Genomic DNA, 60,948 nt, shown 5'->3' with positions numbered 1-60,948 from the left:
TGCATCTATTGAGATCATCTGGTTTTTATTCTTCAGTCTGTTAATGTGGTGTGTATCACATTCATTTGCAGATACTGAAAAATAGTTGGCATCCCTGGAACAAATCCCACTTGATCCTGTTAATCAATTGTTGGCCTCAGTTTGCTAATATTCTGTTGAGGATTTTTGCATCTATATTCATCAGTGATGCTGGTCTGTAATTTTTTTTTCCCTTGGTGGTATCTTTACCTGCAGGTTAAGGATCCAGCATTGTCACTACAGCAGCTTGGGTTGCTGTGGCATATGTTTGACCCCTGGCCTAGGACCTTCCATATAGTGCAGGTGCAGCCAAAAATAAAATAATAGGGCATTCCCCAGAGAAAACCACCAGGGGTGGGGGAAGAGGCAGGGTTTTGTTCTCTAAGTGCACAAAGTAACCAATCAATTCAACTAATTTCCCAATATTTAACATCAAAATTACAGATAAAGTTACCAATGGATATTCAATATTTTTATAGATCATTTTTAACATTACTTGTTGTAAGTTTTTTAAACTCTACATAAAATTTTAAAAATATTACTTTATAATTTCCTTGTACAACTTACATACATTAGGTTTGCTTTGGGTACAATCTGATGTGGTGTTGTGATTTTTTCTGTTTTATTAATGTTTCCATTGTGGATGTTTTACCTGCCTTCATCTGATATATTTGCATTGTGCTCCAAGTAGAAACGTGCCACACATCTCTGAAAATCCCCAAGGTCTAGAGAGGCACCTGGGTTACAGGCTTTGTGTAGGTGCCATGCATTGCTCATGGCTACATCAATCATGTAGCTTACCAAAACTGAGTACCACTTTTTGCTTCTTATTCTCACCCTATACTTGGAAATGATCTGTTCCATTTTTGCTATGCCTTCCCTGCATTCATCATACAGTTTCACTATAGACGGTTGACTTATCTCAGGGATCTCCTCGTCATCAGCAAAACAACATATCTCATTGACTGGCTCTATGCCAACAGCGTTGGAGCACAGACTGATAACACCTTCACCATGCCAACGACACAAAATTATCTCATCATTTTCTTCTACTCGGAAATCAAAATACCCCTTCTTCATTTTTTTCATATGTTCTGCATTCATAAGGGGACATTTTTCAGTCCTGTTCTCACGAATTGTTCCTGTTGCTCTCACTCCTTTCTTCTTCAAGGCTGACATCAATTTGACACTTGTAAAGAAGCTATCAAAACACAGGTGATAGGGATATTGACCTCTCTCTAAAAGAACATCAGCAAAATTCATCACTAGATTTCCACCTAAACCAAGATCAAGATCCTTACCTGCCATCATAGTTAATTCTTCTTGATAGGGCTCAAACCAAACTAGATAACCCTGTGTGGTTGTACCACACCAAATTTTATAGCCAATTTTAATAGGTTTCCCATTCAGCAATTGGTCACTATCAAAGCACTCACACATTGTCTTGTCAAAACAATAGTATTCTTCGAGGGGAGCATATAGAAGAAAATTTTTATTCATTTGCTTTATGAGAGGCCTCAATTTTGTAAATTTATCTTTTTGATCTAGGTGGCTATTATCTGCAAAATGCAGGTATGAGAAAATCAATTCAAATCTGTCCCTTCTGATTGCATCTTTAACCAGGTTCTGATCGACATCAGACATTTCCCAATACATTCCCCGTTGAGGACGCCTCACAAGTCCACTCAAAAGCAGGACACCAAACACACACCTTATTTCCTGAACTGTGACTTCCAAGTTGACATTTTTCTGAGAAGCATAATTATTAGTTTCACTGACAATCAAGTTGAATGTTTCATCATCAAAAAATAACTCAAAGAGCTCTACTGGGTTCAACTTTTCACTCTTGAGATTCAAAAGTCCAGAATCCAGGGCTGACCAGCTTGGAAAGTTGGGTTTAATGTCTCTTTTGGTCCAGTTCTTCTCTGGGACACTTGATACTTTTAGCCGTTTGGAGGCAGGCTGGGTTTCTGGCTCATTATCCTCTTCCACATCTGAGTCACCAGAAAATGCGAGGCCTTGGAGTAGTTCACTCACTCGAGCTTTGTCTTTTTTTCTCCCTTTTCGAGTAATGTCTCCTGCAGCATATTCCAAGGATGAGACGTGCATCCGAGCCCACAAGTCGCCTGGGTGACGGTCCTTCAGAGTATTCAAACGCACAACTGTCCTTTCAACAGGGACAGAAGTTCCACAAGGGGCCTGGGGTGTGCAATCTCTGGGAAAGATAAAAAGGTATGCTATAAAAATTCTCAGTCTTCTTCACTGATACAGGATAAATCCACTCATGCCTAAGCATTCTTTTGTGGGGAATACTTACTTCTTACTTCTCATGGTTCCATGGGGAGGACTTTGGCCAGACTGAACATTTCTAACCTTGCCCCACTTCCCACTTAACTAACTGCTGAATCTGGGAGAAGGGACTGGGCTGTCCTCTTTCAGAGCAAGTTGCAGACATTGCCTTTTTGCCACAGGATGGATCAGAAAAACCTATGGGGGTGGGGTCGGTGGGGAGGGAAGGTCTGCTGTCACTATGCATCCATGCCTTTGAGTTAATAGTCTAGCTTCTGTAAGTCATAAAACTGAGGCTTCCAGAATCATCTGTTTTACTCCTGTGTCTCTATCAATTGTTTCTGATTTGGACAAGGAAATGGGTTATTTACTGAGCCCCCTCACCTCTCATAGAATTTTTGAATATGGACGGATTTAGCCTCTCCTAGTTCTGCATTCATCTGGTTGATGCACCACTCTGGAGAGAAACAAAACAGAAACTCAAACTTACTGCCCTTGAACCAATTTTTATGGGGTTTACAAGGAAGCTGGCCAAAGATACTAAGATGAAAAAAGTATTGTTTTACACAAATTTCTTTTTTAATTCTAGAAATTTGCATTTACTAGTATGCTATTGGTAAATGGTCTAGTATGCTATTGGTAAATGGTCTAATTTTAGAAGACATGAGGAGAGAACACAGTGGGGAAAGTATGTTGTAATATAATTTACATTACATATACTTATTTGCTTAGAGAATTTATCATCCTGAGTGTCTTTAATGTTTGTATGTATGAGCCATTCGACATATCCATCTTAGAGTTCTCAAACATCTTCAACTTCAAGGACTGTCCCTGAATCCTGTCACTACACTGAACTCTCCACTACTGGAAAACTAAACTCACTCTCTAGCCCCAATTTCTTTTCTGTCTTTTTTTTTTTGTCTTTTCTAGGGCCACACCTGTGGCATATGGAGTTTCCCAGGCTAGGGGTCCAATCGGAGCTGTAACCGCCAGTCTACACCACAGCCACAGCATCTCAGGATCCAAGCTGCATCCACAGCTCATGGTAACACCAGATCCTTAACCCACTGAGGCAAGGCCAGGGATCGAACCTGCAACCTCATGGTTCCTAATCAGACTCACTAACCACTGAGCCACGATGGGAACTCTAGCCCCACTTTCTTTTCACTCTAGGCTCCTTACACCTCTGTCCCACAATAGCTGTTCTATCTCCTTCTGACTCCTCCATTCCCTCCTACTTTTACCTTCCTTCCCATTCCATCTAGATCCCATGATCCATCACTTTAGTCCATCTCTTGCCAGGATCATCAATCACCCTGGACCAGCAAAATTCAATGCCAAATCAACAGCATCCTTGGTCTTCTTTATTCCTCAACCAGGAGTGAGTACTGCCAGAGAAATCACATGACTAGGCAAGCTGGCATCGCTCAAAATGTTGGTCTCCCTAGTAAATAGTTCCCAAAAATCCTTCTCATTTCTTCTTGTGCCTTTCTTCCCTGTTCCCTACAACAGGCATTGCATCACTCTTCTCACAGCTGCTACCCAAGTTCTTGGTATTTCCAAACATAACCTCTTTTCCCATTCCAAAGAGGACCCAGAATTTTTCATGCAAGAACTTACTCTTCAAAACCTTTTTCTGTGGCTCCTCTGACTCTCCTAGTTCTTCTCCTAACCTCTCCAGGTACTTGCATTTTCTTTCTCTGCCTCTCTCTGATGCTCCTTAGCTAGTAAATTCCTGCTTACTCATCAGGTCTCGTTTCAAATGTTACCTCTTCTGGGATGCCTTCTCCTCAGACCTCAGCAACTTTATGGAGGATTTCACTTCTCTTCTTAAGCTTCAAGCATGTCTCATTTAACTGAGATTACACTCCCTGTTTCCCTAAGATGAACAAATGTCAATATGGAGAATCCTTATCCCCTGCTGTTTCCTTCCTCTTTTCTCAAGTTTCCAAGGAGATAATGGCCTCACCAGAAACCAACCCTCTGCTCATGATCCGGTCGCTCTCTTTCTGGTTTCAGAGCATCTATGCTACACAGCTCCAGAACCAACACTCATTAAGTGCCTACTACTATCTTTCACCTGTCCTTCATCATCAGCTACTTTCCTTCTGATTCTTGTTCAGGACTCTAATGAAGGTTGAAAATATTCACACTGTCTTCCTTAAGTCCTCCTCCAGGTCTGATGTTTCTTTTTCTCTTGCTTTTTAGGGCCGCACCTGCGACACATGGCGGTTCCCAGGCTAGGGGCCTAATTGGAGCTATAGCTGCCAACATACACCACAGCCATAGCCATGCCAGATCTGAGCCACATCTGCAATCTCACGACAATGCCAGATCCTTAACCCACTGAGAGGGGTCAGGGATTGAACCCGCAACCTCATGGTTCTAGTTGGATTCGCTTCCGCTGTGCCACTATGGTAACTCCTGAGTTTCTTTCTTACTCATTACAGCAACCTCACCTGCAGTGCTCACTCTCTTGTCTAAATCCTGCCTTCTCTTTTTTCTGGCTTCTCTAACTATAGCCCCACAAAGACATAAGGGAGTCAGGGGAAGAGTGATCAAGCAGAGTAGACTGAGTCAGGATAGGATTCTTGGAGACAACTTACAAACTGAAGATTTTTTTACCTTTTTAGAGCCAAACCTGGGGCATATGGAGGTTCCCAGGCCTAGGGGTCAAAATGGAGCTGTAGCTGCCAGCCTATACCACAGCCAGAGCAATGCCAGATCTGAGCTACGTCTGTGACCTACACCATAGCTCATGGCAACACCAGATCCTTAACCCACCAAGAGAGGCCAGGGATTGAACCTGTGGCCTCATGGATACTAGTCAGATTCATTTCTGCTGAGCTACAACAGGAACTCCCAAACTGAAGATTTTATATAACTATGATAAAGTGACAGGTCTCCTTCTTGGCACGAGGTCTCCTATGATCACAGAAGTGAGTGGTACTCTTCCTGTATTATTCCTGGGAAGTAGGCTTTTACCAACTTGTTTCTCTCGTTCCATTCCAATTTCTTCTTACATCTATAGCATCTTATTCTACTTAAGACCATGTACACTTACCTGTTGGCTATTCCTGAGGCCTCAGCACCTGGTTCCATTTCTTCAGAAGTTTCTTGCTTTGGATTAAACAATCCATCTTTAGTTACTACTTCTTCAGCTAAAATAATGTTAATAATTTAAATGTTATCTGTTGCCTGAATTTAGAAAAAAACAAATCTCCAGGGTAGGAACAGGATGTTTCAAATTAAAACAATCAACAGGTATCACAGGAGTGCAGTTACAGCAATCCTAAAAAATATGGCATAGTATGGGAAGATAATAAGAAAGGTCAAGTTTCAGGAGATAGGGTCTAACAGGGCAAAGCATATTTAAAGAAAATTACACATGGACTGTAGTGTTCTCAGAGAGTGAAGAGAACTTCCTCTGAGGTAAAGAGGGAATCAAGCAGAGGAGTTTATGGGATTTCCAAATGTGAAGGGATGTCCGAAAATAACAAATTATATGGGACCCTCAAAAAGGGGAGAAAGGGAGTTCCCATTGTGGCACAGTGGTTAATGAATCCAAGAACCATGAGGTTTCGGGTTCCATTCCTGGCCTTGCTCAGTGGGTTAAGAATCTGGCATTGCCATGAGCTGTGGTGTAGGTTGCAGATGCGGCTCGGATCCCACATTGCTGTGGCTCTGGTGTAGGCCAATGGCTACAGCTCTGATTAGACCCCTAGACTGGGAACCTCCATATGCCGTGGGAGCGGCCCTAGAAAGGCAAAAAGACCAAAAAAAAAAAAAAAAAAAGAGGGAAGAAAAGGGGGAGCAAGGGAGGAGATGTTGAGAGACTCAGGGAAAGTAGAGAGTGATCAGAGAAGATCAGAACAAGAATCAACGATCTGACCACATACTGAGGCACAAAACTAACTTCAATAAATTTAAGAGTATAGAAATTATTTCAAGCATCTTCTCTGACCACAATGGCATGAAACCAGAAATCAACCACAGGAAAAGAAATGAGAGAAAACCATGTGGAGACTAAACAACATGCTAGTAAAGAAAAACAGTGGGTCAATGAGGAAATCAAAAGTGAAATTAAAAACTACATCAAGACAAATGACAACAAAAACACAACCATTCAAAATCTATCGGATGCTGCAAAAGTAGTTCTTAGAGGGAAGTTCAGAGCAATACAGGCCATCCTCAAAGAAGAAAGATCTCAAATCAACAACTTAGCCTACCACCTAAAAGAATTAGAAAAAAGGCCAGGAGTTCCTGTCATGGCGCAGTGGTTAACGAATCTGACTAGGAACCATGAGGTTGCGGGTTCGATCCCTGGCCTTGTTCAGTGGGTTAAGGACCCGGCGTTGCTGTGAGCTGTGGTGTTGGTTGCAGACGCAGCTGGGATCCTGCGCTGCTGTGGCTCTGGCGTAGGCTGGTGGCTGCGGCTCTGACTGGACCCCTAGCCTGGGAACCTCCATATGTCATGGGAACAGCCCTAGAAAAGGCAAAAAAAAGACCAAAAAAAAAAAGGAACAAACCAAACCTAAAGTCAGAAGGAAGGAAATGGTAAAGATCAGAGAAGAAATCAATAGAGATTTTTATTAATCAAATTAAAAAGTTTTTAATTTTAATTAAATCAACAAAACATAGAAAAAAAATCAATAAAACCAAGAGCTGGTATTTGAAAGGGTAAACAAAATTGGCAAACCTCTGTCCAGAGTAAGAAAAGCAGAGAAAGAAAACAAAATAAGAAGAGTTCCCATCGTGGCGCAGTGGTTAACGAATCCCACTAGGAACCATGAGGTTGTGGGTTTGGTCCCTGCCCTTGCTCAGTGGTTAACGATCTGGCATTCTATGAGCTGTGGTGTAGGTCACAGACACAGCTCGGATCCCGTGTTGCTGTGGCTCTAGTGTAGGCTGGAGGCTACAGCTCCGATTTGACCCCTAGCCTGGGAACCTCCATATGCCGCGGGAGCAGCCCAAGAAATAGCAAAAAAAAAAAAAAAAAAGACAGAAAAAATAAAAAAAATAAAGCTTTCAAAAAAAAAAAAAACAAAATAAGAAATGAAAAAGGAGACATCTCAATGGATACTGCAAAAGTACGAAATACCATTAAGAGAATACTGTGAACAATTATATGCCAACAAGTTTTTTTTTTTTTTTTTGGCTTTTCAGGGCCACACCTGCAGCATATGGAGGTTCCCAGGCTAGGGATCAAGTCAGAGCTGCAGCTGCAAGCCTACACCACAGCCACACAGGATCCAAGCCACATCTGTGACCTATATCACAGCTCATGGCAACACCAGGTCTCCAACCTGCTCAGCGCGGCCAGGGATAGAACTTGCATCCTCATGGATACTAGTTGGATTTGCTTCTGCTGAGTCACAACAGAACTCCCAGGTTTTTTTTTTTTCCAACAAGTTTAACAACCTTGAAGAAATGCATAACTTTCTAGACATACAGCCCACCAAAACTGAACCAAGAAGAAACAGACCAAGTGAACAGACCAATCACAAGAAATGAAATTGAGTAACACTCCCTACAAACCAAAATCCAGAATCAGATGGCTTCACAAGAAAATTTATCAAACATACAAAGAAGAACTTATACCCATCCTTCTATACTTTTCCAAAACGTTGAAGAAGGAATAATCCCATTCTATGAAGCCACCATCACCTTGATACCAAAACCAGGCAAAGATACTACCAAAAAAGAAAATTATAGGCAAATATCTTTGATAAATACAGACATTCGGAATTCCCGTCGTGGCGCAGTGGTTAACGAATCCAACTAGGAACCATGAGGTTGCGGGTTTGGTCCTTGCCCTTGCTCAGTGGGTTAACGATCCGGCATTGCCGTGAGCTGTGGTGGAGGTTGCAGATGCGGCTCGGATCCTGTGTAGGCCGGTGGCTGCAGCTCCGATTCAACCCCTAGCCTGGGAACCCCCATATGCCGTGGGAGCGGCCCAAGAAATAGCAAAAAAAAAAAAAATACAGACATAGTATTTTAGCCAACTGAATCCAACAACATTTAAAAAAGATCTTACACCACAACCAAGTGTGATTCATCCCAGGTTCACAAGAATGGCTCAACATATGCAAATCAATCAACGTCATACACCACATTAACAAAAGAAAAGTCAAAAACACACAATCATCTCAATAGATGCAGAAAAAGTTTTTGACAAAATCCAACATCCATTCATGATAAAAAAAAACTCTTACCAAAGTGGGTATAGAGGGAACATACTTTAACATAATAAAAGCTATTTATGACAAACCCACAGCCAATATGATACTAAGCAGAGAAAAACTGAAAGCCTTCCTGCTAAAATCTGGAACAAACGATGTAAGTGACAATGGCTTCATCTTCAAAATATATAAACAACTCATACAACTCAACAGCAAAAAAACAACCCAATTAGGAGTTCCCGTCGTGGCGCAGTGGTTAACGAATCCAACTAGGAACCATGAGGTTGCGGGTTCGGTACCTGCCCTTGCTCAGTGGGTTAAGGGTCCGGCGTTGCCGTGATCTGTGGTGGAGGTCACAGATGTGGCTCGGATCCCGCGTTGCTGTGGCTCTGGTGTAGGCCGGTGGCTACAGCTCCGATTCGACCCCTAGCCTGGGAACCTCCATATGCCGCGGGAGCGGCCCAAGAAATAGCAAAAAGACAAAAAAAAAAAAAACAATTAAAAAATGGGTTGAAGACCTAAACAGACGTTTCTCCAAAGAAGATATACAGATGGCCAACAAGCACATGAAAAAATACTAAATTATTAGAGAAATGCAAATCAAAACTACAATGAGGTACCCCTTCAACCCAGTCAGAATGGCCATCATTAATAAAACTACAAATAAAAAATGCTGAAGAGAGTGTGGAGAAAAGGGAGCCCTTCTACACTGTTGATGGGAATGGAAATTGGTACAAGCACTATGGAAAACAGTATGAAGGTACCTCAGAAAACTAAATATAGAACTACCATATGATCCAGCAATCCCACTCCTAGGCATATATCCAGACAAAACTTTCATTCAAAAAGATACATACACTTCTATGTTCCTTGAAGCACTATTCACAATAGCCAAGACATGGAAACAACCTAAACGTCCATCGACAGATGAATGGATGAAGAAGATGTCGTACATATACACAATGGGATATTACCCCGCCATAAAAAAAGAAAAGATAATGCCATTTGCAGCAACATGGATGCAACTCGAGATTCTCATACTAAGTGAAGAAAGTCAGAAAGAGAAAGACACTTACCATATGATATCATTTAATCTAAAATATGGCACAGATGAACCTATCTACAGAACAGAAACAGACTCAGACATGGACAGCAGAGTCTGGTTGCCAAGGGGGAGGGGAGTTTGGGGTTAACAAATGCAAACTGTTACATTTAGAATGGACAGACAACAGGTCCTGCTGTATAGCGCAGGGAACTATTTCCAATCACTTGTGATGGAACATGATGAAAGATAATAAGAGAAAGAGAGGGTGTATAGATGTATGACTGGGTCATTTTGCGGTACAGCATAAATTGGCAGAATAATGTAAATCAACTATAATAATAATAATAAAAAGAATCAGCTGAATGATTAGCAACAGAAGGTGAAGTGATTGGGAGGGTGCAAAATGACAGGGGCTGAGAGAAATGTGGAAGCAGAGGCCAGAAGGGGAAGGAAGGGTGAGGGCATGAAGGAAATGTGGGTTCACAAGGGCCAAGTCAGGGTGAATGACGGGGAAAGTGAGCATAGTTGGGGATGAGCCAGAGGCTTATTCTTACTCATCAGACTCAGATTTGTAACCTTCTCCTGAGCTGAGTTCCCATGGAGATTCCTTTGAGCCAGATTCAGATGTGGCCATTCTCCTGGGACAAGGGCCTGGGCTGCTTCTTCCTCAGTCTTCACTGATGTCTAAAAAGGCAAAAAATGGTCTCGTAGTTTTCAGTGTGGTAAAGATAAGGAGTCCAGCTGTGAAGGGTATTGAATACCACCCTGCAAACCAGTAGTATTGAGCCAACCATCAGGGCCCTGCTCTCTCTGAGGGTCTAGGGGAGGATGGTCCCGCCTCTCTCCCAGCTTCTGGGGGTTGTCAGCAGTCCTTGGTGTTCCTTGGCTGGTAGATGCATCACTCCAGTCTCTGCCTCTGTCATCACGCAGCCTTCTTATAAGGATGCCAACCGTTGGATATAGGGCCTACCCTAATCCAGTAGGACCTCATCTTAGCTTGACTATATCTACAAAAAGTCTATTACCAAATCAGATCATAGGTACCTGGGGTTAAGACTTCAGTATATCTTTTTAAGGCACAAGATCATCCATAACTTCATCTTAGCCCTACTACAATTAATGTTATTTTTCTCTTTTTCTGGCTAGTCTTTCATCATTTGACTCAACACTAGTTTCATTCTACTGTCCACTCACATCTCTGCCCTTTCATTTTCCTAGACTTTTGACCTTATTCCTCCTTAATTCAAACTTATCGATTATACATCAGTGCAAACTTTTAATTACCTTATTTGTAGTGAGTATATGTTAATCCCAGACTCCTAATTTATCTCTTCCCTTCCCCTTTAGTAACCATAAGTTTGTTTTCTATTTCTGAGAGTCTATTTCTATTTTGTAAATAAGGTCATTTGTGTCAATTTTTTTTAAGATTCCACATATAAGCAATATCGGCTCTGTATTTTAGATGATTACATTTATTTAAATACACACATAGGTTTTACTTGCTACACATTTATTTTCAGGAAGATAGGGTATTTAAGAACAGGAGGCAGTGGGTCTGACAGCATCAAGAAACAACTAGAAGTCACAGAAAAGAACTGAGAGAAGAGAGGACTCCATGAGGACCCTGTCTTGAGAAAACTGACTCAGCAGCAGAGAACTTAAATGTTTTTTAACTAAATGACTATGAAAATGACTGAATCACTAAGGAAAAACCAACAGAGTCCACTTTGCCAAGAAGCTGTGAAGTTTTGCCTTGGATACCCAGAATTTCCACTGTCATCATATACTATAAAGAGGTATGTGCAGGACACTGGGACTGTAAAGGACTCTGAGGAAGTCTTTGTTCTCAGACTGGGGAAGAGAAACCAGAGACTCCCCAAAGGATAAAACATCTGGCACTAAGCATCCAATGAGTGGAGGCACTTTCTGAAACCAAGGGCCTAACCCTGCCCCTTACTCTCACCCCCAGATCTGATGTGCCTCCTGCATTTGGTACACAGTGAGGCAACAGCATGTACCTGTGTGAGCTCCTGGATGAGGCACACACGGTCTGTGATATTCTGTGACAATGTGAAGGCAGAGGGACTGTACCACCTCAAAGGCTCTCAGGGGAGCAGTGTGAGCCATGAGAAGGCAAGGGATAGGTGTTTGAGGAAAGGAGGGCTGCTACTGAGGTTTCCAGAGCTTGAGCATCTTGCTCACCTGGGACGTGGCTGAGTTCAGCTCAGGAACTGCGGCCTGGTCTCTGGGATTCTCCTCCTGGAGCAGGGCTGGTTCCCGGTGGGCAGGCCCTGTTGAAGGAGGAGACAAGAGTCCTGAATGAAACACATGGCTTTTAAGAGGGTCCTTTGTGGGGACTTAGCCCCCAAATCTTATGTTTGTTAAACATCCAAGTACTAAGATGCAATCTTACTAAAGCACAGAGTCAGGAAGTCTAAAACACTAAAACTTTAGGATTTGCCACCCACAAAATTAGGTGGTGTTTATGAATCACAAGGTTCTTTACAGTAATGTACTTTCACATACATAAAGAAAAATTAGAAATCATAGATGAAAATAAAGAGAGGGAAAGAAGAAGCTGATGATGAAGGAAACATTAATTAGAGAACAAAGATGAAAGAAAAGTAGTTAACAGAGGCTAGGCACAGGGGAAACAGGAAAGCAGGTAAGAGGAAGATGAAAAGAGAAAGACACGAAAAATTGAATTGATGATGGGTAAGGCTATACATGTGTGAGAGGCAGGGGGTATATGGGATATCTCTTTATCTTCCTTTCAATACTGCTGTGAACCTAAAATTGCTCTAAAAAAATAAAATCATACAACACATATACATAGAGGAGATGCTAGCCAAGAGCTAGAAGAACTTCTGAGACTCTGCCACACTGGAAACTGCAACAATAATCAAAACGGTGAAAATGATAGTAGGTGCCAGGCACTGCACTGTTACCTAAAAAGATTATTTCCAATTCCTTATCTGTACAATGGGGAGAACATAGTCTACAGACTTAATGAAGATTCAGATAATGAACACAAAAATCCTTTGTAAACTGCAAGACCCCAGGAGGTAATAATGTTATTATTTTTCAAGATGGCAACAATATAAGGATTTACTAAATGAAGAGCACATGGGATAATTACTAACCCAAAATATAACATGGAATATAGCACTTTTCTTTGCTCCAGACACAATATTATTACCTTAAAATCCTTTTGTTGCTGTTTTTCACATCTAAAGTGAATAAAGCTTGCTGAGAAAATAAAATAGCCTTGCTCCAGATTTACTGTTACTACAATGCATATATGCCCAAACCCAACAGCTTCAAAAGCACTGTGTTGGAGGAGTTCCCTGGCAGACAAAGGGGTAAGGTTGAGGAGGGGCGAGATGGCAAGAGAAAGTGGAAAAGGCACAGAGGTATAATGCGGTGAGGAATGAGATCAAAGGCAGTGGGAAATCAGAAAGCAAAGGTGAGATCAGACTTTGTGTTGCTCCTTATCCTCCCCCTAAGGTGGAAATGCATTAGGGTTAAGCTTGGGAGAGAGGCAGTGGAATGTTTTCAAACGTCTGAAAGTTCATTACAAACACCACACCAATCCACTGCTCTCGATCTCTGCCAAAGACAGAACAAGAGAGAATGGGCTTAAGTTGCAATGAATCAGGTGATATCTCAAAGTCTTTTACTTCTCCAACAATACATCTGAACATTTATCAATGTGTCTGACACCAAGAATCAATCACAGTTGAGCATGAGGAGATGGGCAAAAATAAAGTACTCAATGTTCTCATTTATTTTTTTTATGTTTTTTGCTTTTTAGGGCCGCACCCAAGGCACATGGAGGTTCCCAGGGCCGCACCCAAGGCACATGGAGGTTCCCAGGCTAGGGGTCCAATCAGAGCTACAGCTGCCGGCCTACACTACAGCCACAGCAATGAAAGATCCGAACCACGTCTGCCACCTATACCACAGCTCACAGCAACGCCAGATCCTTAATCTACTGAGCAAGGTCAGGGATCGAACCCACAACCTCATGGTTCCTAGTCGGATTCTTTTCCTCTGTCCATGACGGGAACTCCAACAGTTCTCACTTTATTTTTTTGTCTTTTTGCCTTTTCTAGGGCCGCACCCGTGGCATACGGAGGTTCCCAGGCTAGGGGTCTAATCGGAGCTGTAGGCGCCAACCTACGCCAGAGCCACAGCAACGCCAGATCCGAGCCGCGTCTGCAACCTACACCACAGCTCACGGCAGCGCCGGATCCTTAACTCACTGAGCAAGGCCAGGGATCGAACCCGCAACCTCATGGTTCCTAGTCAGATTCGTTAACCACTGAGCCACAGCAGGAACTCCAGCACCCAACTTTTTAATGATAAAAGTCCAAACTTCCTGGTTTGAATATAAATACTCCATGAAATGGCCCCAACTGACCTTCCCATTCCTCCCACCCACTCTTTCCCTAAACAAATCCTACCCTCCAGCCATGCCAATTGATTTATTATCCCCTCAAAAATGGCAGAAGGGCAGGGAGAGCAGGTAGCCTGGAAAACTGTCTTTAGTTCATCTGGTCTCAGGTAACCTGGTTGGATTACAACTAGTAGGCAGACAGGCCCTTAGCCAGACTCTCCAGAATATTTGGGAGGGCTTAAGAGGATATACAAAGCCCTTGAGAATGACAGGATGCACTTCCTGAAGGTCCAGAGAGCACCCTCATCCCAGTGACACACACCACAGCAGTAGCTCATCCCGTGGGGACTTAGAGAACCAAAGAAGCCACCTTCTGTCCAGGAGATGCTGCTGGAGTCCAGCTCTATGAGCCAACTCACATTCACATGAAAGAATCTTACATGCTATGACCGCGTTATCTTTCTGTCAGTTATCATCACCATTCTGACAAGTACTCACCTCCATTCTTCATCACCCCCCCCAGTCAAAATGGAATGAAATTTCAGCAGATGCGTGTTCATCATCTCATCACAGGTAAGTGTTTCTGCTCCGCTGCAAACCCTCTCATCTATCAAGGTTCAATACAGGCTCAGGCCTCCAGGAAAACTTCCCCAACATCCCATCCCTACACACACACACAGAACTGTCTCTAAACTTCTTCCATCTTTAAACTTTTTCACACAAACAAAACATTGGGCTTTATGTCATGGTGATTTTTAATAATAGAAATATGACAAAACTACCAGTCAAGTCAGTAGGGAAATATCAATTGTATTTATGTTGCAGTGGGTAAAGATCACAAGTAATCTGAGCCCTACACGTGTCCTTTTTTCTCCCTTGAATTTCTCTTACCATTTATTATTTGAACTATCTGTTCCGCATTTGATGTCAAAACATCAATATTTTCAGATCACTAGTGTAAATCATGACTATGGTAAATCACGAATGCTCTGAATTGTGGGCTTAATTTTTTTATGTACATGTCTTTTCTTGGGAAATGAGTTAATCGCTTTCAATAAATTCTGGGGGGAAATCATAGCATTCCCTCACCACAGAGCTTAAAAAACTGCACTGAGGAGTTCCTGTTGTGGTTCAGCAGTTAACAAACTCGACTAGCATCTGTGAGGACATGGGTTCAATCCCCGGCCTCCCTCAGTGGGTTAAGGACTGGCGTTGCCATAAGCTGTGGAGTAGGCCAAAGATGCCACTCGGATCCCACACTGCTGTGGCTGTGGTGTAGGCCGGCGGCTACAGCTCTGATTGGACCCCTAGCCTGGGAACCTCCATATGCCTTGGGTGCGGCCCTAAAAAGAAAGAAAAAAAAATTGCACTGAGTTGTGAGATCTCCTTTTTGGACATTCTGTGTACTTTTGTCTGTCCTCAATGCATCTGCAAACCACAGGCCACAGACTCTGCTGTCTCTGGATGGCCTATCCTACTGCACAGAGCTGAAGTATACCCAATGGCGGGGATGGATGTGCACAGTGAGAGCCCTGCACACGAGAGGGTGCACTCCAAGTGCAGGAAGGACAGAACCTGGTTAAGACTAAAGCTGTCTTTAAATTACTGACAATTTAGAGGAAGGGAGGCTACTGAAGAAAATGCTACCATGGGGAAAAAGACAAATGTATGGAAAGCTACCAAGAAATACTTACAACATCCATAAGTTAGAATTAGAAATGTAGAACAGAGGTATATAGTAGAGAGAGGATTTTTGGTCAGATGGTCAGGTGAATTAACTCTGCCTCTGTTGACCCTGGGCAAGTCTTTTAAACTCTGAGTTTTGGTTTTCCTAACAGTTAAGGGTAAACTGGATGAGAAGATCTTAAGACTTCTAATTTCACAATTCCAAATGTTTTTAAAAGCTTGCTTAGGTACAGGGATAGACAAAAACTTGAAAAACACATACAACACACTTTGACTTAGAAGACCACACACCTGTCAGTGGCCTGCTCACAACGTCCTCAGTAAACACGCCCTCTGACACTCACCACTCACTTCTTGGGTGAGCTCTGAAGGTTCACACTTCAAGGTGGTTACCCCAGGCAGGAGCAGGGGGCTCTGACACTCCAGAGAGGCTCCTTGATATTCTGTCACCAGTAGGTGCATATCCTGTCCCTGAGTGTAGACAGAAGCCTGAGGATAAAAGATTCACTGTGAAAAGGCATCCTAGCAGGAATGAGAAGGGAACAGCCATTAGGGACATCCTCAAGGGAACCCATGCAAGCCCCATTTAATCCTTTAAAGCAGCAGCCAAGTAAGACAGAGTAGCAAAACAGACATTCAATTATTTGGCAAATACGGATTGAATACCAACTAAAAGCTGGGTTCTGTTCTATGTGCTGCGGAGATAGTGGCAAACAAGAAACACAAGAGAAGCACAGAATACCTACCTAGGGAGTTCCCACTGTGGTTCAGCGGGTTGGGAACCTGACACAGTGTCCATGGGGATGTGGGTTTGAGCCATGGCCTCACTCAGTGGGTTAAGGATACAGCGCTGCCATGAGCTGTGGTGAGGGTCATGGCCAAGGCTCAGATCCCATGTTGCCGTGGTGTAGGCTGGCGGCTGTGGCTCTGACTGGACCCCTACCTAGCCTGGGAGCTTCCATGTCCCTCAGGTGCAGTTCTAAAAAGAAAAGAAAAAGGAAGAATCCCTGCCTAGAAAAACAAAAATCCAGAAGGTTTCTTAAACCAGTGGGTAGAAGCTTAAGGAGCAATAGGACATGCATACTGTCTCAAAATGTCTCCCACAGATTACTTACTAATTACCAAGGGATAAATGGTAACTTTATAGTGGAGAAATCTGACAGATACCACCTTACACATCAGTACTAGGACAATCCATCACCATGTGCCTTGTGATGTGATGCACTTGGGAGAATACAACATTGCTTTTGCAGTATTCCAGCCAAAAGGCTTAACCTGGGTCTCATCATGAGAAAATATAAGACAAACCCAAATTTGAGGGGCATTTTATAAAACACCTGGTTAGTACTCTTCAAAAGTATCATTGTTGTGACAAAGAAAGTCTGAACAACTGTTCCAGATCCAAGAAGACTAAACAACGGCAATAAAATGTGTGATGCTGGATGTACCCTGGATGGGGGGAAAACGCCACAAAGAACACTGTTATGATATCGTGGTAACATCTGAACAAGGATTACTGTTGAGATGACAGTATCATAAAAATTTTAATTTTCCAAAACTTGATAACTGCATTCTAGTTATACAAGAGTATGTCTTTGTTCTTTGGAAATACCCACTAAAGTGTTTAGAGGTAAAGGGGCATGGTATCTCCAACTAACTCAAGAAGAAAAATATGTGAGCCTGTGTGTTTGTGTGGGTGCACATATAATGTATATGCAAACATAGAGAGCACTAGCTCAACAAGAGTGAGGCACATCCTGAAACAAATGTTAACACAACTGGTGAACCTGTGTGTGAAGAGTACGCAGGAGTTCTCTGTACTATTTCAATACTTCCATAAGTTATAAATTATTTCAAAATAAAGTTAAAACAAATGCTTGCCATTTCTCCTCCCACACCACCACACACAGTCTCTTCCCACCTGCTGTTCCGAGTCTCCCATGTCTTTCTCTAGATTCTCCAGCACTGTCACGGCATCCTCCCCACTCTCCAGAGGATACGCCTGCACCCGGGCCTGGAGCTCTTTGGGCAGGATGGTCAGGAACTGCTCCAGCACCAGCAGCTCCAGGATCTGCTCCTTGGTGTGTGTCTCTGGCCTCAACCACTGATGGCAAAGTTCTCGGAGTTTGGCCAGGGCCTCCCGCGGCCTGGTTACCTCCTGGTAGCCGAACTGCCGGAAGCGCAGGCGGCGAAGCTCCAGAGTATGAGAACTGCTCTCCTGTGAGCTGCACATCTGCTCCCATGCGGGATCTTCCTCCTTCACTTTCACAAGGCTGACTCCACCTTCAGGAGCGGGGCCTGGCAAAGCTTCATCCATGTTGAGCTTCAAGGCTGAAAAAACGTTCACTTAGCTGGGGTCTACGCTTCAGAAATGTTTTTCCAGGGAGTTCTCTGATGGCCTAGTGGGTTGAGGTTCCTGCCTTCTCACCACTGTGGCTCTGGTTGCTGCTGTGCAGCATAGGGTCAATCCCTGGGGCCCAGGAGTTCCCACATACAGCCTGTGTGGCAAAAAAGGAAAAAAAGAAAAAAAAAAAAGAAAGAAATGTTTTTCCAAATATATACCTGAGGCTAAGAATTCATTAGTAACATGAAAATAAGAGCTTCAAAACTATGTAAAAGACTTGTATTTTTGTCTACACTCTAAGTCACACTCAAAAACTGAGCCTCCTTGCCGATGTTATCAGTGAAATTAATGAGAAGTATACCCTGAATCCTAAGGAAGTTAAGCCCAGAGGTAAGGGATGTAAGGTAAGGGATATAAGGGAAGGAATGGGAATGCCTGAGCAGCTCATACTTTAAATGCAGGGAAGGGATAATTTTATCCATGGAGGAGCCATGGCTGCCTTCATGGACAGATTAATATATTTTCAAAGATCATCTATCTCTGTATTTCTCACAGAATACTCCACCTTAAATGTAGCTGGGGTAGACTCTTTCTAAAGTCTCCATCCCCTAAAACCTGTTGTGATGAGATTTTGTCACTTTTCTCAAGAATGGAGTCTATTTTTCCTTCCCTTGAACCTGTGCTGGCCTATGACTTGCTTTGACCAACAGAATATGGCAGAAACGAAGAGGAAGTGCGCTTGTAGCTCCTGGCACACTGCCAGGAGACTGCCATGCTGTGAGAAAGCCCAAGCCAGCCATGCAGAGGTCACAGGGATGAGAACCAAGGAGCCCCAGCTGAAGCCCAGCTAGGCCTCATCCCCAGCTGATTCACCAGAAGCCAGAAGTAATTCCAGCAATACTGTCCAGTCGACCCATAAATCATAAGAAGTAATAAGCTGAGGTTGTTTCAAGCCATTAAATTTAGGTTTTCCTTTTTTTTTTTTTTTTGGTCTTTTTGCTATTTCTTGGGCCGCTCCCACGGCATATGGAGATTCCCAGGCTAGGGGTCCAATTGGAGCTGTAGCCACTGGCCTACGCCAGAGCCACAGCAACTCGGGATCCGAGCCGCGTCTGCAACCTACACCACAGCTCACGGCAACGCCAGATCATTAACCCACTGAGCAAGGGCAGGGACCGAACCCGCAACCTCATGGTTCCTAGTCGGATTCGTTAACCACTGCGCCACGACGGGAACTCCTTTTTTTTTTTTTTTTAATGTAACAACAGGTAACTGAAACAACAGAAATACTTCAAGTTTTCCTCTCTTTTCACTTTTTCCTTTTGTGATCTCATTAATCACAATTTCAATATGTCTCTATTCCAAGAACACATAAATCTCTGCTTGGCTCTGACTTGCCTTTCACATTGCAGACTCGCATCCTGAAATGCCAGAAGGATGCCTCCAGCTTTGGGCCCCTCGCACACCATAATTTCAACACATCCCAAACTGAAATCAGAGTCCCCTCAAAGCTGTACTCACTCTGTATTTTTCTGTTGGTATCACCACAATTTTCCAGGCATTCAGGCTCAAAACTGGCCTATATCTGATATAATCATTCTGAGTCCAGTCAATTCTTCCTCCAAAATGCCTCTTAACAGCCGTTCCTTCCCATTTATTCCCTTATTACAATATGCATTCACTATTTCAATGATTTTCTGTGGTATTCCTATCCTATTACACACCTATCACTGGATCGATATTCCTAAAGCACAATTTGGACCATATTCAATGACCTCCCCCACCAAAACACAGGTTTCAACTGCTCCAGGTTGAACTAAATTAAAACTCCTCAGGATCTGATCCGGCTTTCATTAATGTATTAACATTCGAAAAACATTTATTGAGCACGTCATTATTTTCCAGGCATAACTGTAAAAAAGACAGAGACTCTACCTCTAAGAAAGCCACGGTCTTCCCGAATGCCTGTCAGTGTCAGCTGATACCAAACTTGCTCTACCTACCTTGTACGTTATGGCCAGTACCAGTCTTCTAATGGTAAATTCCCAAGGACCCCAGTGCAAACGCCACCCCCAAACCTGATGTACAATCTTCTCCCCTTTGAGCTGCTCAGGGGGAGGGCATTTCCACGGAAAAGTGAGCCCAAACCTGCCTCATTAACCTGCTTCCCGCTCCATCTCGCGTTACAGAGCACACCCCCTTCATCACCAGCTTATCGTCCCTGCTCCTTGAGGCCAGGTACTTACCTCTACAGAGTCTCGTCGGGGGCGTATCAGGTATTCAGCCAATACTGTCAGACACAGGTAGCTGTACTGCGATGCCAGTTCTAGGGCCTCCGGCAGGCCCAGAACGTATTTCTCCCCAGCACTTACCGCTGGGCATACAGCAGGCACTCGGCAAGTGCGTGTCTAACTGGGGGTTAACGGACCCGAAGTGGACAGCGGAGGCCGGCACATCCCGGCTTCCTGCCGTCGGGATTTGGGGGCCCAGTCTCCAAGGTTTCTCCCCGCGCCGCTCCAGCAGCCGAGTCGCTGCGCGCAAACTCCGTGCCGCTCTAGGAACCTGGCTGCTCGTCTCTCTGGTGCTTCGAGCCGACCCCTCCTGCCGCCACCAGGCTGGCTCAGTCCGTCAGCCTCATCCCTCCCCTCATCCCCGCATTTACGCAATCGTTTCGATTAAAAAACAACTAGATGATGAAGGCAAAACTGAGTTTAAGTTCTTCACAGGCTGCTGGGGGGGTGTGTGTGTGTGCGGAGAACAGATGACTAAACATCATAATAGCAAGCAGCGCAAATGTTTAAAACGTAAACATACAGCTTATATATGCACAATAAAAATCAAGTTGTATAGAGACTACAAAACGCAAAGTGTCCCACTCTTCGGAGTTTACCATCGTTTAATATTTCGTGTATACCTTCCTAGGATACTACCAGCCACATTGTAGCTCTCAGTAAACATTTGTTAAGTGTGTATTTTAAATCACCTATGGCATCACAATACAATTTTGCACCTCATCTTTTTCATTTAAGACGCCTTGGCAATCTTTCCATGCCAGTTTATTTTTTAACAGCTAATTAGTACTCCACTGTATGAGTGAATTTACTTAACTATGCCTACTGTGTTTCTCTTTATAGGAAATGCTGTAGAGACCACCACTGAACATCTTCACATGCGTTTATATTTCTAGGATAAATCCTACACGTTGGAACTAATTTGTCAAAGAGCATACGCATTTGATATACAGCTCCCCTATTTAATTTCTAAGGGTGCTACTATTTAAGAGAAAACTGAGAACCCAACAGAAAAATACAGCTAAGAGGAACATAATGACTCAAAATCAGAATTAACATGTTTAATCAGAATTCACTTATTAACAAGTGAAAAGATTCAATTTTGACAGTAAAAACATTCTTTCACTCCTCTAAAAAGCAGACCTAGGGAATTCCTGTTGTGGCTCAGCAGAAACAAATTTGACTAGTATCCACAAACAAATCTGACAGGTTCGATCCCTGGCCTTGCTCAGTGGATTAAGGATCCTCCTTGCCATGAGCTGTGGTATATAGGGTGCAGAAGTGGCTCGGATCTGGTATTGCCATGGCTGTGACGTAGGCCAGTAGCTACAGCTCCAATTGTACTCCTACCTGGGAACCTCCATGTGCCACAGGCACCACCCTAAAAAGACGAAAGACAAAAAAAAAAAAGCAGACCTAAAAAAAATGGCTGATCGAGACAAGACACTGCTGGGGTTTCTTGGGTTTCTGCCTCCGAAAAAAAATTTAACTGTCTTTTAGTGTGTTTAGGATGTCTTATACTACAAGCACAACCCGAATCAAGATGTTATAACCTTTGCCCTTTGTCCAGTTTTCAAGAATAAATAAGGAAAATATGTTATTTAAATATAGCTCTATCCAACATTTATGCCCAGGTGGCTATGGGTCTGGCCCCAGGGTATAGGTGAGAAAACCATCTCCTTTGGAACTGAAAGGAACAATTAGGTTAAAGTGTCAATGAACTTAGAATAATTATAATACCTCCAAGTATGGAATCATCATGAAAAGATAAAGTCAAAATAAATTTTCCAGATATTTGTTATATAAGCCTTCATACTTTGAATCTTTTAATTATTACTTTATTTTATTTTGTCTTTTTGCCATTTCTTGGGCCGCTCCTGCGGCACATGGAGATTCCCAGGCTAGGAGTCGAATCGGAGCTGCAGCCACCTGCCTATGCCAGAGCCACAGCAATGTGGGATCCGAGCCACGTCTGCAACCTACACCACAGCTCACGGCAACGCCGGATCATTAACCCACTGAGCAAGGGCAGGGACCGAACCCGCAACCTCATGGTTCCTAGTCGGATTCGTTAACCACTGCGCCACGATGGGAACTCCTAATTATTACTTTCTAATGAGAATAATAAAGATATTCCATGTTCCTTCCTTAAACTGAATAGAATCCAATGGATTTAAACTGATCTGGAGTTAAATGTTTAGGCACTGACCTCAGCAAACCCCTCAAAACTCTTGGAAAAATTCCCGTTATCAACTTAACTTTACTGATAAAGGCAGAATAAAACATACATACCTCATGGCTTCCTAAGCGTTGGAATATGACTGACTTTTCAAGAAATTCTTCAAATACTCAAAAAGTTACAGCTGCTTCTCCTGCAGATTTGGTCCTCCTCCCAAAAATGGTATTAACTGTTGCTTCTGATCAGCTTGCACCCAGTCAGAGTGTAGTGGGAAGTGGGTCAAAGACTCCTAAGCCCTTACTTCAGCCTTCATTGTCCCCTTTATTCTTGGTGACAGAAGACTGATTTTTCAGCTGGGTACTCTGCAATCCAGAATAAGACACTCTCCAGCTTCCCTCTCCTAAGTTTTGGCCTACGATATACATGCTGAAGTTATTTATGGGAAGGCTGCTCAAAGGGAACTGACTGACCGGAAGGAATCTCCTTTTGTCCACATTTTGCATATGATAGCTGGAGCTTCAGCAGTCACTGAGGATCACATGGTAACCTTAAGGGCTGATGGCAGAGACTGGTGTCCCTAGTGATGTCATGGATCCACCTTACCAGTCCTGGACTGCTCATCTCTGGCCTTTCCTATCTGAAAGAAAAACAAACTTTTACTAAGTCATTCCCACTTTTGTTTTTTAAACTATATGCAGCAGAACCAAGACTTTAGTAAAATATGAGGGTTCACCAGTCTTTCCATCAGCATGACAGACTACAAAGTCTTTTCCAGACAGCAGTATCCCAAGCAACTACCACCAACCAGCAAGTGATGTTTACTAACCTGCAAGTGGTGTTAACCAATCACCCCAGTGATGTATTCAGAAGTGGACTCCCCAAAGCTTAATATTCTTCATTACCATTAACATTTTGGCATTCACAATGTGAAGATCATGACCTCCTCCAAGCTGACTTTATTATTTGACTTCCAAAATTCCAAAACAAGGAATATTTTAAAATTACACCCATCGGAGTTCCCGTCGTGGCGCAGTGGTTAACGAATCCGACTAGGAACCATGAGGTTGCGGGTTCAGTCCCTGCCCTTGCTCAGTGGGTTAACGATCCGGCGTTGCCGTGAGCTGTGGTGTAGATTGCAGACATGGCTCGGATCCTGCGTTGCTGTGGCTCTGGCGTAGGCCGGCAGCTACAGCTCCGATTAGACCCCTAGCCTGGGAACCTCCATATGCCGCAGGAACGGCCCAAGAAATAGCAAAAAAATAAAAATAAAAATAAATTTAAAAAAATAAAATAAAATTACACCATCAGTATTAAAGGAAAAAAGTCCAATTTCTTCCCCCAACCATTTATTGAATAGAGTCTATGCGGCAACCACTATACTGACACTGGAGTTATCAAGTAAGATAGTTGCTACTTAGATTAATTCAGCCCAGTTCATTTAAACGACTTATGAGATCTCTTCCATAGTCTAAATGAAACTGTAATTTCTAACTTGAATCAGTGAGGTATTATGGCAGAGATGGGGCTGGGAAACAGTAAAATTAGATGATCTTTGCTTTCCAAAACGCTTCTGCTGACTGGGGGTTGGGGGTGAGAAGGGTAGTAAAGCCAGTGGGGTAAATGTTCACATTGACCTGCACTTTAAGATCCCTCTGAGTGTGAGACATTTCCAAAGCTCATTGCTTTTATCGTACAGGAGTCTGCTGCCGTACTTCATGAGGCTCTCTACTACCTGGAGATATACAAATATGCATTTACCACATTAAAGGCTCTGAGAAGTCCTGCGGTAAGAACTCTTGTTTACCTTTGATCCCACACCACCCAGGGTCAAATTATTGTGGTCCAAAGCTGACTACAAGGAAAACAAAGGAGAAAGAGTAGAGGCAGATAGCCTCCAACTTGGCCCCAAAAAGTTCTCTGCTAGAGTTAGCTAGAGTGACCTTTCCTAAAGTGTTGCTTGCTTACTAATGCACTGTCTCTGACAGTCCACAGAAGACACTGCATCAGGCCAGTTTATCTCTGTGGTGATACCTCTGATGTTGAAAAAGACCAGACCTCTGCCTGAACGCTTCTCCACATTCCTTACATCCATAGGGTTTTTCCTCATTGTGGATTCTCACGTGCTGAGCGAGGTGCGAGTTTAGTCGGAAGGCTTTCTGGCATATAGTACACTTGAAAGGTTTTTCTCCAGTGTGAATCCTGTGGTGTCGAATAAGGTCTGAGGTCAAACTGAAGGCTTTCCCACACTCATTACACTGATGGCCTTTGGAGTGGCTGTGGATTCTCTGATGGTGGGTGAGAAGAAGGGCCTGACTAAAGGTTTTCCCACACTCCTTACACTCACAGGGCTCCTCCTGACTGTGAATTCTCTGGTGTCGATTAAGGTGAGAGCTGCGCCGAAAATTCTTTCCACAATGGATACATAGATAAGGTTTCTCTCCAGTATGGATTCTGAGATGTTCCAGAAGGCCAGCATTCTGACTAAAGACCTTTCCACACTCTTTGCACTGATAAGGCTTCTCGCCAAGATGAATTTTTTGATGTCTGACAAGGTGTGAACTTCTCTGAAAAGCTTTCCCACACTCATCACATTGATGACCTTTCTCTCTAGAGTGGATTTTCTGAAGTCCAGTAAGATTAGAACTCTGAGATGCTTCAGATTCACAGAGCTTTTCTCCCTTGTGCAAACCTTCATGCTTAGTCAGTTCTGAGTGGTGGATAAACCCCTCCCCACATTCTGAGCATTTATAGTCAATCTTCTCCTTGGGCTTGATCTGCTGCCTATCCAAGTCAGAGTCCTTGTAATGAGTCTCTTTGGGTTCAGATATTTTCCCAGATGATTCTACTCCTCCACAGGAGCCTTTCTCTACAACCAGCTTCCCATTCTCAATCTTGGTGTCCTTACCTAAAACATATATACCACCGATTAGCAATTTTTTGGTGCTCAGGGAAAGGAATCTGTAATTAGAAGGAAAAAAATTTGAATCAAGCCATGTGTGCAAAATGGAAATGTTGCTGCTGCTTTTGCTTGCATAGAACAAAGAACAATATATAAAAAACTGTTTAATAGGGGCTGCCTTTTGAGGACTGTGGTGGGAGGTGACTGATTTTAAATGGCTTGAAGTTGAAGTTATCATGGGATACACACATAAGTTAGCAAGCAAGAAAACTGTTGTAAAGGGCATGGTTGTAGGTTTTTTTTTTTTTTTTTGGTCTTTTTGTCTCTTCTAGGGCCACACCCAAGGCATACAGAGGTTCCCAGGCTAGGGGTCTAATCTATTGTGTGCAAAAAGGAGACCACACCAAAATCCATACAGAATGAAAAGGCAGAGAATTATGACTCAGATAAAGGAGCAAGGAAAAAAAAAACATAACGGAAAAACAGCTATCTGGAGATTACCGACCTCCATGAAAAAGACTTTAGACTGATGACAGTAGAGATGATTCAAGATCTTAGAAATAAACTGGAGAGAAAGATTGATAAATTACAAGAAACACTGAGCAAAGGATTAAGGATTTAAGGATTAAGCAAGCAGAAATGCAGAAGACAATAACTGAAATAGAAAAATTCACCAGAAGCAACCAACAGCAAGATACAGGAGGCAGAAGGAGTCAGTGAGGTGGAGGACACTGATGCCAAACAGAAAAGAAAAAAGACTGAAATGAATGCAGTCTAAGAGAATATTGGGACAACATTAAATGTGCCAACATCTGTATTATAGGGGTGCCAGAAGGAGAAGAGAGAGAGATAGGGCCAGAGAAAATATTTACAGCTGAAAACTTCCCTAACATGGGAAAGGCATCACTCACTCACATCCAGGAAGCACGAGTACCATGTAAAATAAACCCAAAGAGGAACACTCCAAGACACATATTAATCAATCTGACCAAAATTAAAGACAAAGAGAAAATATTGAAAGCAGCTAGGGAAAAGAAACAAATAACAGACAAGGGAACCCCGATAAGGCTGTTGGCAGATTTTTCAGCAGAAACTTGGCAGGCCAGAAGGGAGTGGCACAATACACTTAAAAGTGATGAAAGGAAAAAACCTCCAACCAAGATTACTCTACCCAGCAAAGCTCTCATTCAGATTTGAAGGGGGGGAGTTCCTGTCGTGGCTCAGTGGTTAACGAATCCAACTAGGAACCATGAGGTTGCAGGTTCGATCCCTGGCCTTGCTCAGTGGGTTGAGGATCCAGTGTTGCCGTGAGCTGTGGTGTAGGTTGCAGATGTGGCTCAGATCCTGTGTTGCTGTGGCTCTGGTGTAGGCCAGTGGCTACAGCTCCAATTAGACCCCTAGCCTGGGAACCTCCACATGCCGTAGATGCAGCCCTAGAAAAGGCAAAAAAAAAAAATATATATATATATATATATATTTGAAGGGGAAATCAAAAGCTTTATAGACAAGTCATAGCTAATAGAAGTCAGCACCACTGAATTCACCAGCTTTATGATAAATACTAAAGGAACTTCTCTACTAGAAACAAACACATTACAAATGACATTCACCAGTAAAGGCATACCTATAGTAAAGGTGGGAAATCATCCACAAACAAATATGCTACCAAAACCAGAAATTGTGAGGAGAGAGAGTACAAATGCAGGATACTGGAGATGCAATTAAGGAATCAACAACTTAAAATAATCATGTATATATATTTTGTTGGTCTTTAAGTGTAACACCCCATTTATAGCAATGGACAGATCATCAACAAGGAAAACACAGGCTTAAATGATGCATTAGACCAGATGAACTTAATAGATGTTTATAGAATATTCCATCCCAAAACACCAGAAAAAACATTCTTCTCAAGTGCACATGGAACATTCTCTAGGATAATCACATTCTGGGCCACAAATCAAGCCTTGGTAAATTTAAGAAAACTGAAATCACATCAAGCATTTTTTCCAACCACCACTCTATAAGACTAGAAATCAACCACAAATAAAAAACTGCAAAAAACACATGGAAACTAAACAACATGCTACTAAACAACCAATGGGTCACTGAAGAAATCAAAGAGGAAATTAAAAATACCTGGAAGCAGAGTTCCCTTCGTGACTCAGTCGTTAGCAAACCCGACTAGGATCCATGCAGATGCAGGTCGATCCCTGGCCCTACTCAGTGGGTTAAGGATCCAGTGTTGCCATGAGCTGTGGTGTACGTCACAGACATGGCTCAGATCCCACGTTACTGTGGCTGTGGTCTAGGCTGGCAGCTACAGCTCCGATTCGACCTCTAGCCTAGGAATTTCCATATGCCACAGGTGCGGTCCTAAAAAGCAAAAAAAAAAATTATATATATACACACACACACACACACCTAGAAGCAAATGACAACAAAGACACAACAATCCAAAGCCTACGGGATGAGGCAAAAGCAGTTCTAAGAGGGAAGTTTATAGCAATACAAGCCTACCTCAGGAAACAAGAAAAAGCTCAAATAAACAACCCAACTTTATACTTAAAAGCAACTAGAGAGAGAAGAACAGAAAAAACCCAAAGTTAGCAGAAGAAAAGGAATCACAAAGATCAGATCAGAAATAAATGAAACAGAAACAAAGAAAACCATGGAAAACCACAGAAAAGAACAATGAAACTAAAAGCTGGTTCTTTGAAAAGATCAACAAAATTGATAAACCCTTAGCCAGAAATGAAAAAGGAGGAGTTCCCGTCGTGGCGCAGTGGTTAACGAATCCGACTAGGAACCATGAGGTTGCGGGTTCGGTCCCTGCCCTTGCTCAGTGGGTTAACGATCCGGCGTTGCCGTGAGCTGTGGTGTAGGTTGCAGACGCGGCTCGGATCCCGAGTTGCTGTGGCTCTGGCGTAGGCCGGTGGCTACAGCTCCGATTCAACCCCTAGCCTGGGAATCTCCATATGCCGCGGGAGCGGCCCAAGAAATAGCAACAACAACAACAACAACAAAGACAAAGACAAAAAGAGAGAAAAAAAAAAAGAGAAATGAAAAAGAAGTTACAACAGACATTACAAAAATACAGAAATACAAAGAAACTACTACAAGCAACTAGATGCCAATAAGATGGACAACCTAGAAGAAATGGATAAATTCTTAGAAAAGTACAATCTTCCAAGACTAAATCAAGATGAAAAAGAAAAGATGAACAGACCATGAAAAGACCAATCACAAGTCCTAAACTGCAACTGTGATTTAAAAAAACTCCCAACAAAAAGTCCAGGACCAGAAGGCTTTGAAGGCAAATTCCTTTTTTTTTTTTTTTTGGTCTTTTTGCCTTTTCTAGGACCATTTCTGCGGCATGTGGAGGTTCCCAGGCTAGGAGTCCAATTGGAGCTGTTGCTGCCGGGCTACACCAGAGTCACAGCAACGCGGGATCCGAGCCGCGTCTGCAACCTACACCACAGCTCACTGCAATGCCGGATCCTTAACCCACTGAGCAAGGTGGGGGATCGAACCACAACCTCATGGTTCCTAATCGGATTCGCTAACCACTGAGCCACGACGGGAACTCCTCAGAGGTGAATTCTATCAAACAGTTAGAGAAGAGCTAACACCTATTCTTCTCAAACTATTCCAAAAAATTGCAGAGGGTACTTCCCGTCGTGGCGCAGTGGTTAACGAATCCAACTAGGAACCATGAGGTTGCGGGTTTGATCCCTGGCCTTGCTCAGTGGGTTAATGATCTGGTGTTGCTGTGAGCTGTGGTGTAGGTTGCAGACGCGGCTCGGATCCCACACTGCTGTGGCTCTGGTGTAGGCCGGTGGCTACAGCTCCGATTCGACCCCTAGCCTGGGAACCTCCATATGCCGCAGGAAGTGGCCCTAGAAAAGGCAAAAAGACCAAAAAAAAAAAAAAAAAAACCCAAAAAATTGCAGAGGAAGGAACACTCCCAAACTCATTCTGTGAGACCACCATCACCCTGACACAAAAACCAGACAAAGATACCACAGAGAAAGAAAATTACAGGCTGATATCACCGATGAACATAGATGCAAAAATTCTCTACAAAATACCAGCAAACTGAATTTATCAATACATTAAAAGGATGGTACACCATGACCAACTGGGATTTATCCCAGGGATGCAAGGATTTTTCAATATCCACAAATCAATCAGTGTGATCTATACCACATTAACTCAATGAAGAATAAAAACCAGGATGATCCTCTCAATAGATGCCAAAAAAGCTTTTGACAAAATCCAACACCAATTTCTGATAAAAACCTTCCGGAAAGTGGTTCCAAGAGGGAAGCTACCTCAACATAATAAAGGCTATATATGACAAACCCACAGCTAACATCATTCTCAATGGTGAAAAGCTGAAAGAATTCCTGCTAAGATCAGGGACAAGATAACGATGTCCTCTCTTGCCACTATTATTCAACATGGTTTTGGAAGCCCTAGCCATGGAAATCAGAGCAGAAAAATAAAAGGAATCCAAATTGGAAAGCAAGAAGTAAAACTATATGTTTTACTAACTGTTTGCAGATGCCATGATAACTATACCTAGAAAATCCTACAGATGCTACCAGAAAACTCCCAGAGCTCATCGATGAACTGGGTAAAGTTTCAGGATGCAAAATTAATACTCAGAAATATTTCACATTCCAATCAAGACACTCTACCTGCCCCCCCCCTGTTCATCTCTCCATGGATCATCTACCCAGTCTAACTCTCCCCTGCTCACAGGCTCTGTCCAGCCACCCAGCTCACCGCCTTGGTGCCTGTGCCAGCAATGGCGTCAGGAAAACCCCTGCACATTAAGATCCCTATTCGTGACAGTATGACCTTGTCCAAAGTGGCTGGCACCACCTATGCAAGATGTGGTCTGAGCGAGGCTGTGAACATTTCATCTGCTCCTCTGCAGGCAAAGCAGGCATGGCAGCCGCCTGTGCAGCCAGGAAGCTGGGCATCCCTGCCTTGATTGTTGTGCCAGCACCACACCTGCCCTCACCATCCAGTGGTCCAAGAATAAGGGTGCCATGGTCAAAGTGGGGGGTGAGACCTTGGACGAGGCCATCAAGCTGGCCAAGGACCTGGTGAAAACAACCCAGGCTGGGTCTACATCCCTCCCTCTGATGACCCCCTTATCTGAGAAGGCCACATGTCCATCATGAAAGAGCTGAAGGAGATGATGAGTGCAAAGCCGGGGGCCATCGTACTGGCAGTGGGGGGTGGAGGCCTGTTGTATGGAGTGGCTCAGGGGCTGCTGGAAGTGGGCTGGGGCGATGTTTCCATCATCGCCATGGAGACCACTGGAGCCAACAGCTTCAATGCTTCCACCAAGGCCAGCAAACTGGTCACCCTGCCCCGGATTACCAGTGTTACCAGAGCCCTGGGTGTGACCACCGTGACGGCTCAAGCCATGGAAGTGTTTCAGGAAAAGCCTGTTCTCTCTTAAGTTACCTCGGACCAGGAGGCTGTGGCCTCTCTTGAGAAATTTGTGGATGATGATATGATCCTGGTAGAGCTTGCCTGTGGGGCAGCCCTGGCCACCAACTATGGCAAGGTGGTTCAGAAGTTGCAGGGAGAGGGCAAACTCTGCACCCAGCTGTCCTCCCTCGTGGTCATCGTCTGTGGGAGCAGCAACATCAGCCTGCCCAGCTGCTGGCCCTCAAGGAACAGCTGGGCATGAAGAACAGGCCTCCCCAGTGAGGACCCCTCCCCTCCTCCGTAAGGGCTGGAGTTTTATCCAGTGCCTGACCATAAATACTGTTCTTGTGTCCAGTGGGAGCCTTTTGGCCCAGGCCAGCCAGTAACCTTCCTGTTTTCATGATGAGTCAGTTATACAGGTGCCAGAAGGTCAGCAGCCAGCGAGGCTGTGAACAGCACTCTGGTATCCATGTGACAACTCTGTGGCCACCCTTATCCACCTCAGATAGAGTGACAGCCTCCCACGTGGAAAACACCACATCCCCAGGGCTGGTAGGTAGGAGGGACAGCAGTGGGTATCCCCTTTTCTAATGTGTAAATGTTTTCATTTAAGAAAAACATGTATTGAAAAAAAAATATCTCGCATTCCTATACCCTGAAAGGTCAATAAGAAAAATTAAGTAAAATAATCCCATCTATCATCACATCAAAAAAAGTAAAACACTTGGGAATAAACCTACCTAAAGAGACAAAAGTCCTGTATTCTGAAAACTATAAGACGCTAATGAAAGAAATCAAAGATGCCACAACACATGGAAAGATACCATGTGCTTGGACTGGAAGAATCAACATTGTCAAAATGACTATACTACCTAAACCAATCTACAGATTAGTGCAACCCCTATCAAATTACCAAGGACATTTTTCACAGAACTAGAACAAAATATTTTCAAGTTTGTTTGGAAGCACAAAAGATCCACCACAGCCGAAGCCATCCTGGGAAAGAAAAATGAAGCTGGAGGAATGAGGCTCCCTGACTTCAGAGTATACAATAAACATACAATCAGCAAATCAGTATGGTACTGGCACAAAAACAGAAATATAGATCAGTGGAACAGGATAGAAAGCCCAGAATTAAACCCACACACAACTATGGTCAACCAATCTATGACAAATGAAGCAAGAAAATACAGTGGAGAAAAGACAGTCCCTTCAATAAATGGTGCTGGGAATCTGGAGAGCTAGATGTAAAAGAATGAAATTAGAACACTCCCTAACACCATACACAAAAATAAACTCAAAATGGATTAAAAACCTAAATGTAAGACTGAATACTATAAAATTCTTAGAGGAAAACATGGGCTGAACACTGTCTGACATAAACCACAGCAGTATCTTCTCAGATCTACCTCCTAGAGTAATGACAATAAAAGCAAAAATAAACAAATGAGACCTAATTAAATTTAAAAGTTTCTGCACAGCAAAGGAATAAATATTTTTATTTAAACAAAATAAAAAGACAACTCATTGAATGGGAGAAAATATTTACAAAGGAATCAACTGACAAGGGATTAATCTCCAAAATATATAACACGTGCTGCAGCTCAATACAAAACAAAATCCAACCCCATCAAAAAATGGGCAGAAGATCTAAACAATTGTCAAAAAAGACATATAGATGGCCAAAAAACACATGAAAAGATGTTCAACATCACTAATTATTAAAGAAATGCAAATCAAAACTACTATGAGGTACTACCTTACATCAGCCAGAATGGTCATCATCAAAAAATCTACAAATAATAAATGCTGCAGAGGGGGTGGGGAATACACTGTTGGTGGGAAGGTAAATTGGTGCAACCACTATGGAAAACAGTAGGGAGATTCCTCAAAAAACTAATAATGGAATTACCATATGATACAGTAATCCCACTCCTGGGCATCTATCCAGTGAAAACCATGACTGGAAAAGATACATGTACCCCAGTGTTCATTGTAGCACTTTGTAGCACTTTATACAATAGCCAAGACATGGAAGCAGCTTAAATGTCCATCAGCAGAAGAGAGGATAAATAAGATGTGGTACATATACACAGTAGAATATTACTCGACCATAAAAGTGAATGAAATAATGGCATTTGCAGCAACATGGATAGACCTAGAAATGATGCTAAGTGAAGTTCAGACAATGAGACACAAACATCATATGCTATCACTTATATGTGCAATCTAAAAAAAGAACACGGAGTTCCCGTCGTGGTGCAGTGGTTAACGAATCCGACTAGGAACCATGAGGTTGCGGGTTCGGTCCCTGCCCTTGCTCAGTGGGTTAACGATCCAGCGTTGCCGTGAGCTGTGGTGTAGGTTGCAGACGCGGCTCGGATCCCGAGTTGCTGTGGCTCTGGCGTAGGCTGGTGGCTACAGCTCCGATTCGACCCCTAGCCTGGGAACCTCCATACGCCGTGGGAGTGGCCCAAGAAATAGCTAAAAAGACCAAAAAAAATTTAAAAATAAAAAATAAATAAAAAAAGAACACAATGAACTTACATGCACAATAGAAACTGACTCTCAGACTTTAAAAATTTTGGAATTCCCTTGTGGTTCGGCAGGTTAAGAATCTGACTAATATCCATGAGGATGCGGGTTTGATACCCAGCCTTACTCAGTAGGTTAAGGATCTGGCATTTCCACAAGCATAGGTCCCGGATGTGGCTCAAATCTGGCACTGATGTGGCTGTGGCATAGGCTGGCAGCTGCATCTCTGATTCTACCCCTAGCCCAGGAACTTCCATGTGCTATAGGTGCAGCCCTAAAAAGAAAAAAAAAGAAAAAAGAAAAACTTATGGTTACCAAAGGAGACAGGTTGAGAAGCAGGGGAGGGATGGGATGGGGATCTGGGATGGAAATGTTCTATTTATTTATTTGTCTTTTTGCCTTTTCTAGGGCCACTCCTGCGGCACATGGAGGTTCTCAGGCTAGGGGTCCAATCAGAGCTGTAGCCACTGGCCTACGCCAGAGCCATAGCAACGTGGGATTCAAGCCGCATCTTTGATCTACCCCACGGCTGGATCCCCAACCCACTGAGCAAGGCCAGGGATCGAACCCGCAACCTCATGGTTCCTAGTTGGATTCATTAACCACTGAGCCATGACGGGAACTCAAAGGCTCTACAACTACAAATATTATACAAATCCACTGAATTAAAAAACAGAAATAAGGAGTTCCTGTTGTGGCTCAGCAGTAATGAACCTATCCATGAGGATGAGTATCTATCCATGAGGATGAGGGTTTAATCCCTGGTCTCGCTCATAAGGATCTGGATTGCCATGAGCTGTGGTATAGGTCGCAGATGTGGCTCTGATCCTGTGGTGCTGTGGCTGTGGTGTAGGCCGGCAGCTGTAGCTCCAATTGGACCCCCAGCCTGGGAACTTCTGTATGCTGAGGGTACAGCCCTAAAAAGACAAAGAAAGAAAGAAAAGACTGCGGTCATTTACAATAATTTGAAGGTGGTAAGAAAAAATGAGTGATGAATCATGTGGCTGGAATTCTTTGCCTTGGAGAAAAACTTTTTAAATTCACCCCAAAAGTAACAGGGGGAAGAGGAAGGTGAAGGTCCACACAGGAGAAGGATTCAGTTTTAAATGAGGGAAAAATCCCCAAAACAAACATAAAAAAAGGATTAGGGTCCAAGGGAAGGGTACGGAATGAAGGAAATTTTATACCTTGACTGTGGTAATGATTAGACCCCGTAATTATTTCACGTTTGTGAAAACGCAACAGCCTACATACACTTACAAAGAGAGAATTTTATTGCACGTAAATTATACCTCGACAAACCTGACTCAGAGCAAAAAGCAAAATGCCAAGGGTGCTGAGCAAGGCCTCAGCGGGGGACTACAAAGCCCACTGCATCTCACACAAAGAAGATGCAGTCTTTTCTTACCCTTCTCTCTTTCAGGCTTTGGAACATCACACTCAGGTTGGACCTGCTGCTCCGGCACTGCTTTCAGAGGGGCTGTCTCCTCCACAGGCATTTTCTGTTTCTTTGCCTGGTATGGGTCCTAGGGGTGATTATGTACACGTGAGTTTAGGAGGAAACTGCTGCTCAAAATAACACTACAATGTTAGAAAAAAGAGAGAACGAAGAGAAACCACAGAAGGGCAAAGAAAAGAGGCTGGAGAATCTGGAGCACATTCTGTTTCCTCCCAGCAAAGACAGGCAAGGCTGAGGTAAGACCTTCAGCAGTGAACAGCCAGAATGAAAAGAACTGAACCAAACCTTAGCAATTCTCCACTGCTGAGCTCATGGCCACTTCTCTGGCCAGAGGTCTCAATTCCTACTTTCCTACACAAGAGCACAGCTGATCCTTACCACCTGCTGTCCTGCTCCACCCAGCTCTGGCTGCAAATCCTCCAGTACGACCACCACGTCCTCCCCGCTCTCTGGGTGATGCTCCCGCACCCGGGCCTGGAGCTCCTCAGGCAGGATGGTCAGGAACTGCTCCAGCACCAGTAGCTCCAGGATCTGCTCCTTGCTGTGGGTCTCAGGCTGCAGCCACTGTCGGCACAGTTCCCGGAGCCGGCTCAGTGCCTCTCGAGGTCCTGCAGTCTCTTCATACCGCAACTGCCTGAACTGTTTGCATAATGGCTCCTGTCCGAGGCCTGTGCTCTTTCCCTGCAGCTTGACTCCCTGTTCGTGAGCAGAGCAGTGATTCTCCTCCACTACTCGAAGCCCCCTCTTCTTCAGATTCAGAGGAGCCGGGGAATAAGCAGTCACCAATGTTGTCGCCATTCCCAGCTCAGACTGCTCTGTTTTGGAGAACCTTCTTATGACTGCCTCCTCAGTGATATTCCTGAAAAAGTAGTAACAAGAATCACAGAGGAAGTTCCCACTGTGGCTCATTGGTAACGAATCTGACTAGTATTCATGAGGACGTGGGTTCGATCCTGGCCTTGCTCATTGGGTTAGGGATTGGGCATTGCTGTAGGTCGCAAATGCGGCTCTGATCCCACGTGGCTGTGGCGTAGGCCGGCAGATGTAGCTCAGATATGACCCCTAGCCTGGGAACTTTCACGTGCCACAGGTGTAGCCCTAAAAAGAAAAACAAATCACAGAAACATTAATAGTATTAGTAACCATAATAATATCAATACCCTTTAGTTGGGTTTATACATTTCCAACAATTACTATCCTTTTTTTTCTCTGTGAAACAACCACACAAAATGAGAAGACTGTTTTACAGAAGGCTGCCAGCTCACATAGCAGGAAGAATGGATTTGAAAAACCACCATTGTGGGAGTTCCTGTTGTGGCTCAGTGGGTTAAGAACCCAACTCGTATCCATGAGGATGCAGGTTCACTTCAGTGGGACAAAGGATCCAGCATTGCCATGAACTGTTGGTACAGGTCACAAACAGGGCTCAGATCCCATTGCTGTGGTGCAGGCTGGCAGCTGGCATTCCAATTCGACCCCTAGCCTGGGAACTTCCATATGCCACAGGAGCAGCCCTGAAAAAAAAGCAAAAAAGAAAACAATTACCATTTTGTAACCCTTGATGAAATAACTGATTTAATCAAGGACGACAAATGGGGGAACCATTAGGTGAAAGGACAATCTCGGAGTTCCCATCGTGGCACAGTGGTTAACGAAATCTAAGAACCATAAGGTTGCAGGTTTGATTCCTGGCCTTGCTCAGTAGGTTAAGGATCTGGCGTTGCCGTGAGCTGTGGTGTAGGTCGGAGACGCAGCTTGGATCCTGGGTTGCTGTGGCTCTGGCGTAGGCTGAAGGCTGCAGGTCCGATTCAACCCCTTGCCTGGGAACCTCCATATGCCACGGGAACAGCTCAAGAAAAGGTAAAAAGACACACCAAAAAAAAAAAAATCGTGAAAACAAAAAGAGGACATGGGAAAGGTATTTTTCTAGATTAAAGAGACACAGCAACAATGTGTGAAATTTGGTCGAGTTTAAAAAAAAGATACAAATATGTTTTAAAGAATTCAGAAATCTGAATATGAATGCTATATAGGCAAACTCTGGCCCAGGAGACCAAACAGGGCCCAAAGCCTGTTTTTATACATAATGCTTTACTGAAATATAGCCATACCCATTTGTGTGGATACTGTTTACATCTGCTTTCACAATACACTAGCAAGACCGAGTTCAGCTGACTCTTGAACTATAGGACAATGACCCCTGCATAGCCAAAAATCTGGGTACTACTATCTCTGCCTCAAAAACAAAAGAACTCTAGTTCCCCTGTGGCTCAGCAGGTTAAGGACCTGGCATTGTTTCGGCTGCGCTTGGGTCAATCTCTAGCCTGGAGTCTTCCACACGCCGTGGGCGCAGCCAAAAAGAAAACAAAAAACAAAGGAACTGATGAATGATTAAGGGTAGGAAGCTGAAATAGCTTGGACAGGATCAGGACTCAAACTCTAGCTCCTCTGATTCCACAATACTGTGATGTCTAATCAAACACAAACTTTTCCCCATACTTCATTTAAAGATCTGTAGGAGTTCCTGTTGTGGCTCAGTAGGTTAAGAACCCAACTAGTATCCATGAGGATGTGGGTTCTATCCCTGGCCTCACTCAGTGGGCTAAGGACCCAGTATTGTGTGAGCTGTGGTGTAGGTTGCAGATGAGGCTCAGATCTGGTGTTGCTGTGGCTGTGCTACAGGTCGGCAGCTGCAGCTCCAATTCAACCTCTAGCCTGGGAACTTCCATATGGTGTGGCTGTAAAAATAAAATAAAAAAATAAAGATCTGTAAAATGAAAATAGTTACTATATTTATTGAAAAAATCCACATACAATTGAATGAATGTAATTCAAAGCTTTCTGTTCAATCAACTGTAGTTGCCAAGAATCATGTCACCCACAAAGCTGAAAACATTCGCTACCTGGCCCTTTACAGACAAAGTGTATAGGTTCTCAGAGTTTTCTCTTGAGGGATATGTTTCGTGGTCATGTAAGCGAATATTCCCAGGAGATGGTAATAAATTTATTGTGTATGTTTTGGGGAGGGGGAACTGTGCGTGTGGGTATTTGAAGAGAAAAAGAACACAATGTACCAGGAAGTTCACAACTGATGCTCTATGAGTGGTACATAGCATAAATTTTACTATTCTTTCAACTTTTCTATAGATCTGAAAATTCCCAAAATGCTGAGAGGGAAAAAAAGACACAAAGTGAGCAAAACTGTTTGTATGTTAACTAAAGCCAATGTCAGAATTAGCTAAAAGAATGTAAGGATATTCATAACTCATTTCATTTATTGTCTATTATGTGCCAGACTCTCATAGCTGCTGGAGATATACAGAGATAAAAGAGCTCCCTGGCCTCTATAGCTCTCTGTTCCTCAAGAAATCTCAAATGAATAAGCAATAGTAGTTCAGTGTATTAAGCCCCATGATGAAGGTAAGTGTAGGATCCTAGCAGAGCACAAGTGGAAAGAGAGTTAATTTCATTAGCAGGTCAGAAAGGGCTTCTGGAGGTGAATCCTTCTGACTCTTAAAAGACAAGTGAAAGTTAGGCAGGAAAACAGGGATGTGGCTTTTCAGACAGAGAAATGTCTGACCCATCAAGCTACTGGAAAGCCTAGCATGTTCAGGGGAGTAGTTAATTGTGGCTGAAAAAAAGCTAAGTGGGGCTGGAACCCTGGGAAACACCTCCATGTAAGGTGTAAGAAGGAACGACTACAGAGGTAGGAAGACAGTATCCAGAAGGCCAAGGAGATCTGTTTCTGTAAGTGTGGAGTGGTGGAAAGAGCCTGGGCTCCAATCTGGCCCTGTCACATATACTCTGACCAGGGAAAAGGTCCTTATCCTCTTGGAGCATTAGTTTACTAATTTGTAAAATGAAGATAATACCCAATTCAGAGAGGTCTTTTTTGGTGGCGGTGGGTGGGGGGTGGGGGGGGTGGGGGGTGTTAGGGCCACACTTGTGGCATTCCTAGACCAGGAATCTATTGTAGCTACAGCTGCCGGCCACAGCCACAGCAACGCAGGATCCAAGCTGCATCTGTGACCTACACCACAGCTCACGACAATGCCAGGGATCAAACTCTCCTCCTCATGGATACTAGTTGGATTCGTTTCAGTTACACCACAACGGGAACTCCCATAGAGATGTTTTGAGGTAAATGAGAAAATAACTGTAGGCGTTCCCGTTGTGGCTCAGTGGTTAATGAATCCAACTAGGAACCCTGAGGTTGCAGATTTGATCCCTGGCCTTGCTCAGTGGGTTAAGGATCTGGCGTTGCCGTGAGCTGTGGTGTAGGTCGAAGATGCGGCTCAGATCTCGACTTGCTGTGGCTTTGGCGTAGGCTGGAAGCTACAGCTCTGATTGGATCCCTAGCCTGGAACCCTCCATATGCCATGGGAGCGGCCCTAGAAAAGGCAAAAAGACAAAAACAAAACAAAACAACTGATTTATAATTATTGGAACTAATTGATTTGGAATTGGAATTATAAAGAGGCAGTGTTCAAGAGTGTGAAATGTTACAGCAAAGGGGGTTAACCTACAACCTGATACATACACTTAGTTAAAAAACGCAGAGGTCATTGCACTGCTGCGAAGGCAATTCTGGTCAAGGGATAGGGAAAACAGTCACCTTGACACAGGAAAATGAGAAAACGCCAAAAGTAGGCAAAAATTTAATCTTTTAAAAGATAGGACGTTGAAAGGAAGGAGAGGCATAGGACATAAGCTGGAGGGGGGTAATGTAGAGGACAGGTATGTTTACGCGGATGTCCTCCTTATTTTTCAGCCCAGATTATCTCAATACTGCCAGAATGTATTTCCTTTTGGCTATATGGTACCTAGATACCCTAAAAAAGCCTCTCAAACCAAACCTGTCAAAAATGAACTCAGAATTATACCATCCTTTGAAATAGGTTCTCGGTATACGTGGACTTAGATTCTTGATTTTGACTACTCTTGAGTGACCCTAAAGATCAGTGAAATTGCGTCTGCTGACTATTGATGCTGACTATTGATACACACTTCTGAACCAATATCCATGAGGCTCACTCAATTAGTGGCTCTGCCCAGTTAAGCTCCAAATACAACTTGCTGTTATATATTCCCGGATGTGTATACAGTATCACCGATATTTATTTTTCTTTGTAAAAAATGGACCTAAGGAGTTCCCAATGTGGCAAAGTGGGTTAGGAATCTGATTGAAGTAGCTCAGGTCACTGCCGAGGGGCAGCAATCCCCTGGCCCAGCACAGTGGGTTAAAGTATTCGGCATTGCCAGAGCTGTGGTATAGGTCGCAGCTGTACCCCAGATTCAATCTCTGACCCAGGAATTTCCATATGCTGCAGGTGCGGCCGTTAAAAAAAAAGAAAAAAAGACTTAAAATTCAAAAAGCCAACCCTGCCGCAGTTGACCTTTGAACAACACCAGTTGAAATGTGCAGGTCCATGTGGATTTTTTTTTTTCCAATAACTATGTAGTACAGTACTACACAAACTGATGATGGATGAATCTGCAAATTTGCCCCCAGAATAGAGAGTCTCCAATGTAATTTTCGAATGCCCTGGGATAGGAGTCCTAATTCCCGTGTTGTTCAAGGGTCAACTGTATTCTTAATGGAAGTGTGTTAAAAAAAGAAAGAAAGAAAGAAAGAAAGTCCACGAAAGTAATGACTTTGCCAGAAAATTAACATTTGGTATTATGGTGGTTAATTTTATGTGAAACTTGACTGGGCCACTGGGTACCGAGATATCTGGCCAAACATTACTCTGGGTGTTTCTGGAAGGGTGTTTTTGGATAAGATTAACATTTACATTAGTTGACTGGGTAAAGCAGATCAGTCTCTCTGAAATGAGTGGGCTTCATCCAACCAGTTGAAGGCCAGAATAGAACAAAAAGGCTAACTATTCCCTAAGTAAGAAAGAATTCTCCTTGCTTGAAAGCCTTCAAACTGGGACATGAGCTTTTTTTCTGCCTGGGAATCACCTGATTCCATTCTTGTCTGCCCCCCGCTACAGTTTTATAGCATGATGAGTTCCCAGCTGTAGATGCTTTAAAACAGGTCAGATGTTCCTCCTCTGCTCAAAAGCTTCCGAAAACTCTTCGCAGCAAGAAATGACCAAATTTTTCACACAACAAAATACGTACTTTTTCTACACGCTTCCTGCCACCCCACTCCCCCAGTCTCTGATATCATCCTCTACACACTTCCCCCTTATTCAGTGCTCCAACCACTCCGGTCTCCGTGCTATCCCTCGAACATGTTAAGCAAGTTCCTGCTTTAGGGCCTTTGCACTTGCTGCTCCCCCTGCCTAGAAAGTTCGTGCCCCCAAAGGCTACATAGGTCTTGTAGCCTCCCTCAGGTTTCTGTTCAAATGCTACCATCTAAGACTTATCTTAATACGTATTTAAAATTGAGCTCAATGGATGAAAAACATTTAGCAGTAGGTTGTGCCCTGAAAACTACATCCACAGCTTCACCCCTTTCCTAGGCCCCAGGATTGACACCCCCGCCCGCCCCCACACACGCCCCCAGTCCACACAACCCTTCCTCCGGGTAATGCTTCTCTGGACCCCCAACCTCAGTCAAATCAGATGTTCCCCAGCCCACTGGCCGCCGTTCCTCCCTAACCTAGGGCACAGTCACCACTCACCTCTCCAAGGACCCGCGGGAACAGCCACACGCGCTAAAGAACCACGGTCTTATCTCTTTGCTGAGCGGCGCACCTTAGCTCCGCCCTCGCACCACGGCGCACCTGAGCGTCCGCTCTAGGAATTCCGGAGGACCGCGACTCGGTGGTCCTCCTGCTCTCGCCTCGCTTAAGGAGGCCAGGCTCCCCGCGTTGGTTGGATGTTCTCCCAGCCTTGAGGCTGGAAGGGGAGTGCCGGCGAGAACTTAGATTTGTTTTGTTTTGTTTTTTTTAAACCGAAATGTATTTTATTCGTGTAAAAACAGGCCAGGTCACTTTAGTATTATTACAAACAGCCAGCATTCCACTTTTCCCACCCACATATTTAAAACATAGGCACATATTTTTATCATTTCTCCCCAATATAGAAAGTCATCAAATACAGTGGCAAAAATAAATGCTTAAGTATTTTGAAGATTCAATTGAACAATGAACATCTATTTGGATTGAAATGTTTAAAGTAATAAAAAAATTAAGAATTGTTACCAAACGCAAGTTCGTGTGCCAGACACACAACCAAAGCATCACAGTTTGGAGCAGGAAAATGCTTATTGCAGGGAGAGGCTTGTGCTCAAAACACCCGGATCTCCCCAAAGGGTTTCAGCAAAGCATTTTTAAAAGCCAGGTAAGGAAAGTGGGCTCTTTTGTACGTGATCAGCTGGAGCACAATTCTCTGACCGGTTGATGTTGAGGTAACAGGGCATCAACAGTTATTAGTCCTTAGGAACCTGTAGGTCTGGGAGCTCATGACCATCAAGTAGTTAATTTCTCCCATTTGGTGGTAATTTTAGCACCTGTAAAACAACTTAGAGTTCATCAGAGACTATTATCTAGGTACTTCAGAGAGAAGTTACAGCAGAGGACACCGGGGCAGGTGTATGTTCCAGGAAGGCCCCATAGGGTCCTCCTTTGTTACAGTCTATTACTATGGGAGAGAATAATCAGATTAGTCTCTGCTGTATAAGTGGGCTGGGGGTGGGGTGTGCTGGACATCAGATATCACTACCAAAATAAAATCTGTAGAAAAAAACAGAAATACTCCATTTTGCCCACCTCATCACAAACTGTATTTTTATAGTTTCTGAACAAAATTAACCCTTTTAAAAATCTGAAAAACTTTGGTTTAATCAGCTGATGATTTTGAAACAATACTATACTAACCATTGTTTTATGACAAGGTTTATAGTGTGTTCAAGACCGAAAATATCATAGGAAAAAAAAAATTCCATTATCAGAAGGGGGGTTATTCTTGAGTGTCAGAAGTTTGAAAATACCATTTAAAAGTTAAAGTAATATATATTTACTTAAAAAATTTTCCCTAGGCTAACAAATCCAGTCAATACAAATATTTTACTAATGAGAAATTAAATACTGTCCTGAAAGGGAAACACATATTTGATTTTTATATGAAAAATCCGTTTTCTATAAAAAGCAGCTTTCCCCCCAATTTATACAACGGATAAACATAAAATTTAATTTTAAAAGGAAGTAAATATATCCTAATTCATTTACTCCCATTTACAAACTCCCTACCATGGCTGGCTTCTTAAATGTCATTCATCAAGACTGAGATTATTCGCATTGCATTGGATACCCCATGAAAATCAAAACACTTAATGTAGTTTAATAAAGAAGGGTTTTTAAAAAAAAAAAAAAACTCAAAGCGTGCATTTTTTTAATTTATTTTTTTTGTCTTTTGTTGTTGTTGGTATTTCTTGGGCCGCTCCCTCAGCATATGGAGGTTCCCAGGCTAGGGGTCTAATCGGAGCTGTAGCCACCGGCCTACGCCAGAGCCACAGCAACGCGGGATCCGAGCCGCATCTGCAACCTACACCACAGCTCACGGCAACGCCGGATCGTTAATCCACTGAGCGAGGGCAGGGACCGAACCCACAACCTCATGGTTCCTAGTCGGATTCGTTAACCACTGCACCACGACAGGAACTCCAAAGAGTGCATTTTTAATTTGAATAGTCTGTATCTTTTGGAAGGGGTAGAGGTAGATAAGGTGAAAAATCAAAATACCATTTTTGCCAGGACAGAGCTACATATCACTAATAATACAAATAATTTTTCAAACCTGAAATTTTCATTTTCCAGGATTATCTTCAGTTCTGTAAACAAAATAGTGATCTATATGTTTCCATAAAGTCCATCCATAAGATATTTAAAATAAAAGCTGCTTCTTATCTATGATCAGTAGAGGCACTCTTGCATTACAGCCATGAGTTATAATTACACTTTTGTAATAACGGCTTTTCACTTTCCTCTCTGCTTCCACTCATACAGCAATATCTCATTCATTACTCTGAATTTTGACATGGAAAATTATGTAGCCAGTGATTGTTCTAAACAACCAAGAACTTACAGATGACTCTAATAAACTTAACCCATAATTTAGTACTAGGAAATTTGTAACTTTAAAATCAGTATATTAATAGGCTAATAAAGAAAAATCGTATAATCTCTGCGAATGCTAAAAAGTCATTTAATAAAATTCAATGTGAATTCATGGTTAAAAGGGGAAAGTCCTGGAACTCCCATCGTGGCGAAGTGGTTGCTGCAGAAGTGCTGGTTTCATTCCTGGCTTGGCCTCTGCAGTGAGTTAAGGATCCAGCATTGCAGCAGCACAGGTCACATCTGTGGCTCTGATTCAATCCCTGGCCTGGGAACTCCCATATGCCACAGGTGCAGCCATTTAAAAAAATGGGGGGATCCTAATAGAACAGGAATATATGGATAGTTCCTTTATACGGTTTGGAAAACAAAGGCAAAACTCAGATTAAAATCTCCCTCATGCTTGATGGTGAAACTTTACAAGTACCCTCATAAAAATCCAGCTGAATTTGTTAAGAATAAAAAGATAGTTGAAGTTTCTGTTGTGGCACAGTAGTAACAAACCCAATGAGTATCCATGAGGATCGAGGTTCGATCCCTGTCCTTGCTCAGTGGGTTAAGGATCCAGTGTTGCCATAAGCTGTGGTGAAGGCCAGCAGCTACAACTTCAATTCGACACCTAACCTGGGAACTTCCATATGCCTCAGGTGTGGCCCTAAAAAAAAAAAAAAAAAGGAAAAAAAGGAGAAAAAGTTGTTATAACTTCTTTTATTTGTTCTCCTGAGAACAAAGTGATCCACAAATTCCAACTCTCAAAATCTCTTTTAAGGTAGGTTTATTGGCCAGGTTCCTCTCTAACAGCAACATTAAAAAGCAAGGTTAAGCGTAAGAACAGCACAAAACACCATCACCAGTGTTTGCATTGTGTGTATTTTGTCTTTTTAAAAAAGCCCACCAATCTTACCTTGGCCTACTTAAGAGCCATGGTTTCTCAGCTGCATCTTTTTCTCTAGTGAGAAAGACAAATATATTTAACTGTATGGCTAGTATTAGGGAACTCTTTTTAGTACATAAAGGGCAATAAAATGTTTCCCAGAAAAGCAATTTGAAATTCAAATAAGGGGAAAACATCTTCAAGATCTGTAATAAAGAATTTATTTATTTATTTATTTAGCTAGCTTCTTAGGGCCACACTTGTGGCATATGGAGGTTCCAAGGCTTGGGATCGAATCAGAGCTACACCTGCTGGCCTACACCATAGCCACTGCCAATGCCAGACCTGAGATGTGTCTGCGACCTACACCACAGCTCACGGCAACGCCAGATCCTTAACCCACTGAGCAAGGCCAGGGATCGAACCCGAAACCTCATGGTTCCTAGTCGGATTCGTTTCCGATGTGCCACGACGGGAACTCCAAGAATTAATTTATTTATTTAAAGAGTTCTTATAATCGGTAAGAAAAAGACCAACAACCTGGTAGGAAAATGGACGAAGGTTATTATGTGAGTGGCTCACATACACACACATACACATACACAAGAGTACAAAAGACCCACATATCAGAGTTCCCATTGTGGCTCAGTGGTTAATGATTAATTAATCAATGATTAATGATTAAAAATAATGATTTATAGGCACTGATATAAAACATCTCCAAGATATATAGGTCATTAAAAAAAGCAAGGTATAGATCCATTTGTATAGTGTAGTATGGTTTGTTTCTAAAAATGGAAATACACATATGTAACAAGGTGGCTTTTACCCAACTCTTTGGGAATATCTCAAGCTAGTGTGGTTCAGGTCAACCAATTCACATACTAGGTAAAAGTGCCCTTCTACATCACTCTGCCTCACTGTCTCTCGTCATAGGGCAGAACTCAGAAGCTTTGGCAGCCTTTTTGCTATTTAATGGAAACCAGCCTGAAGAGAAAAACCAGCCAATAAATTCCTAATTTTTTTTGGCCACACCCTTGGCATGTGGAAGTTCCCAGGCCAGGGACTGAACTCGCACCACAGCAGGGACACAGGCTGCTGCAGTGACAACACTGGACCCGCTGCATCACAAGGGAACTCCCAAATGTCTAATTTTTAACTTAGTCTGCTAAATGCAAGCCAGAAGTACACACTCAATCGAATCTTTCATTCTTTTGCGGATTATTCTGGTTCTCCCTGGGGTAAATGAATGGCTCCATGAGGCAATGAAGCCCTCAAAGGAAGAGAAGAAAAGAAAAAAAAGCAACTCTTCTGGTTAATAGCTCCAGCCTTTATCCTGCAACACATATGCTTGTATATACACAGAACTTATGGACAGATATAGAAGATGCCAAAAAGAGCTTTCTTTGGGGAGAAGGACCAGGGACTGGGGTAAAAGACTCACATTTTATTGATGCTCCTCCTGCAGTTTGAACATTTTTTAAATCACGTACACATATTACCTTTAAAGTTAAATGTAACAAAAAATAAACTGCTCAAGAGGTCTCAAGCAGCTTTTTCTCAAGGAACTTATTAACATAATAGGCACAGTAGCACCATAAAGCCTTTTAATTTTGGTCATATAAAACCATTGTTAAAAGTCCTGCTACAGAACAGAAGTCCTTATTTGTCCTCTTTCCCTTTTGTCTTTCGATACACCATCTCTCGGAAACTGGCTAGAATCTTATTCTCTCTCTTCCGTCTCTCTTCTTGGTTAAAGGATGCAAGGGCTCTCTTCTCATCAGCACTATAGATCTGGTTCTCTTTGCGCAGTCGAACAGCCTCCATTCTGCGATGCCTGCTACCACTCATAACATAACCTGAGTATTCAAAAGAAGCAATCTCTTCACTTGTCAACCCAATTTCACCTCTTCGAGGGATACGCTTCCCAGCTTTTACATACTCAGCCATAGCTGCACCTTCACCTGGAAGCAGAGCATGGCCATAGTTCAAAGGCTTCTCATCTTGAGAGGTCTGTGTTATAGGTGCTTCTGGACCTATTAGATCCATGTTATCTGCAATCTTTGACTGCTCAATCCAGATACCTTCTGGCAACTCCCCTTCTGAATCCTTATAGTTTGAGTCACTGGATTCTTTTCTAGTCTTCTTGGTCTTCTTTTTCTTGGGCTTTTTAGCTCTTTGTTTCTTTTTCTTCTCTTTCTTCTTGGCTTTTTTGGATCTCTTTTTATCATCATCATCAGAGCTAGAATCAGTGTTGGAATCTGAATTACTGTCACTGTTATCAGAATACTTCCTATATTTTCTTTTGGACTTTTTCTTCCTCTTCTTCTTTTTTGAATGACTGGTCTTCTTTTTCCTTTCTTCTTCGGAGCTGGAATCCGAACTGCTGGTCTTCTTAGTCTTTACCTTGTCATCTTCAACCGGGGTGTGTTCATCTGAATCCGGCTCAGGAAACTTTGGAGACAGCCCCCACACCTCAGGAGCTCCCAACTCCCCAATTCTTTCTCTCTCTTTCAGCCTTCTCTGGCGATAGTTCTCCTCCTTCTCCTTCTCGTAGTCTTCTGCCCATTGCCTGTCGCCCACATAGTGATGGTGATGGTAGCGGTATCCCCCATAATAGACAGAAGAGGAAGAGGATGAGAAGGTGCAGTTGCGCAGCCCTGGGGACCGCTCCCGAGACCCAGAACCGCTAAGGGAATAAAGAGCGCCAACGCCCGACACACCCCACGGAGGCCTGAGGCCCTCGCGGCCGCGGGAGTAAAAGTGGGAACGGCCGCCCAAAGGGGAGCGTCTGGCCTGCGCGGAAGGCGGGCTCCCGGACGAGCTGCATCGCCGTCTCCTAAAGCCTGCGGTGTCCTCGGGGTAGCGGGACCGAGACACCGGCGCCATCGGCCGCCCTTTCGAAGGGACAGCTACTACACAGATCCCGGCAGGTGGACGATACCCGCCCACGCAGCCGCGCTAGCAACGGTCCGGCGCACGACTTCCGCTTCCGGCTGGTTGCCAGGCAAGGGCCCCAATCAGCGTTGTGGGCTGTGAGGCTCTTGCTGTGGCTGGGGATGCAGGGTGGCCTCCTCGCCAGAGCAGATAAAGGGGGCGTGGTCGCGCCTATTTTTAGGATTTACATCCCCCAACCTGGGAATATAAAATGAGGAATTCACATCAAGGAGTCCCTCTACCGTTCAAACACTCCCTTCTCTACCTGGTAATTTGCTTTTAACTGCATTGGTTAACCCTTCTCTTCTCTCACTCTCACTTTCACCCTTTTTATCTTTGCCCCTGGGTGAAAATTCCATATTTTTCACGGTCCTCTTGTTTACTCCTTACAAAGAAATTTGTTCATAATCTTCATGGCAGAGATATGCTTATTAATGACTATCACATCCCACTTGGAAGTAAGAACTGGAACTTCTTTTAAAATCAGAGTTTGAAGTCCTGTCATGGCTTAGCTAAAACGAACCTGACTAGTATCCATGAGGACGCAGGTTTGATCCCTGGCCTTGCTCAGTGGGTTAAGGATCAGGTGGTGTTGTGGCTGTGGTGTAGGCTGGCAGCTATAGCTCCGATTTGATCCTTAGCCTGGGAACTTCCATATGCTGCAGGCGAGGCCTTAAAAAGACAAATAAATAAATAAAATCAAAGTTTGAGCTCTGCCTCTGTTAAGTGAGGACGGTAGTGATGACTTTTTTTGTGTGTGTCTTTTGTCCTTATAAGGCCGCACCCTCAGCGCATGGATGTCCCCAGGCTAGGGATCTAATGGGGCTCCTGCTGCCTTGCTGCAGGCCTAAGCCAGAGCCACAGCAATGCCAGATCTGAGCCGCGTCTGCGACCTACACCACAGATCCTTAACCCACTGAGTGAGGCCAGGGATGGAACCGGCAACCTCATGGTTCCCAGTCAGATTCGTTTCCGCTGCACCACAATGGGCACTCCCTGTGATGACTTATATTCTTAAATTCATAGTTTTCTACCCTAGAAACACAGGGAAGCATCCAACTCAAACTTGATGTTTTCTTATTTAGTTGATATCTTCAGAAACCTTAGTTTGAGAACCATTTTCTGCACACACCTTGTTCATTCTCCAAAATAGCAAGCATTTTATGCAAGACTTTTTTTTGCCACCCCCACCCCCCACCCTCCCACTCAGCTGTGGCATGCAGAAGTTTGCTGGCCAGGGACTGAACCTGAACAACAGCTGTGACCTGAGCCACAGCAGTCACAATGCCAGATCCTTAACTCCATGAGTGACCAGGGAGCTCTGCAAGATTATTTTGAAATGTGAATAGAGACTACTGTCATTTTGATTCTCTGTAGTTAAGTTGAGCTGCTCAATTGACTTGGAAAGTGACAAGTTAAGTCTGAACTTAGGAGTGGTGTGTTGTTTTTGTTTGTTTTGTTTTTCTTTTTTTGGCTGCCCCTGGCATATGGAGTTCCTGGGCCAGGGACCAGATCCAAGCCACAGTTGTGACCTATGTAGCTGTGGCAATGCCGGATAACCCACATTGCCTGGCTGGGGATCGAACCTGCATTCTGGTGCTGCAGAGACGCAGCCTATCCTATTGCACCACAGCAGGAACTCCAGGAATGTTATCTTTTAAGGAGTATCTTGCTGGTGCCAGGAGAATGTTGCTTTTCAGAGTTGAGCAGATATTTCTGCTGATGCGGAGATTTGGTTGCTTAATGCAGGTACACAATATACAGTAGGGAGGAGAGAGGATGCCAAAGGGCAGAGAAAGTTTTTTATGTTTAAGTTTTTCTTGTCTTGCCATAAAATATGAATTTTATTTGACAAATAATACAAAAGAACAAATTGGATCAATTTCCAGATAAATGACCATTATCTCCTAAGTCTCAGCCCCACACTAGCCCTTCTATACCCCATGCTGTAATGAATCTGGAAGGCCACAAATTCCACTTCCCAGTTTCTCAATGCTGATGTGCAGAATTGGTGGGAGAGCAGAGGGAAGCAAATGGTTGAAAGCTGTTTGTTTTTTCTTTTGTCTTTTTAGGGCTGCACCTGCAGCATATGGAGGTTCCCAGGCTAGGGGTCTAATCGGAGCTGTGGTAGAAATGCACCTGACTAGTATCCATAAGGATGTGGGTTTGATTCCAGGCCTGGGAACTTCCACATGCTGTGAGGGCAGCTGAAAAAATAAAATAAAAAAAATTTCACTCATAAGACCTGCCATCAGCTTTTTTTTTTTTTTTTTTGCTTTTTAGGGCTGCACCCATGGTATATGGAAGTTCTCAGGCCACAGGTCGAATCAGAGCTACGGCTACCGGCCTAAACCACAGCCACAGCAACACCAGATCCAAGCTGTGTCTGTGACCTACACCACAGCTCACGGCAAGGCTGGACCCTTAACCCACTGAGCAAGGCCAGGGATCGAACCTGCAACCTCATGGTTCCTAGTTGGATTTGTTTCTGCTGCGCCATGAAGGGAACTCCAGTTTAAAGTTTTAATGCTTTAATTAATACCTGAAACTATAGTTATTTTCTGACAGCTTGGAAATTACGCAATGTGTTATCTGTTTAAGAATTCACTCAGGGAAGCCAGATTAAGTTGCTTACCTGGGATGCTTTGCTGTATGCTCTACTAGCTAGATAAATGCTATGGAAAGAAAAACTCACTCAACTAAGTTTAAGTTAAAACTCACTTAACTTTTATAGGGAGTTCCCTAGTGGTCTAGTGGTTTAGGACTTAACAGAGTCACTGCTGTGGCTCGGGTTACTGCTGTGGCACAAGTTTGATCCCTGGCCTAGGAACTTTCCCTGGCTTGGGAACTTTTGCATGCCATGGGCATGGCAAAAAAAAAAAAAAAAAAAATTACTCAGACAAAAGGAATAATCACATGGTTTATTACTTTTATACAAATAATTTACATTAGGATTGTTCAGATTTTTTTCACCTAGGCCCTCAAAAATCTTGAAATAGCTTAGAAATTGGAATAAAAACAGGAATATGTAAGTTCCCAGGCCAGGGATGGAACCCGTGCCTCAGGAGCGACTGGCGCCAGCACGGAGACAATGCCAGATCCTTAACCAGTGTGCCACAGCCGGAACTCCCAGGAACCCTTGCTTTGTTCAAATTCCAAGGTCTTAGATTGATGTGGTAAATATAAAGGAATTGCTAATGCCATAAATGAAATGAGAAATGTGGGTAGATGCAGAAATAAAAGGATATTTCTACAATAAAAATGGTATGCTAACAAAAAAGTTCACAGGAAAGTAATTATCCTCAAGTATTTCTATAGTAGCAACTCCATTTGAAACACACAAAATAGGAGAGCTGACTGAAAAAAGTTTCCTTGTTTGAATCCGTCTAACCCAATTTTAGCTATCATGAGGAAAAACAAACAAAAAATAGACTAAAAAGATAGAGAAAGGTAGATAAGTTTACTGAATGGTTACCGTTCTCATGAGGAATAATTGAGATGGAACCAAACAGATAATTTTTGTTCATCATTACAAGATCATCACTGAGGTACACTTGCATCGGGACACTATTTTAAGATTGTTTTTACTATTAAACAATTGTCATCCCAGTATGCAGAGGTTTTGGCTAACTAAGTGCTTAATCTCCATTTCTCTCTCAATATTAAGCATTTTCATTTTATCCAGCACCTCTTATTTGTATAAGCAGATCCTCACAACCCTGAGGAAAGTTGGCATTCCTACTATTTTTCCCCCCACTAAAGAAGAAGGCAGAGAAAGAGAATCTTTTCCAAAATTAAGAACACATCTAGGAGGGCTGTTCATGAAAAGCTCTTTTCATTTTAACTATTTATTCTACCTAAGTAGAAAAAATATGCTATAACTAGTTACTTATTCATGAAAAAGAAGGCAAAAGAAAATGAAGGATTTCAGCATTGCTTCAGTTGGAAAAAATAGAGTGGCTAATTGACACTAAAATTCCTAAAAACAGTATTTAAAAGCATGAAAGGAGGCATTTTATTCTACTTTATATACTGCCAATATCTTAACTAAGCAACTTATTTTACTGGATCTAACTTTGCCTGAAAATAATTTTTTGACCATCTTAAAAAAATAGGCTAGAGTTAAACCTATTTTATAGGAGTTCCCATTGTGGCACAGTGGAAATGAATCCAACTAGGAACCAACCGAGGTTGTGGTTTGATCCCTGGCCTTGCTTGGTGGGTTAAGGATCTGGCATTGCTGTGAGCCATGGTGTAGGCTGCAGATGCAGCTCCGATCTGGCATTGCTGTGGCTCTGGTGTAGGCCGGTGGCTACAGCTCCAATTAGACCCCTAGTCTGGGAACCTTTATATGTCGCGAGAGCGGCCCTCAAAAAGACAAAAAAACAAAACAAAACAAAACAAAAACTATTTTATAATTTACTTACTTTATAACTACTATTTTATACTTAACACACCTATGTTATACACAAAAATAGGGTGTCTAAAAGCCTGTCAGCAAAGTAATTTTTTAATCTGAAATCATACAGTATTGCCAGATAGTTCCCTAAGTAACATTCTCATCATAAAATGTCAGTGGATCCTGTTGTCACTGAATCCAATTTCAACCCCTTTGCTGTGTCACTGAAGGCCCTACGATGTACCTACCTCTTCAAACTTGCCTTATTTACTGAATTTGAGAAACTCTTTTAGTCTTTTCAGCTAATATGTTACCCTATCCATGTAATAATAACAGCACACAGCCAGAAGTAACCTTTAAACTTCCACAGCATTCAGCTCACTCACCACTCACAAGTCATTTATCATGGCACTGCCTTATTTTTATGTGCAAGTCTTATCAATGTTACCATACTGAAAGCCTAAGCCCCAGTATGTATGCATGTGTGTGTGTGTGCTTCATTCTTTTCACTGTCAGGCATAGTAGGCACTCACAAGTATTTTTCTACCATATTTCCCTCTTCTAGATTTCTTTTTTTTCTTTTTTGGCCACACCTACAGCATGTGGAAGTTCCTGGAGCAGGGATAGACCCACGCCACAGCAGCAAATAGAGCCACAGCAGTGACAACTCCAGATCCTTATCCCACTGAGCCACCAGGGAACTCCTCTTCTAGATTTCTTAGCGAAGACTTTTAGGTTTGGAAGGCACAGAAAGAGTGAGAAGAGGCACAAAGATCCTTTGTTAATTTCAAAAAGTTACACTTACCGAGTTAAGTATATAATGCTTTCTGGTTTGTAAAAGGCTTTCACACATATCTCTTCACATGATAAAAGACACAAATACCAAATAAAAATGAACAGTGTTGGAGTTCCTGTCATGGCAAAGTGGTTAACAAATCCGACTAGGAACCGTGAGGTTGCGGGTTCGATCCCTGGCCTCGCTCAGTGGGTTAAGGATCTGGCGTTGCTGTGAGCTGTGGTGTGGGTCGAAGACAGGGCTCGGAACCTGCGTTGCTGTGGCCCTGGTGTAGGCCAGCGGCTACAGCTCAAATTAGATCCCTGGTCTGGGAACCTCCATATGCCACAGGAGCAGCCCTAGAAAAGGCAAAAAGACAAAAAAAAAAAAAAAGAACAGTGTTAAGATCATGGCTATCAGGAAATATTTAGGAAAAATAAAGATAAGGAGAGGAAAGGAGATGGCTAGCTCTGGAGGTAATAAAAATATGGTTACTTTAAAAGGCTTGACAAGACTAAGTGAAGAAAAGCTAAAGTTTGAACTTAGATTGCAATGAGGGGATAGTCAAGGTGATGAAAGACCATAGGGAAGTGATAAAGAGAGAGCCCTACAGTTTGCAAAGCCCCTAGTCACCTGGGGTACTTCAGAGCAGTAATCCAGAGAGGGTACTTGAGAACGGAAGAGATGATATGCTGGTGACTGAAAAAAACAGAGTCCAGGATTTCATGAGAAACAATCCATTCTTGGCACAGCCTGGTAAAGCTGGGAGCTGGAGCAAGGCATTCAGAAGTTAGCAGTCTTTGAGGAAATTAGCAGAAGGTGATCTGGGTGAAAATAGGAGAATCATGAAATTCTTATTGAGAGTCTTGATCTCACATGTTGATACTTTGGTTGTTGTGGAATCAGTTTGGTCAGATACCCAGGATTCCCAATGTGTTTCTGAAAAGATGTATTTCCTCCTACTGTCCATACTTAGTATGGCTGCCTTTGATTCAACCACAGGGCAGTTTTGAAAACATGAATGATACTTGTTATAAATATTGGGTGTGAATCATCTGACCTGGAGGAAGTTTAAGCTTAAGCTGGCATAAGCCTTGATGCACAGTTGGCCCTAGGTCGAGTGGGAGGGATATGGACGGTGTCTGGGCACTTGGTTAGGCCCAAGATAACCAAAAGGTGAGAAACAAGCTGTTGAGTATCACAGGATGTATGTCCAGATTCATAATCCTTTTGATCTGGCTCGATAAACTGATTTTTACTTACCTGAGTGTGAAAGGTTTCCCCCTAAGGAGTAGTAAAATTAATGTGAATTAATATAATTAACATAGACAACAGAATGGAGTTGTATGGAAGGAGCAATCTCGCCGTGTCTTAATGATAAAGAATCTGTTTAAGGCATTCTTACTATTACTATTATGCTCGTGAAGAAATATGGAATCCTCACTCCAACTCTGATAATCTTCTGTACTTGACAAAAACTATACAAGATTAACCCAGAATCTAGAACCTCAGAGAACTGGACAAACACCAATAGCCTTGGAAAGTCCTCAGCAAACTAGACAACATTAGATTCTCAGAGCTATTAAGGTCGTCTCACTGGTATGTTTAATCAATGTTGATAGCACCTATATGCAAGGCACAATGAGGGGTATAAGACATCATCGATCCAACCAAGTGGTGAGGGGTTCATAAGAGGCAAAATGAACAGTCAGAGCAGCAGCCCCCCAAATCAGAGCCGTTCACCCAGGAGATGTCATAACGCACTGACCCAGTATGATTAATTAGCCAGTCTAAAAGCCTGTTTAAGTCCAAAAGGGGAGAACCATTTCAGGTCCTACCTCTTCCGGACCAACTCTCCTGTTGCTTCCTATCAAACAAGGGTTTGTTTGTTTTTTAATCACCTTCTAGGACGCAGAAGAGAATTCATTTCAACCCGACTCTGTATGTTCCAACAAAGAGCTGCTGACGTATGGTGGTAAATAAAGCCTAGCCCACAGTGTTGTAATCAGCAAGGGCTCCAGGGTGGCTTCAGTTCAATGAAGAATGAGCACCAACTCTGGCACGTAAGACACGGGTCATGGTGATAGGATTTTTTTCCCAACGTGGCTTCTCTGATGCTGAACAAGATATGAAGGTCGGGTGAAACCTTTTCCACATGCATCACACGGATAGGGTTTCTCACCAGTGTGGATTTTCTGGTGTTCAATAAGGCTTCTATTCCTAGTGAAGCTTCTCTCACACGCATTACATTTAAAAGACACGGGAGCCTCGACATTTTGCCACTGGTGCTCCATCCTATCCCGACTCTCCCAGGTCTCGCCACGGTCAGGATTCTGAACGTGTTTATTGCCGTGGATCCTCTGATGTCTCAGGAGATGTGAATTCCGCCTAAAGGCTTTGCCACACATGTTGCACTGGTACGGCTTCTCCCCGGTGTGGATTTTGTGATGTTCGAGGAGGCTGCAACTCTGGCTAAAGGTTTTCCCACAGTCATCGCACTCGTAGGGCTTCTCCCCAGTGTGAGTTCTCTGGTGTTTGATGAGGTTTGAACTGTGACTGAAGACCTTGCCGCACTCTTCACACTCATATGGCTTCTCACCAGTGTGGACTCTCTGATGAATGACGAGGGCAGAGCTCCCGATGAAGGTCTTGCCGCAGTCCTCACACTCATAGGGTTTCTCCCCGGTGTGGATTCGCCTGTGCTTAGTCAGGCCTGAGCTCTGAGCAAAGCTCTTTCCACATTCATGACAATAGTGCCGCCTCGTCCCTGTGGCACCTTTCTGCTTTCTTTGTAACCTGCCCTCCTGTTCACCAGCTTCTGCACACACGGGAATCTGGCCAATGGCTTCACCCAGGTGGCATGGTACCTGCCCAGGCTCCTGTTCTGGAGGTTCCTCCTCTGGAGGCAGGTCCCTGAGCTTAGTCTGTATTTCACCACCTGAAACAACAAATGGCCAGCAACTGTCAATCAGGCCTGGCCACAGAGGAAAGCTTTGTGATAGGCCCAGGGAGGAAAGAATTATAGAGGTCTATATATGCTGAGGATGAGGACTTAGGTACTGGAATAAAGGGGGAGCACAAGGGTGTTGGGGAGGGGGCAGGCCTGAATGAGAATGGGGCCCCTGGAAGAAGGGTCCAAACTGTAAATGAAGGGATTGGAGGGAAGGTGGTGGGGATACAGGTAGGGGCTCTACGTTCTAAGAAAGGAGGGTCTTATGCTTAGGATTAGTTAGTAAAGGGCAGAGCAGAAGGTGACAGTAAGCATGGCAAGTGAAAGGACTTGTAAAATGTTCTTTGAGAAACAGGGAAAGTGGGGAGTCAGAATGCACTGACCAGTGAAAGCTGCCATCATCTCTGGCTGTGCCCAGGCAGTGGCAGGATTGGCTAAATCAAAGTGGCATAAATGTTGGGCGATCTGAGCTGGAGCCCCCACTGTGCTACCAATGAGCTATGTGAACTCAGATGCGTCAGGCAATCTTGTGCACCTCTGCACCATCTCACTAAGGCCAGGCTCTGCCATCAATCCCTAGGTGACATCTAGATCTCACACTCTACAGTCCCATGGCCCATTTCCCGGAGAGACCCAGCTCTCCTCCTCTGTCAGGGTTGGCAACAGGAAGGGAGGGAAAGAAAGCAACATTAACTGAGCATCTACTATGTACTAAGGGCTATACCTACCTCATTCCACTTAAACTGACCAGTACACTGGCAGGACAGATAAAAAAGTAAGGCTCGGAGTTTCCGTCGTGGCTCAGTGGTTAACGAACCTGACAAGGAACCATGAGGTTGAGAGTTCGATCCCTGATCTTGCTCAGTGGGTTAAGGATCCGGCGCTGCCGTGAGCTGTAGTGTAGGTTGCAGACATGGCTTGGATCCCATGTTGCTGTGGCTCTGGTGTAGGCTGGTGGCTACAGCTCCGATTAGACCCCTAGCCTGGGAACCTCCATATGCCGCGGGTGCGGCCCTAGAAAAGGCAAAAAGACAAAAAAAAAAAAAAGCAAGGCTCAGAAGGGTTAATACACTAGTCATATAGGTGGTTAGTAGCTGGGATTCCGAAACAATGGTTCTAAACCCAAACATAGTTCAAACAGTTTCTAACAGCCTTAAAGGTTCTAACACAAAGAAAGCCAAGAAACTTTATGAGAAATCAGTGCCCATCCATCTTACCCAGGGCCATTAGGCTGCCACAGTTCTCCTGCCTTTCATCTCTGTACGAATTCACCTGAGATGAATCCAGCTGTGTCCACCCAGGACTGAGGGTCAGGGCCACATCTTCCATTTTCAGCGGCCTCTGAAACAATAAGTAATCCCACATAATTCCTCTTGCCCCAAATCACTTCCAGAGCTGGGTACACGTAAGGAAGGAACATCCCCTTTACAGGAGTTCTTTAGTTAATTAATTAATTTATTTATTTTAAGGTGCAGCATATGGAAGTTCCCAGGTTAGGTGTCAAATCACAGCTGCAGCTGTGGGATCCAAGCAGCGTCTGTGACACCACAGCTCACGGCAATGTGGGATCCTTAACCCACTGAGTGAGGCCAGGGATCGAACCCACGTCCTCAGGGATACTAGTCGGGTTTGTTAGCACTGAGCCACGACAGGAACTCCCACAGGACTCTTTAAAAAAGAGCAAGTATGGCACATGGCACACTTATGCCTACCTAACCCAGTCTCTAATAACATCTTTGTCAAAAAAAAAATTAATGGAAAGAAGTATTATACACATTATGGTAAGTACTTTCGTATAAATATCTAAACAGTCTAAAAGGAAAAGGTTTGAAAACAAGGGCCAAAGCAGTGGAAAGAATGGAACCATATCCAAACTTTTCAAAATATTTTTTGTTTGCTTTGGCGAAGTGGAGATGGGGGCTTATTTATTATTTATTTATTTATTTATTTATTTTGGGGGTATTTATATTAACGATTTTACAAAACAATGAAATCTAGGTCTGAAGTGGGGGAAAACCAGGGAAAATAGATTCTATAGAGCCTCAAATACAGAAGCCTGAGATCTTCAAGCAGAACATGAAAGAAAGACTGGGTAAGAAATTAAAATCTAAGTTAAGAAAAGGAAAAGGTTGTTCAAAATGTAATATTAAACCTTAGGCTAAGGAGTTCCCGTCGTGGCTCAGTGGTTAACGAACCTGACTAGGAACCATGAGGTTGCAGGTTCGATCCCTGGCCTTGCTCAGTGGGTTAAGGATCGGCATTGCCGTGAGCTGTGGTGTAGGTTGCAGACGCGGCTTGGATCTGGCGTTGCTGTGGCTCTGGCGTAGGCTGGCGGCTACAGCTCCGATTCGACCCCTAGCCTGGGAACCTCCATATGCCATGGGAGCAGCCCTAGAAATGGCAAAAAGACAAATAAATAAATAAATAAATAAATAAACCTTAGACTAAAAGGACATGCCTTATCCGTTCCTTCATGTTTTAAGTTCCTGGAGGGCAGAGGGCATGACTTTATATTCCACACTTAACAGCAATTGTTTATGACAATTTAAAAAACAAAACTAAATCACCATCACAACAAAATCTTCAGTGTGTATCTGCTAAATTTCCCTTGCTGAAGAAGAAAATCTCATTGATGAAGGAGGTGACCAAACAGATGGGAGAAGAAGAGCAGGGAAGCACAGACAGCCTCCAAGCTAGTAATGAAATAGGAAAATCCTCTTAAGTAGACACTAATATAGATTACAAGCAACCTTGAGATAGCTGAGAAGTCAAACTCCCTATGGCTCTAGGACGAGGGTGGAGGAGGAATAGGGAGAAAGGGAAGCACCCAGCACTCTTCATCAGAAGTGAAGAGTGCTGGGTGCTGGGGGAAAGAAGGGCTCCAGCTCACCTGGGACTCCTGGGTGAGCTTGGCAGCTACCACTGCATCTTCTCTGCAGCACCCTCCCAGGGCAAGCCTAGGAACCTGGAGAGCTAAGAAGGAAAGTTTTGGATGAGATCTACCCTGGCATTCAGCCTCCCTGCCCCCTGGAGTCCAAGTTCAAAAACTGCATTAGGAATTCCCTTGTAGTGCAGGGAGTTAAGGATCCAGCATTACCAGGGCAGAGGCTCGGGTGGCTGCTGTGTCGTGGGTTTGATTCCTAGCCCGGGAACTCCCACATGCCACCGTGCCACCAAATCAAAAAACAAACAAAAAGCCCCTGAATAAATAAATTCCCACAAAGGGAGTTTCCACTGTGGCACAGCTGGTTAAGAATCCAACTGTAAGGGCTTGGGTTGATGCAGAGGTTCGGGTTTGATTCCTGGCCCGGGAACATCCGTATGTTGTGGGTGTGGTCATTAAAAAAAAAAAAAAAAATTCGGAGTTCCCGTCGTGGAGCAGTGGTTAACGAATCTGACTAGGAACCATGAGGTTGTGGGTTCGGTCCCTGCCCTTGCTCAGTGGGTTAACGATCCGGTGTTGCCGCGAGCTGTGGTGTAGGTTGCAGACACGGCTCGGATCCCGCATTGCTGTGGCTCTGGTGTAGGCTGGTGGCTACGGCTCTGATTAGACCCCTAGCCTGGGAATCTCCATATGCCTCGGGAGCGGCCCAAGAAATAGCAAAAAGACAAAAAAAAAAAAAATTCCCATGAAGAAGTTTATTGAGAGTACTTTCCAAAATTCCCGATCCGTGCCAGCTCAAATCTAGAGCCTAAAGAGATGTGGTGTGCTCTACAGACACACAGAAGCAATGGGCAGGATCCTTCCTAGGAAATGGAAGTAACATAAAAACAAAGCAAAGCATTCCATTTGAAGTCTTTAATCCTGAATTTTGCTAAGAGGGGATAAGAGAATTTTTACTGTTGTTAAAATTTTTTAGTAGCTCTTCGGGTGCTTTCTACTTTAGCTCAAAAAGACTAGGAAAAGTCAGATAAGCCTGGGCCGGGAAAGGAAGAAATAGGAGTCTGCTTACATAGGACTTGCTGAAATTCAGAGAAGTAAAGGGAACTCCAAGTTTTCCTAAAAAAGGTAAACTTTGCAGGGGGCAGAAAACAAGTTAGGTCAGGCTAGGACCTCTGTTGAGAAATAAAGATTTCATGTTGGCTGGTGTGTCCCAGTGTTTATTGCCTTGGAAATCTGCCCACCACATGGGGGACACTCGGGATCATAGAATAGTTTCCTACTGAGTGATTGTCATCCTATTCCAGTTACAGACCACCCAGTTTAGAAGATTTATACCCTTTGATTTGCAGAAGTCCTACAATTTCTGGAATATTCTGACTGGCTTTATACATTCTGCCTTAAATTCTTCACAGCGCTTACCAATATCTGAAGTTATATTATTAACTTATTTGTTATCATCCTGACTAGAATGTAAGCTCCGCTGGAGGAAGAAATTTGTCCTACTGACAAAGCTACCACTGGTACCTACAACACTAGCTATCGCATAGGGAGCCTCCAAAAACATGTTAAATGAATGGAGATCACTGTGTTGCTAAAAAAAAAAATATCAATTCTTCCCAAACATCAATTTTAACAGTCTTATTTACTATGTCCAGGTTTGGTTAGGAATGGAAATCTTGCCATTATTGTTTGAAATTTCCCTGTTAGTGTCAGCCTCAAAGTAAAGTAGATTGGTGATGGGCATATAAACTCACTTTTCAAGATTTGTCTTTTAGGGAGTTCCCGTCGTGGCTCAGTAGTTAACGAACCCGACTGGGAACCATGAGGTTGTGGGTTCGATCCCTGACCTTGCTCAGGGGGTTAACGATCCAGTGTTGCCGTGAGCTGGGGTGTAGGTTGCAGACACGGCTCGGATCCTGCATTGCTGTGGCTCTGGCGTAGGCTGGCGTCTATGGCTCTGATTCGACCCCTTGCCTGGGAACCTCCATATGCCGTGGGAGCGGCCCAAGAAATGGCAAAAAGACAAAAAAAAAAAAAAAGATTTGTCTTTTAGGTAATCCTTAAAAGAATTTATACTGCCCATAAGATAACACTTACCTCTGTCTGGTGAGGACTGGGGTCCCAAAGATTCATGCTTGAGCAGAGCCTTCATTGGCTGAAACTGGGCATTTCGTGACTTCTGAGCTGGCGTCAATACTGCCATCTTGCAGCTGAGCAGTTCTTGCCCCTGGTCATCACCTGGGACCTAGAAGTCATTCTTATTTATTTATCAGACACTTTTATC

The 60,948-nt window shown here is 43.4% G+C and overlaps 4 protein-coding genes and 1 pseudogene across 5 annotated transcripts in view; 1 reads left to right on the top strand and 4 right to left on the bottom strand.

Annotated features, from left to right (window-relative positions):
• Positions 1 to 335: 335 nt before the first annotated feature.
• Positions 336 to 20,606, bottom strand: PGBD1 (piggyBac transposable element derived 1). 2 transcript variants are annotated; one of them, XM_047796832.1, is made up of 7 exons: positions 20,210 to 20,606; positions 17,541 to 18,117; positions 15,964 to 16,108; positions 11,737 to 11,825; positions 10,089 to 10,218; positions 2,692 to 2,764; positions 336 to 2,233 (listed from the first exon to the last, which is right to left on the bottom strand). In XM_047796832.1, the coding sequence occupies exons 2-7, from the start codon at positions 17,934 to 17,936 to the stop codon at positions 667 to 669; spliced, it is 2,400 nt and encodes a 799-aa protein (XP_047652788.1). In that variant the 5' UTR covers positions 17,937 to 18,117; positions 20,210 to 20,606; the 3' UTR covers positions 336 to 666. The 2 variants fall into 2 exon arrangements, with proteins under 2 accessions (XP_047652788.1, XP_047652787.1); XM_047796831.1 differs by lacking the exon at positions 2,692 to 2,764 and adding an exon at positions 5,372 to 5,468 and having other exon boundaries at positions 20,210 to 20,604.
• Positions 20,607 to 23,762: 3,156 nt separating this feature from the next.
• ZSCAN26 (zinc finger and SCAN domain containing 26) lies at positions 23,763 to 41,492 on the bottom strand. Its single transcript, XM_047796853.1, has 4 exons — positions 41,413 to 41,492; positions 35,156 to 35,636; positions 34,727 to 34,844; positions 23,763 to 25,338 (listed from the first exon to the last, which is right to left on the bottom strand). Exons 2-4 carry the CDS (start codon positions 35,573 to 35,575, stop codon positions 24,437 to 24,439), a joined length of 1,440 nt encoding a protein of 479 aa, XP_047652809.1. The 5' UTR covers positions 35,576 to 35,636; positions 41,413 to 41,492; the 3' UTR covers positions 23,763 to 24,436.
• LOC125136191 (L-serine dehydratase/L-threonine deaminase-like) lies at positions 30,146 to 31,065 on the top strand (annotated as a pseudogene).
• Positions 41,493 to 45,841: 4,349 nt separating the features above from the next.
• On the bottom strand, positions 45,842 to 47,720 carry NKAPL (NFKB activating protein like). The gene has a single exon (XM_047796856.1). It carries the CDS (start codon positions 47,606 to 47,608, stop codon positions 46,382 to 46,384), a length of 1,227 nt encoding a protein of 408 aa, XP_047652812.1. The 5' UTR covers positions 47,609 to 47,720; the 3' UTR covers positions 45,842 to 46,381.
• A 6,692-nt stretch (positions 47,721 to 54,412) lies between these two features.
• Positions 54,413 to 60,948, bottom strand: part of ZKSCAN4 (zinc finger with KRAB and SCAN domains 4) — an 8,797-nt gene continuing 2,261 nt past the window's right edge. Inside the window, exons 2-5 of the mRNA XM_047796845.1 lie at positions 60,762 to 60,909; positions 58,671 to 58,753; positions 56,998 to 57,121; positions 54,413 to 55,768 (exon numbers count right to left, since the gene is read on the bottom strand). Of these exons, the coding sequence (XP_047652801.1) occupies positions 54,906 to 55,768; positions 56,998 to 57,121; positions 58,671 to 58,753; positions 60,762 to 60,909 (1,218 nt within the window). The 3' untranslated portion in view covers positions 54,413 to 54,905. The remainder of the gene's footprint in view (positions 55,769 to 56,997; positions 57,122 to 58,670; positions 58,754 to 60,761; positions 60,910 to 60,948) is intronic.

This window comes from Phacochoerus africanus, chromosome 9 (genome assembly GCF_016906955.1).
Source record: "Phacochoerus africanus isolate WHEZ1 chromosome 9, ROS_Pafr_v1, whole genome shotgun sequence".
Classification (NCBI taxonomy): domain Eukaryota; kingdom Metazoa; phylum Chordata; class Mammalia; order Artiodactyla; family Suidae; genus Phacochoerus; species Phacochoerus africanus.
The sequence above is the reverse complement of the archived record's forward strand: the minus strand, read 5'-3'. Positions and strand labels throughout refer to the sequence as shown.

Bases quoted from the DNA above. Each gene is read 5' to 3' on its own strand.
- ZSCAN26 (XM_047796853.1), bottom strand. From the start codon at position 35,575: ATGGCGACAACATTGGTGACTGCTTATTCCCCGGCTCCTCTGAATCTG. The intron at 34,845-35,155 runs GTAAGGATCAGC...AATCACCCCTAG, and splicing joins GTGGAGCAGGACAGCAGGTG to GACCCATACCAGGCAAAGAA. The intron at 25,339-34,726 runs GTAAGAAAAGAC...TATATGTTTTAG, and splicing joins AAAGCCTGAAAGAGAGAAGG to GTAAGGACACCAAGATTGAG.
- NKAPL (XM_047796856.1), bottom strand. From the start codon at position 47,608: ATGGCGCCGGTGTCTCGGTCCCGCTACCCCGAGGACACCGCAGGCTTT.
- PGBD1 (XM_047796831.1), bottom strand. From the start codon at position 17,936: ATGGATGAAGCTTTGCCAGGCCCCGCTCCTGAAGGTGGAGTCAGCCTT. The intron at 5,469-10,088 runs GTAAGAATAAGC...ACATTATTTTAG, and splicing joins TACAAATCTGAGTCTGATGA to CTGAAGAAGTAGTAACTAAA. The intron at 2,234-5,371 runs GTAAGTGTACAT...TATCTTTCCCAG, and splicing joins GCCTCAGGAATAGCCAACAG to AGATTGCACACCCCAGGCCC.